A 72,089-nucleotide genomic window follows, 5' to 3' on the forward strand; every position below is an offset into this window, starting at 1 on the left:
AGCAGTAAGTATTTAAATACAGCATAAATACAAATTCAATGCTTATAATCTGGCCTAGTAATCTGTCCAGAGTTATGCTCCTTGTTGTATTAAATATGAAATTTGAATACCTAGTCCCTGTGTTTTTACAAGCTGCTCAGCAACTACCTTTTAAAAATGAGTCATCACATGAATCTCTTTGCCTGATTGCATGATTTATATCTTAGTAAAGATACACTATAATGAAGAGTGAATGGATAACATGCAGTTGCAAAGATTACATATTTTTGCATTTTAAAATCATTAGCTATGATTACTTGCTCTTGCTTTACTCAATTTATTGTGCAAATGTTACTCTTTTATTGTGGATATGATGAGAGGGATGGGGTTTCTCTTTATTCAGGGTTGATTTCTCTCTCGTGGGATCTGAGCACTCGAAATAGAAAAGACACGTGCACATCAAGGAGTATTGCTTAAATTTTCAGTTAATGAGTTTACTACACTATAGAGTTGTATCCTAAGCTTGTCCTCTTGCCAGTCACTAATCATTAGATATTATGCAAATAATACAATAATTGGACTCCTGCACACTCACCATGGAAAGCTTTGTGGTTCTTGGTGCTGCACAGACACTGGGACTTGCTGAAAGGCTGAAGGCTGTTCCTGTGACCATCCCATCCTCCATGCCCACAGCCTGCCCCAGCAGTGTTTCAAAACAGGTTATATTACATATATGACACACAGAAGGAGGAAAAAGTGGGTATAATCTGAATCCTGCTATGGTTAGACTGAGTATAATTTTTTTTTTTTACTTAGATATTCACTATTTCACTGTAGGAATAAGCAAGACAACTTGAAGATGCTCCACTTGCTGTTCTTTCTATATTCACTTCCCTTCCATTAGAAAAACATTTTCACACAGGTAGTGGATCATGTCTCATTCTGTTAATGTTGTCTATACTTTAAATATGTTTTTGATTAATGTTATTTATGCTTACAGTCATAATTTATGTGCACAGCAGTGTGCTTGTGTTCTTTTTGTATAATAGCACAGAGGGTTTTCCACAGTGAGCTTGTAAAGGCATCATTCACTGTTACTGACCATTTTTTCTGTGAATTAATTTTTCATTGCCAACATCAGTTTATGAACATCACAATGTTCAGCTAGAATACAGTGCATTTTATTTATGGCTTACATAGTATTTCAGTACCTTACAAATATTAAATAATGTTGCCACATCTCTGTGAAATAGCAGACATATTCTTTTGACAGATGGGGAAACTGAGGCATGGAGAGCTTATTTGAATGACCTAAAATCACTTAGCAGATCTGAGAAAGTGCAGCCTTTAATACAGGATCACCTTTAATCTCTGCAGCAGCATGGCTGTTATTTTTACATGAGGTCAGTTATAGATCAGCATCAGTGTATGTTCAGATATTAATCTCTACAAAACTATTTCAAGACAAATTCAAATGTGTTTCTACTTCAGGAAAACTGTCTGTTGCTCATATTGTGGTAAAACTTAATCTAGACATTTCAAAATAATTTGCTTTGTCAAGGCATTGCTATAATTTGTGGAGAACAGCAGCACAGTTTCCACTCACCAAAGGATGATTGAATTAGAGGGAAAAAAAAATCCTTGAGGGAAAACTGAAGAAGCATTACAAGGACTGAATTTGGAAAAGTATTTGTATCAATGTACGTATTGCTTTGACTTCCTTATTTTGTTTTTTGTTGTTGTTACTCTTTTGCTACCTTTCATAAAAGGAACCACAGTTTTTAAATTTGGAAAAGGCAACAGATAAATTCCTACAGGGTGGTAAAGTCACCTTAGTGGAGTCTTTTATTCCTCTTTCAAAGAAATGGGAAATGCAGCATCAAGATTAATTTTTCATAACATGGGAGTTCTGTCACACAGACATTTGTGTTTGAACTGGTCTACTAAACTCCTTTCATAGTCAACAGAGATAATCAGGCATTTCTAATGACCAATTTATCACAACTGTTTTAAGGATCTATTTTGGGGCAAGATTTATTGCATTCTAGAAACATCCATTTCTTTCCACTTGCCAGAAAGTCAAACAAGTTTAATTAGAGACTAATTCAAATGGAGTCATGTAAACTGGATGAGATGAATTACTGATTCTCTGTAATCTTACACAAGGTTACAGCTTCCCCATACTTTTAACTGGAACACAGAAAAATATTTCCTATATACCAAAAGCATTGATGGAATTCTAAAATATATCAGCTTAAAAAAAAGGGCAAGAAATGGAAATCTGATCAGTCTGTAAATGCAACAACGTACAATTTTAAAAGTATGGAAAATTTTTATATATACTGGAATATTCATTTTTCTTTCTGAGCTTTCATTTTAAACTTCCATTTTGTAACTTGTATAATTCTTTTTATGGAAGGTGTTCTATTTCAAAGAATTAAACAAGCTTTAACTTAAAAATGGAAGAACTTTAAACTCTAAAATTAGGGAAGATTTTCAGTAATTTCTCATAAAAGCTTAATTCAACTTTTCTACTTTCAATTCTTTCTCTTTGAAAAGCTTTAAATAATGTTTTAACCACTTTTTATATTTTTACGTATATATTTAAATGTGCTTTCCTGTATTGTACTACAGATACTAAGTGTATCTTTGACTTGAGGCTTAAACAATATTAAAATTTAAATAATTCTTGATCTGAAAAGAGATTTAGGAAGTGCTTATATGCATTGAAGTGAACCTGAGCAACAGAATTTCAATGAAAATATGTTTATAATATATACTTTAATAGGAAGCTTCAAAGTCTAACAAACAACTTAGCAAAATTTATTCGCATTCAAGTCACAATAAATTTGTTGTTTTTCAAGGAATTTTTTTTTAGGAAAATTAGTTACAGAAATATAGAAGAGGATCACATTGTTGTTTCCGACATTACAATGAAAAGAACTGCTGAGGGTTTATCTGAGAAAAGACAAAAAAGTTACTTAAAAGTGAAGAGAACAGTACAGTGTTACCTTCCAAGGTCATTGCTGAAACGGATTAATTAGTACAGAAATTGGCAGTAGTGAATTAAGGAAAAAAAGCTATAAAAAAAAAAGGAAAAGTCCTGCATGAATGGAAAAAACTGAAGAAGTTGGAGCACCACCTCAAAAAAGGATGTTAAATTATGAAAATAATGATTAGCAGAGAGAAGGAAGTGTAGCAATCATGTGGGTTCAGCAGGCAAGTTAAGAAAAAAAGATCATATTCAGAAATAAGGTGAGCTGGATAAACCCAAGGAAATAGATTCACCCCAATTAATCTCAGACGAGAAAATTGCTGCCTCTGCATTCCAGGTCTGGCATTCCCAGGGCTGATTCATATTTTTAAATTCTTAAAACTATTTATGAAAACAGATAAGCATTCTTATCCACTTGCTGCAGGTGAAATCTGTGATACAGAGAGATAAGAATTCTGCCAGGCTCTCACAGGTAATACTTTAGTATTACTGCCATGAAAGTACCTTATGTCACACAATTTACAGCACCTCTGATGGCAGTGCTGAGTTATGTCTGTGTTCAGGGGCTGTCTGATTTCTTTCCTCTCCATCTGAAAAGAAAGCCTTGTATTTCACTCATGTAAACTCTAAATTCATCCAGCCTACAGGCAGGTTTCCTTCATATTCTTGGGGAAAAGAAAGGGTTCTTCTGAAGGAGGGTGGATGGGTCAGGATATGATATTTGTGCTTGTCATTTCCAAATAAGTCAATTTTTTTTCTTCCTTCTGGCTAATACAGTATCAAGAATCAGCCATAACTGCCTCCCTTTGTTTTACTGTAAATAGCAGTAAATTCCATACAGGAAAACCTGATCAAATTACTGAGTCCAGTCCAGCTACAGCAAGATGTATTTTACTGGTGGTTTTAGTCTAAAGGATCTAGGTGGTAGGAGATGGTAGAGTCTTATTTTCCAAGATTTTGGTCATCACATCACCTGCAAATTTGCATTACATTTTGCTTATTCCAATCTTGAAGGGTGTTTTGTGAACTCAGCATAGTAGCAAAATATTCTAGATGAAACAGAAGCAAATGAGGACAGAGGTCATTAAATGTTCTCATACACTGGAGAGGTGCATTTAATAATTTTTTTATTACTACAGTATTACTGTGTCAGTGCTCTCTGTTAGCAGTTGACACTTAGCTTAATTCAGTGAGAAAACTGTCTTGTTCATAACTTGTCTTGAACTGCTGTTTAAACTTGGAGAAATTGATTGCAGAAGAAAGAATTCTTTTGTTTTCTTACCTGTCCTATTATTTTTTTCAGTTTTGTGAAATTCCCAGGATTGAAAATGTTTCACTTTAACTTTTCTCATTGTTTTGGAAGAGAAAAATACAAACATAAAGGAACTGAATCTAGATTATAATGTGAAACAAAATATTTCCTCTATTTCCAAAACAATCTTTTGGCTCTTGGGTATTCTTAGCTCCCATATTAATGAGTTTTTCTTCCTTAAACTGTAGTGAACCACATAACCTTCCCATAAATTAATTTTCACCTGTTGAACGTGGCATGTTTGGCTTTTGGGGACTTTTGAATAAAAATATTTTCTGTCTTGGACTTCATAAATTCCTCATAATCATAAGTTACATGACAGTACCAGAGACTGTAGTGGAATGTACTGGGATGTTACCTGACACACTGCAGGATTTGATTCCAGAGCCATCTACAAGAGTCTCATGATGGACAGAGGAAAAAACCTAACACAGAAATTGAAAACTATAGGATTTTCCTTAAAAGCATTAAAATATAATCAACAACATACTTTGGAGCAAAATGGTTGCTAGCCATGTGGAAACAATGAATATGATTCTCAAGGGGTTTAAAGCAGCAGTGGTAACCTACAGCAAACCTTTATTATCTCTGTTTTCCTTTGAGCATTGGAAGATGACACAGCCATCTTCTTTGTCATATTGCTCCCATATTCAGCAGTTCAAAATACACACCCATACCTCCACAATAATAGATATTCTGTAGTTTTCCAAATATTGAAGAATTTCTTTGAAGTTATCAACTGCCAGCATTTCATCAGTTTCATATCAGATTTCTCAGTCTTGAAAAAGTTGATGGAAAAAAGTGAAGAAGGAACTGAATTTCTGAATATGGTTCTGTGAATGTGTATAAATCAAATTGAGGGGGGAAAAGGGAAACATTATTCAATTTATCAATTTTGAAATTAGTTCTAATAAATTATTTAACTACTTCTGAGTTCTTTAAGGTAGCTCATTAATTAGTAATTTGAATGAGTTTATTTAGGACCTAGATATGTTAAAATAAAAGCATTTATCAGCTGACTAATATTGTAATAAGTGTAAAGAGTATCATATAATGTCATAATTTTTCATTATAGAATGTAACTTTGGAAACCATCTTACCTGAAGAACAAAATCTTCCATGGACTATTTTAAAAGGAAGTAGTAAATGTCAACAATAAATGTTCTCTTTTCTTTAGAAAGATTACCGGATTGTAAGTATTGCCATCATGTCAGAAATCACCAGAGACCTTGGAATTTGCTTCCCAAACCCAGTGTTTTAACAATATTAAGGCCCATTTCTCTTGGATGCACTGGGAATTTGTTATACCAATGAACATGTTTCAAACTAAGCTGATTATATATAAAAGATATTTAGTCATACTGACATACAGAAAGTATGAATGTTAAATAATTGTAAAACATAATATGTGATGACAATGATATGAAAATTTATGTGCATTAATGTGCTTTGCCATTAAAAATATTTTTGCTGCCTGGAGAATATTTATACAAGTAAAGCTTATATTTTTTAACAGCTGTCAAATGAGGAGCCTGCACCAGAATCAGAAAATATCCATAATGAAATTAGGTCCAGACAAACAATAATGTAGATTCCCTACAATGACAATGATTCCTTTCAAAGTGACTCCATAAAATATTAGAGTTATCTTCTGTGGCAGTCTTCCTTGAATAACTACATTGTCTCCTTAATTGCTAAATGCTTTGAACCTGCAGGGTGATCAGGAGAAATCACACACACCTGCCCTTTTAAAGTTTCTGCTCCAATTCCTGAAATTACTGTCAGCCTTATGTGGTCCTTGTTTATGGGCTAAAAACATGGCAACATAAGTGCTTTTTAAATTGTAAAAACTGGTGAAATAATTTTGTTCAACAGGTAGCCAAGAAAACTGGAATTTATCTGTGTTGTCAGTCTTTTCAAACTGCAAAAAAAGGTAGTTTGAGGTTGCACTGATATTTCCACATTGGCAATTAATTTATTTCTTAAACTTTTTCATGCCTTTCTCCTGTACTTTGAGGTTTTGTTTTCTGTAAAAAGAAATAATATTTCTTACTTCTGTGGATAGCTTTGCCTACTTGGGAACATATTCTCATCATGCAAATAAGTTTGTAAAATAGCAAAACTTTAAGTCTTGGTATTTAGGTAAATACATAACAACAGAAACATTATATATATTAATCCTTTTTTTGATCTTGTTTTGTACTAAGTGGTGCTTCAGCTATTTTAATGCTTCATTATTATTATTATAGCAGGAAAGTATTCAGTAGCTTTAATATAAATTATAATCAAGGCTGTAATGTGTTATGTATTTACATAGAAGATCCTATAGTCCAAAAAGATCATAGAATTAAATATAGAACTTAGTTTTAAAATAAAATGTGTTACTTTATGTCCTAAATTAAAGCCTATGTGTTTTTCTAACATAACCTTTGCTTTTTTCACCATTCCCAAGGAACTACAACTTATACTAGATGGCAAAAGACTGCCATCAATAAATGAAGTGAGTAAAATCCAACAGGCAGAAGAAGCTGGCCTGGAAACTGCTCAATGGAAAGCTGCTCATGTAGGGTCCTGATTAGAGAATGTTAAACACGTCATGAGGATGCTGACAGCTTGCCCTCAGTGGAGTTCTATTTATCTTCTTGTTGGTTTTTTCCCTCCTGCTATTACTGAAACCTGATTAGCTGCATAAAATCTTAAGTTTGTGCCAGTTCCTCATCTATGTGCCTGAAATGGCTTCTAAAGGATGAGGTAAGGATGATAAAGGATGAGGTAAAGATATGCTACAGTGAAATGTAAAATTCTCATCTAGGGATGATGAAATTGCCAACCTCTGTGCTATGCAAGTGCTTTCCAAAGTGGGTCCAAATTCCTGTGTCTGGACTGGTTCTTACACTGCCTCCACCACCGAGGGAAAATGCAGGGACTGCACAGGCAGCAAGAAATGCCAGAAAGGCCAATTCCACTTAGGAGTTACAGAAAGTCTTCTTCACTCTTCAGAAAACACCGTGTGCCACTTTCTAGAGGAAAACAGACACTGTTTAGAAGTTTTCTCTATTGAACATCTTTCCGAATAGCTTTTATCTTTGCAAGAAAAAAGTGGAGCTTTGGCACAGTAAAACTTGCTAAGCTGTCATCAGGTACAGAAGATCTGAAAGAAGGGAGCCTCTGAAGACAGCTAAATAGACAGAAGCAGTGCTAAATGCAGCAGAGATACAGGGATCTGTATTCTATTATTTAGGTCCCTGTTTAATTTACTCTACCACCTCACATGCATTTATTCAAGAAATGTTACTGCTCTGGCCATTCCCAGTCTCAGGCTGAAGAAACAGATGCTAGTGAAAGTTAGTGCAGATGCCATGAAAAGTAGAATGATTTTAAGAGAAACTTAAATAGGGTAGAAACACTTTATATGATACATAGATGACAGACTGTCAAACATATTACACAAGACTGGGAGTACTGGCAGAATGTACAAAATATAAATAGGCATCAAGCTTAACGAGAAAATATGTTATGAGGGAACTGTAGAGCTATACAGAGGAAGAATAGCCATGAATGCATAGAGTTGTGCATGAAATAATACATCCTGCCAAGAAGCTCAGCACCACTCCTGCTGGGGGTACTTCACTGGTTCTAATTTTAAACTAGCTCAGATATTTCTTCTTCTTGGCAATGGATAGAGTTTATCTTGCAGAGTGTTCAATTTACTTTTTTAGCATGCACATTTATGTCACGTGGACATTTAAAAGCAATACTGAAAAGTGTAAGTTTGATATCAAAGGGAACTGGGCCCTGGTGGAAGAATTCAGAAGTCTTGAGGCAAGGGTGTTGCATGAACAAATTGAAAGGGTTTTTAAAATGTTTTTTATTACATTTTATTAGGACTTAAAGGAAGTGCTTTCTTCTTGGACAAAGAGGGAAGGACATTGAGTAGATGAAGATCCCAAAATGGCATGTGGATTTTCTTTTTTTAAGAGCAATGTGAGGAAAAAACTTTGAAAGTATCCTGAGAACGCATACCTGAATGTGCAGAAAGTAAAGGTATGGCAAGATTGATATGGAAGAAAGATACTAGCTCTTTTTCTCAAGTTTGGTTAAAGCTGATAAAACCTTGAAATGACATAATTTGGGAGAAGGACAGATAGAGACTATTGCTAGAAGAACAAGTAATGATGCTGAGCTTGATTTGTTAGTCATCAGCATGGAGATGATAACTGAGGATGTGTCAGCTGATGAAATTGCTTGGAGAGAGAGCATAATGTAAGATGAGCAAAAGGCTATAGATACTGCCCTGGGGAATAATGAGAGTGAGGAAAGAACAAAAATACTTATCAAAAGATCAGCTACAAGAACAATCTTGAAAAGAACCGGAGCAAAAAACTAATCTTCAAGTCTAGTGGGTGTAGAATGTCGAGAAGGCAAGAATGATCAATGGCATAAAAAACTGAAAGAAGGTAAAAGAAAGGAAGTACGGGGATGAAGGACAGGGAGGTGATGCATGCCAAGGAGCAGCAGGAGGCTTTTCCACATGGGGAACCCTCTGGGAGATGACAATGACAGCAGAGGTGGTCAGAGGTACTGACAGGGGCACAGTCCCACAGAAGCTGGGCAAGGCAAGCCAGCCTGGTGAGATTCTGGTTCTTGGTGTCACCAAACAGTCCAGATCACAAAGCAAGTGCAAAATGAGGAGACAGAATCAAGGTCAGGATCAAGTTCAGCCAGGCAGAGGGGCAGCAACAGGGCAGCCCCAGCCCTGGCAGGGCACAGCTCGGGGGGAGGCAAACCCAAAGCCACAGCCGAGCCCAGGCAGGGATTTGGGGACTCACAGGTCCCAGCCTGGGCAGAAGGAACTGGCTCTGGCTCTTTGCTCAGCTTTGTGCCCAGCTGCACATTCCAGAGCCAGCCTTGACCACGGGCAGCTCAGCCCCGGGCAGAGCCTCCCGAAATTCACTGCACCCAATGGCTTGTGCTGGACTCGGGCACACGCCATGGGGATTTTGTCATTGGTTTAATTAGTCAGGAACTCATCCCCAGGCCTATGTCTGACCATAATAAGTGGGAAAATAATTTGTTATGATCTAGAGGATGGAATGAGAATCACAGCTACATTGTGATAAAAACAAGAAGATAATCTGGGTTTTGAAGGGCTTAAATATAAAGTACAACACATTCAGGAGGGACAAGTTAACCAGAGAAAATAAATGCTATTGTTTTCCATTCCCTGTGCACTTTTTAATTTTGGTATTGTTTAAATGTGAGTTTTCTTTTCACAGATTAGAAATTTCTTTTAAAACATCACTCACAGTATAGGCTAATAATTTACGTTATTGATGTTATTTCCAACACAGAATAAAATTTAAGCTCAAGATCCATCTGTTAGGATTCAATTTGGAAAGAAAAATATGAACGTAGTTTTCTAGCTAAAGGAGCTATCAAACCAGTGAAGGCTTCTTGCAGTTTTGGAATGAAATCTGAAAGAGCTGCAGGAAAGCCTGGGTCTGGCAGGCAGCCAAGCAGGCAGCACAAATGGTAACACACAGCTGCAGTCTGATGCTGTATCATTTATTCATGTGTGTCCACGGAGTAGAATCATGGAGACATTCATATCTCTCAGGACTATGAGTGCAAACTGGCTTTATATAAACATGGAAATTATTTTTAGCAATTTTTAATGTTTAGAATTCTTTCCCTTGAGATGTGAAGAAAAGCAGGTTGAAGGGAATATCTGTTTTGACATAGGTGAAGATGGACATTGAGCTTCTGACTTGGGGGAATGATATTTTAGATTGTCTGAGAGCTACTTAAGCATTTTTAAATTAAAAAAAAAAAAAAAACAAAAGACTGATAACATAGGAACATATTAGTCAAAGACGCATAAAAATAAACTTCTGATCTATGTCTGCAATGCTAGATTGTCACTATAAATGGAAAATGTTATCAAAGATATAAATTTCAGCAGGTAGGAATTAGGTGCTTTTATTTTCTAGAGAGAGGGTGTTATATACTTGCATTATATCTTTGTCATAATACATTTCAGTTTATAGACTTTTTTAACCTTCACTTTAAATATTTTAATACTAATATGAAAATTTTCTGTGTCTAATTTCAGTATACTGTATTTACTATGAAAATGCAAAGACAACTTTTCAACAGTAAGCACTTTAGCTTAAAATCTTACATTACAAAAACTTGTAAAACTTTAAATTGAGTAATATATCTCCCCTTTCCTATAGGGAAGAAAGGATATGAGCTGAAAAAAATTTTAGCTGCAAATCTGAAAGAAAAATTGAAAGACCTGCAGCAAGTGAGGAATTCTGCAGCAGAAGAGCCAAGTGCACCTGGGCCAGAGGGCGAGACCCTCTGTGGGCATTCATCTGCATGTACAGTCAGTGAAAATTATGGCTTTGGTAGACAGTCCTAGGATGGATATTTAAATTTTTTTTTAAATTTTATTTTAACTGGAAATACATATTATTGACACTTGTGTGTGATCTGGAATATGTCAGATGAAATGTGAATATTCTAAACTGATCTATGCAGATAATTATCTATAAAAGGTAATTAGCCTTAAGTCTTTGCCCTGTTAAGATGGGAAAACAAGTCAAGGGATTCCAAATTCCTTTTTTTATAGATGCCTCAATCTCCTTTCTAATTCAGAACTTAATTCATAGAACAGAAAAAAATAAAGTTAATAATCCAAATATGTACTGAAGTATTTTTAAGATTAATCAAATGTACCTGAAAGTTCGCAATGAGTTTTGAAATACGATTTTGTGATGTTGCAGCCAACTTTGATCTTTGAAGACCAGTGTTGTAAGGCACAGGAGGCAGAGCTAATTTATGTAGAATTTCCCTTTGTGTTCTGTTCACTGCAGTCGTTGCTGTTTTGTTCTACTGAAGATGCAGAACCCTTATGAGCTGTATTCATCTTCTCTGCTCAGCTGCAGCTGCCTTCCTTCTGCAAGTACCTGGAAAACTGTGCTATGATTTAGGTGTTGGCCAGGACATGCTTTATATCTAAATATAACTCTTAATTACTCTCTGCAATTCCAATGTGGCTAGTGACATTTTAGTATATGAACTTAATATGAAAATTTGATTATAAAATATTGTAGTTGTAAGAAACCATTTTGGTATAAAACTGTTGATAGACTATAAATTCTGATAATATCTATTTGGGATCTACTGAAATAAATAATAAATCTTTGAAAGGTTTTCCAAGAGCAGGAAAAGCTTGTTTCAGAAACAACTTTTATTCTACTTTTTGTCCGATTTTCTGATTTTATTAAACTCTAATGAGATTGATAGGATGTTTCAGACAACAGGAAAGAAATATTAAACTTGTTACACTACAAAATGTTGTAGTACAAGGGCACAGGTACTGTCCCAGTCTGCATATGCATGAGCAGAGTGCTTATTTGTGAGCTGAAGATTGTCTTGGAAAGGTACTGAACAAATAGGCTGGTCAAGGAGCTACTGGACAGATAATTTATTGCCTTTCTTGAAACTGTGCAGAGTTTCCAGGAAGCTCTAATGGAGCTACTGTTGTGCAAGTGTTTTAAAAGCGTTTTAAAAGAATATAGGGGATGGTGTCAGTTTGATTTTGGATAGAATATTTGCCAGGGCAATATCAATAGAAAACTAAGGGAAGAAACATAGCTAATGTCACTCATTCTTGTTTTATGGAAGATAAAATGCAAACCAACTTAAATTTTTTTGAGCAGTACTGAAGGTACTCTATTTATTAATAGCAGTTTTGATGCTGGCAGAGCGGAGATTTGCAAGTTAGTAGAGTTTTACAGAAAGATATTTTTACTACAAAATTAGATAAATATGGAATTAACTGTTCTGCCAAGTAATTCCAGCTGAATATTTGTCAGCTTTGTGGTATATTCCTTACCAATGTACAATTAAAATAGGTTATTTTCATTTTAATTTTCTATCTCAAAAGGAGTTAAGTGTTATGTAGGACCCTGAACTCAGTGCAAAGGTCAGACCTTACCTGTTTGGCACTTAGGGCAGAATGTTCCAGAGAAAGCTGAGGTGCCCAAGTCAAAGAGAGCAGTCCAGCAAAAGCTGAATGTGTTAAATAATGACCTATTTCTAGAGTGATATGCCTTCCTGGTTTTAACTGTCCAAAAATTTTCCAGGTTTCTGACGGCACAGTGATCCAGTTTCAACAGGGAATGGAGTCCAACAAAACTCTTACTCTGTGGTGTTCTCCAGCCACTGAACTGTATCAGACTTGCCCACACCCAGGGAGGGCTCAGGGCTCTGGATCATTTATGGATGAAGGTGCCAGTGAAAGGAAATAGACATAAAATTTTATTTAAAATATTTTCTGTTTGCTCACTGTAGACAATATTTCAAACAGAAGGAGAGAATGACCGTATTTCAGTTTGGGGATTAAATGAACTGACACTTGGATAATTTCACTGAAACACCAGTTCTTACAGAAATATAAAATGCATTTGGATGCTTCCAAGTCAGAGGTGCTTTGGTAACTCCAGAGTCTGTAAACTACCTCAAAATGGCTGCTCTTTCTGTTCTGGTAGTAGAATTCATACATCATATGAAAAAATTGAATGTGAACGTGGGCTGGGGGTGTCTCCTTAATGAGGTGCTCGTAACAGCCTGAATATTTGTTCCTGATATATCAGACTGAAGTGAAGTGTCTCTTACTGCCAGGAATCTCAGATTACAGATCTGGTAACTGAGTTCCTGTGCTGTGCTTAATAGCTGCTTGTTCTTTTGAAGACTTTCTTCACATCCCCTGGAAGTTTCTGCAATGGTCCTTGATGCATTGTTAGAAGGCTTTGGAAGTCCAGCTGTATGAAATGATCTCTTTGCACGTTGCTCAAAGTTCACATTTGTGAGATATGACATCCCTCTGCCCACACTGATTCTCCCACCGTATGTCACACTTATCCCTGTGTCCATTTATAATTCCTACCAGACAGTGGTAGAAACACTGGGTTAGCTTTTTTATTTTAAGTTCCAGAAAGCCTTTTAAAAGTTGAGACTATGTATGTTATTTCTCATTCATATGGAAATGACACCTGGCACTCATCCTTGAGCTCCTTAAGCCCTCTCAAATTATTAGCATTGGCTTTTGGTAGTTTGCTGCTATTCCTTCTGTTGATTCCTCTCTAGAATATTTTGTTGACACTGCATTTTCAATAATTTCTCTGGTATTTGCCCTCTGCTGGGGAATGTTAGGTTTGCTATCTCATGAAATAGCCATAAGAAATATAGAAGCAAAGAATGAGTTTACATATTGTCATTTCTTTATTCCAACTGACCTTCTTAATCTCAGTGTCAGACTTCTTACTGTGCATTTATTATTCCTTGTGCCTTTCATGAGGAATTAAATCCTCTTTAGCATACTTCTAATGTTTTAGTTTCTTTTATATTTTCAGCTTTTTCAAGGCTATCTTTGATCAGCTGCTTTTACTGCCTTTTTAATCCAGACTTCTCTTTGTGTAATCTTTCTAAAATCTTCCTTGAACAGGTTCTCTGGTGTCCAAGAAAAATTTGGTGGCTCCATTCAAACATACTTATAGTTACCTCCTTGAATTAATTTTATTTTCCCATTTTGCAACTAGGCATTACTATAGTAGATGGTTTGACTAACAACTGTCATATTTTTAGAGTTTCTGATATTATTCTGATTTTATTATTATTATTCTGATACTATGCTATGTCAGCACCCTCATTAAAAACATTCTCAAGTACTTTGAAATTATGTCCTACAGTGGTTTTTATCTGCAAGTTATCCATTTTATTGAGATGGGGTTAATGTATTTATTATCATTAATGAACACTCACTGGAGTTATGTTGAAGCAATCTGTGTTCTGATAGTTGTATTCATAGCTGCTAGCAAATATTTTCTTTCTGCTAGATAAATGCTTTGGCAGCAACTGATTTTTCAAAAAGAAAAAAATCAGAAGTGCTTGAAAAACACCCTCTAAATAGTAGAAGTGTGTAACTAGAATATATCCACCATCTATACTTCATCAGTATTTTACTTAACTAAAAGATTCTCCTTTTTATCCTACTCACATTCTATGTTCCTCTGAGAATGAATTTTTACTTGTTACAGAAAAAAACATATTGTAGCTTTTGCAGAAAAGGAAAAATCCATCAGCATCCCCAGATGATCCCTCTATCAGTTCAGATTCCTCATGTGTAGGTGCACAAGACTGTGCTAAGACTACTGTCCAAGCAGACTTAGAGGTAGTTTTAAGATAGGAAGCTGAACACACGATTGCAAAATTAGTTAATTAATAAACCACAGGATTACAGAAAATTATTTTCTTTAGCTGACTTGTAGTTTTGTTGTTAGCTTCTATCCAGGATAAGAAACTCTGATTATTACAACTGCCATAAAACAATCCTAGTTGAGCTCTTTAGTTGCTAGAGAGGAGTTGAGGAGATGGATGGATTAAGGATGGTGAGACTATGGGTATATTAACTGTAATTATTTTAAAACAGAGAAATGCTGGGATCTTACATGTGGCTTGTGTGGCATCAGTCTTCTGGGATGATGCACTGCTATTGACTGCAAGAGTTCACTGCTCTCTCTGGCAGAATTCAGGTAAGCACCTGACGACACTATTTACAAATCAAGGAGGATTCACAATTGCTTTTAGTTCCCAGCATCTAGATTTATCCTATTTGAACTACATCTTTTCTCTTAGCTGCATCATCCAGTCCTGGTTAAAGCAAATCCTACAATCTGTGACACTTATATTGAATCTGATCCTGGAGGATGGCAGCTGGTCTCTCTCATTTAGCAACTGTTCACTTGGAGATATTAAGCAGCTTCCATCTGCCTGGAAGTGTCTACTGGAAACCCAGTTCAGACAAGGGTTTAGAAAAGCTCTCTTAATGGGCCACTTAAATTCAAAGTCTTCAGCATCTGTGTGGAAAAGCCTACCAATCCACAAAAGCATTTTGAAACCAGACTTGTTAAGGAAACTGCAGAACATGTAACATAATGAGTGGACACAAGCAGGTTAATGCATATGTAATTAAATATTGGCCTAATTTGGTAATACTGTACAGGGGACAGTGTTCCTAAAGGTCAGCTTCCTGTGTGACATTAACTCCGTTCAGGGCATGTTTGGTATTATTACAATTATTACCTTGCAGAGACACAATTCTCAGGTTTTTTGAATAGTATCAACTTCTACAAGATAAAGAGACAAGATCAAGTATTTTAAGGTACTTTTATTTAATAAATAACTTCAGTAATAGCACTGTAAAAAGTGAACATCTGTTAAAATAAAAAGGCACTTAAAACAAGAATATGACTATGATGCAGTTTGAATGGTCAGAGGCAAATATACATGGCACATGTCAAGAATGATGAGTGACTTGTCACATGACAAACTATGCAATCTTAGCTACGGGGTAAAGGCAAATTTACAGCTAAGACTGCTCAAAAAAAAAAAAAAAAAAAAAAAAGCTTGTGTTGATACAAAAATATTACAAAAAGAATCGCAACCAAATACGTTAAAAAGATTAGAAGGTGACAAAGCACCAGGCTTGAAAGCAAAGAAACATGACAGAATAAAGACACAGCATCACGTAAGGCCCTTAGGTGATCTGAGGATGTCTTGGTAAGGTACTTCATGATACTGCCACCCAGGGCTTGAATTTACAAAGAAAAACTAAGTTACCAGTCAGCAACTTCTTCAGTAATGGCACATGTTTTAAAGCTATTTTTTCCTTCTTAACATTCTTCTCAAAACTTTTCATTTTAACCACACCCTGGCAATATGCAACTTGAAAATCAAAGATAAGTATGCACATGCTTTTCAGTCTTTTACACTGCTCCCCTCCAGCTGACTCAACTTACCAAATACTTAATCATACATGTAGCAAGTCAAAGACCAATTAACCACCTGCTCCATGCTACATGAGTTTAATTACATCTGCAAACTCAAGCCCTGATTTCCCTGTAAAGCTAAAAACTTTAATACTAAATGGCTAGGCAGAGCCCTCATGTTGATTGCTTTAACCCCTTCCCTCCCAGTCATGCCATGCAGCATCACGCCCTGCACAAGACCTGGATTCACAGCATGAGAATGGGAAAGGTCAAAAAGGCACCATGTGACCTGGGCTGACTAGGCTACACAGTCTCAAGTTTTTTTTTGTCCAACCTCTGGCACCAATTACTCTTATTTGCAAAAAAAAAAAAAAAAAAAAAAAAAAATTACATATGGTACATTTTCACATAGGAAAATTACTATATGTAATGAATTAGTAAAATCACTGCAGTTTGCCCTAAATCTATCTTATTGTGACTACAAAAGTTGCTATACTGCGTACAGTGTTGTGAAGTTATACAAGCAGTGTTCATTTTCCCTCATATTTTGGATTGACCACAGTTGTCACTGCACTCTTGTAAATAGGATTTTCACCCTGGAAAAAGAAAAAAAAATTGTATTAACATTTAAAGATATGGAAAAAGACAGGTGTTGGCAAGAAGCATAAAAACTAGCATAAGAAATTACCCATTAATGCTTTGTTTGTACACACAGCTTAAGTCAAACTAGTTTTCCTTCTAGCAACTTGAACAAAGGCATGCAGAGCTAATAAATAAAGCAAAGGGTTAGCAGGATCCTGTTCCATTTGCAGCACAGAATTCCTTGGAGGCAGCTGAACCATCACCCAGGGCTCTGCAGCCCAGGGCATCTTATAGAGAAGAACAGAATTATAAACAACATTATTTGACACCAGGACTGACCACAGACCACATTCTGCTATAATAAATATTTAAATAGCTTGTTTTACATTGTAATTGAATTCTAGAAACAACGTGGAAAGACTTGTAGTATTTTGCTAATACACAGTCAATATTTACAGTGAACATTCAGTACTTGTCGTTCTCATTTGATTCCTGCAGGTCTCCCCAACCCCCATAAGGGCAAAATTTACAGATAAAACAAAGAAACTTCTCTACTGGTGCAGATGCTGTAATAAAAAAATAATTTCTACTGATATGAGACAAGCCTACAGAACAATTGCTTACATCTCTCTTGCTGAAGATTTAAAAACCCCTAAATTAAGCTTATTTTAAGCTTCCTTTTTTCCCCCAGGTTTCCTTCTATCTCAGTAAATCTTACTCCATTTATGACATCCTTGCACACTCAGATGAACAGCTTGAACTCAAAATTAACAGATAAATCCTCACAGCAGAAAGGACCACTGCTAGAACAGCCTGGAGCTGCAGCTCTGAGCTCTTAGCACAGACTGAACCCCATCCTAAATGAATGTTTTCTGCCAGCATGAAGCTCTTTTGTGCATACACAACTGAGTCCTGAGAAAATTCAGCTCAGTGCAGATGTCAGCTCGAGTGCTCCTCTGGCCAGGGCTGTATCTGGCCTTCAGCAGCAGTGAGGGAATCTCTGTCCCTTCAGAGCTCCCCCCACCCAATCTGAGATGGGCTATACAACCATATTAATTCAACTCTATTTACAGTATTTCAGGTTAAACCAATTTTTCCTACACTCAAGTAAAGGATGCACAAATATCAGGTGTCTATTTTTCAGGGTCACAAACCTGGAAAAACAGCTAGGATCACCACAGAATGTGACAAAGACAAGCAAGAACCTCACTTGGTGTGGAATTTTTTCATCGTGGTTCCTGGGAAGTTTGCTGCCTTCTGTCTGCCAGGCCCAGCACAGGATGAGTAACTGGTGTGTAACAGTGGCTGCTACTGAGGGAGACCCTGCAGCTGCTCTCATGGCTCCTTTCACAGAAAAAAGGTTTTTCCCTGGCAGCCAGCTTCTCTAACATGTAAAGAGCATGGAGGCACATCCAATCTTGCCTAGATCCAAGAGACCAGTCCAGCCAGAACCTGGATTGCCAGACAATGGAAGTTAAAGCTCTCTGTTCAGTCTTCTCAAGATCTGAGTCCATGTCACCTGGGCAGGGGTGAAGGAGGAGCTGGGAGTTCAGTGCTGGCTGTACTTACAAATACAGTGTAACAGCAAAAGTCCCTTCTTCGCCTTCTTACCAGGTCCCAGGCAAATGCTGTCTCGATTAAAAGTGTATCACTACTGGTATGGGAAAGGATGAGGAGTAACATTTGTTTGGTTTTTTTAAAATTTTAAATAATGGAAAATCATGTGATATGGCTAGATCTCAGACAGACTAATTAATAAATGCAAAATTATGACCTTCCCCCATATTTTTAGCAAGAGGTTTGCAATAGTAACATGCAAACGAAACATGTAAAACATCCAGGGATGAGGGATTTAATCCAATACCAAATATCCCTTTATGCCTCAAAGTTCTTGGCATTGTACATTGCTTATTTCCTCAACAAGTTTTAATGGAGAATTCTTAAAAATATAAAGTTTATTATGCAGAGGAGGTCTGTAAGTGTAAAAGCCTGCATCATATACAGAGAATAAGTCATTGTACAGCTCCTCCATGGCAAGGCAATATGTAATATTTGTGCTGATAGCCTCCAACATTTTACAGAACAGATTCCCCCAGCACATACAGGGGCTACACACTGACATCTTCCAGTTGTAAACGAGAGACAACTTCTACCAGGTAGCCTAGGAGTGGATCTAAAGGTAAGGACTAAAACTTCAAAATTTGCTACGCTCTACTCATACAACTAATTTGAATCTGAAATCAGGCTTAAAATACAATTTGAATAACAAGATTGCAAGTTTTCTACTATACTGCTTTTTGAAGAGAAGTCAGAATTGAAGTTTTTATGCTCTTGATTTAGCATAAGCCCTGTAAGTATATTGAAACTCTGTCCTGCCTTCCCTTGCACTTGCACTTCTCAGAAGCAGGCAGTGGGATTTAGGTCACTGGATAAAGCACCTGACTAGCTGTCTGCCCACGTCAGGCCAGTGTCTCAGTTCCCATTACAAATAATGGAGATATAGTCAATATTCACAACTCTTCAGCTAAACCCAACCTGACATTTGATCAGCTAAATGGCTCCTGAGGCTCTACTGCCTCTAATTGCAACACAGCACCTGATGGATCTGCAGGTTCCTTCCCTGCTCTCTTCTGGTAAAGCCCTGCCTGTTCCAGCACCATTTCAGCCACCCTGCCTTGGGCCTGGCTTGGTCTCCTGCAGACAGCTCTGCATTAAAATAAATATCCACTAATCCAACACAACGCTCCCCTCACTCAGGGCCTCTCACAGCTGGCAGAGGGTATACATTTTCAGACATTAGAAACATTTCAGTTTTTTAATTTGCCACTAAAACACGGGATTCCAAACTTTCTGTCTTAGACAAATAGTATGATTTTAAATGATCCCTTTTCTTATTGCACTGAAGAGAATACACTGGTTTAAGCATGAAGTTAGGGAAAACACATTTGCCACATGCCTCTACAACTGAAAACTCCATACAACCTTAAACCAAAATTAAAATTAACAAACAGTAACTACAAACAAGACTCAGTGAAATATTAAGCAAAATAAAGATGGAGGTACTTTAAAAAAGTACCTTAAACTGAGAATAAAGAGCTATGTTCTTGCAATAATATTCACTTTCAACTAGACTGGCTGTTCAGAGGACAACAGTTCAGTCCAGTGTCGCATAAAGATGAAACGATTACACAGAATAGTTCCATGTTCAATTAACCTTCTTATTCCTTTTGCTCCAGGGGCTCAGTGTTTCAATAGTCACTGAAATTACCTCCACAGTGGGTTTAAGACCGAAGTCACTGTAAGAAACTGAGTGAAAGCTCATGCCCATGCTGTCCAAGAGCTGGCTGTGACCATCGCAGCCCCACTGCTGTCCCAGCGCTGTTTCTCCGGAGCGCGGGGCAGGCTCCAGCCCGGGCAGCTGCCAGAGGGCACTGCCAGCCCCGTCCTTCCATCCCTGGGCCACCTCCAACCCTGTCCCTCCATCCTTGGGCCAACCCCAACCCTGTCCTTCAATCCCTGGGCCAACCCCAACCCTGTCCTTCTATCCCTGGGCCAACCCCAACTCTGTCCTTCCATCCTTGGGCCAACCCCAACTCTGTCCTTCCATCCCTGGGCCAACCCCAACCCTGTCCTTCCATCCCTGGGCCAACCCCAACCCTGTCCCTCCATCCTTGGGCCACAAAACCAGCGCCCACTGACTGCAGAATTTATAGGAAAAGGATTTACATGAAAGGCATCTCCCACACCCAGAGCACGTCCAACGTCCAGCAGCAAAGGAAATTACAGCACAAAATCCAAGTCAGGAGAAGAACAAGTTCTTGTGATTTTGAGTGCTTAGAATTAATTGTGGTTTTTTTTTTTTTTTCATTTTAACCAGTAGCTACTAATAAGGCTAACCAAATTACTACAGACTTAGTATCTAATATAAATGTGTTTATCACTTGAGAAATTCAAGATGACTGAATCTGGACTCTGTTTGAAGAAGCTTAACAATGCACAAGCTATCCCCACACAGGAATGGTAATGGCATTCACTACAGATAGCAGATTTCCATTTTAAATTTGTGATGAGCTTTTCAGTCCAGAAGAAATTTATCCTTAGACTTGTTACAAGCGTGATTGCACCAAAGCTTTTATAGCTGATTGGAGTTGACCCTGGGCAAACAGAACTCTGTTTGACTCAGTTGCCTTGAGCACTGACCACTGTGATGCTGTGGCATCATCTGCACCACCATGGACCAGCACCACGGAAATACCAGAGTATCTGGTCCATGACAAACTCCATGGTGCTGCAGTTCCCTCACCACAGAGCCCCAGCCCGTGTGTGGATGAAGACTGTGGGAGAGGGGAAGGGTCACACAAACTGCACAAAGTTAATTTGTGGATGCACACACCTGGAGGGAATCCACAGTGTGATTTTCATATAATGGAATTTCAGATGACTTTCCTGCCTTGGCATTACAAGGCAACTCTTCATCTAAATGAGAGGCTATGGCAATAATGCAAAACCACCAGAAAATCTTATCTACAGGGAAAAGCAGGACCTTGTTTTACATCTCATGGCTCACCTACTTTGACAATTCTGACCTCCTCATTTTTGATGGTCCATAAGAATAGACCCACCTCCCTCTCTCCCCAGACTTCTAATATTTCTATGAATACCAAAAATAATAAAGTCATGTTTAAAAAAAAACAAACCACACCCTTTTACACTTTTAACCTTCACATCTGAGCAAACCAAAAAGGCAGAAGTCAATCCCTCCATTTACACCAGAGGAAAGCTTTTTGCAGGAAATAAATTTTGAGGGGAAATGGCAGCACCAAACATTACATCCTGAAGAGTCACAGGGTAGAGAATAAGAACACAGAATGGAAGTTACACACTGTATGGTTTGTTAGGTGCTTGTCCAGCATGCAACAGAAAGTACACAATTAAGTGAATGGCAGAAGAACAGGTAACAGGGACCTAACCAAATGGAGTATGTGAAGTGTTAGAAAGGATCAAAAACTCAATTTCCTCCCCAGAATAATTGGCTCTGGGAGGAAAAATGAAAAGGAGGTGAATGTGGTTGATGTAGCAGGCAAAAGGAATGTTGTTTACAATCTGTTTTGGACACACTGCAAAGTGAAATGATTGTGAAGAGGAAAGTAAAGTTTGGCTTGGAATGTTACAAAGAGTATTTGGAACTGTTGTCACAGTAAGAGCAAGTAAGAGCTTAAATACTCTCACTTTCTGCTTTCTCCCCTTATTTTTCCTTTACAAAATCTTTTGAATGCAACACTTAAAAAGGGAGACAGCAGACAGCACAATTTTAGATACAGATACTTCCACTAGCTTCTGAAAAAAACTCCATGGATGTTTAATGGATGTGCTACCTTCGCAACTTCTTAATTCCTCTCCCTCTAGTCTCATCTCTGCACTACTTTCTGTTAGTGCTCTTCTGACATCTATTCTCCATCTCAGCCTTCCTTTCCTTTCTTCCTTTCCCTCCTTCCCCAGCAGCTGGGGATCCCAAGGAAGGAGAACACCTTGAGCACTCATGGAAGGGCAACCTGAGAGTCTGCAGAGGTATCAACTCATCACTTGGGCTTCACTGACTTCCTGTCCTGGATACTGCTGTCATTTCTGTTGTGCTGGGTGTGGAGAGAACTGAACTCAGCATCTCAAAGCCAATAAGGTGCTCAGGTTGAGTTTAGGAGGGTGTACGAAACTGAGTGAAAAATACATCTAGAGGGGACAAGGGTATTTCTTTCTGTCCTGTTAATGTTCCATATCTATGGACAACCTAAAGCTGGCTAGGTTTTAAGGACTGTGATATTGCCAGTTTCAATAGAAATAAGGATGAAAAAAATAGGGTGCATATTTAATTATAAAATGAGTAGAGTATATGCATTTCATACCTTAATTACAGACTAGGTCTATACTAGGTTGATAAGCCAAAACAGTTTACAAAAAAAAGTAATACTACTCTGCATGTTCACAGAGCTATTCTAATAAAAACAGTGATATTTATAGGCTGGGATATTTTAGGAGTACCTAATCTATCTTAGCAAAAATATTGATTTTAAGCAAACTGACTGCTGATTTGAAGAAAGTGAAGACAAAGCATCCCCTGTGTATCTCTCTACAATCCAAAAATATTCTTCAATCCTAGCAGCTGTTCTATTATGTACCCACACATCTAGAAAAAAAAATTAAAAATCACTTGTAGAATAGTTTAAAGCCAGTACTGGCAGTATTAGTAAGTAAGCAGTCTCGCTTTCAAAACCAGTTAAAAATTTTCAAGCTGCATTCTTGAAAACCCCACAATCAAAGCAGCAGTAGATACATTGAGCAAGACTCAAACTGTGATTAACTGACTGTGACACACAGTGAGTTTGAAGTAACATGCAAAGGGGAAAAAAAGGAAAGAAAATGAAAGGAGATACAAACTGAGACTTAGAGACCAGCTTTACGTCCATAGTTTGGATTCTTGAAATTGTTAATAGGGCTCTTGTATATTGGATTTTCTTGCTGAAGTAAAAGAAATGGTCAATGTCGAATAATTCAACAGGAAAAAAAAGCAACATTTTCAACTATCACTGAAAAAAAAAAATGCTATATATATGAAGTGTTAGTAATATTTTCCCCCAGAATGAAATCAATCAATTTTCTTAAATAAAACAAAAGGTTTCCTAGGACAATTTTTAAAAAAGATATTTTCTCATCAAGCACATGGGGGCGTTGACTTCTACAGAACTGTAGTGAAGGGGCTCTTGATTAGCAGACTGCTGACATTGCCCAGAGGCAGTGATTCTGTAGTCTATAGAAGCCTACAGATCACAGGCTTGTTTTTCTTGCACATTTCTCTGTTGACAAAAAGCTGGGAAAATTTCAACAAACCAGCACCAGCCATGATTTTGTAACTTTATGGAAGTCTCCCAACTAACCCTGTGTATGTATTTACAAGATTTCCTAAATGAGTGCAAAATTTTCTTTGCTTTGTACACAAGTGACTTATCTTTGTAATAAGCATTTTAATCATATGTTGTAAAGCATGGTATAATTGCAAAGCTGAACTGTTCTGTCACCAAATTTCCTCTCTGAAATGTTACTTAAACCTGAGTGACTAACTACTCTTTTCTGCCTCAAGAAATACTTCTCCAAGAGGACTGGTTATAATATGAAACACTTTAAAGCACGTGAACAAAAAGCTTCTATTTTTCCTCTGCTACTGCAGCTTTTATACATAGAAAAGCTTCTTGACTCACCGTATCCCACTTGGCATTCATCTTCTCCTTTTCAAATTTAGCAAATTCTCTTCTGTCATGAATGATCATTAGTAGTTTCCAAATCAATAATAATGCAAGTCCAATAAGAACAATTCCAGCAACCACACCGGCTACAATGGGAATGATGTCAGGACCGCTGGGGCACTCTGGGGAACAAAGCAAGGGAAACATTATTTTACAAAATGGTAAAGGTAATGCATATCCAGAAGCTGTTAATGTTTGATTTTGTGCTGAAGCCAGTATTTTGAGTATCAGATATGCCAATACTAATTTTCTTTCAAATAACAGAATTTTTGCAATATGTACATCCCGGAACATTCCAGCTTATTTTCATCCTTCTAATTTGTGTTTGATCTTAGCAACAGAACAACCTGTTCTGAAGATAACCCCTTTAGCTAATTATTTACAGTACTAAGAGTAAAATAAATGGCAACTGTATTTAAACATGCAAGAGCTCCAAGTCAAAGCTGTGGCAGCTGGAGCACAAATGCTGACCAGAACAGGCCCCACACACAGAAACAGAATATCCTGAGTTGGAAGGGACCCACAAGGATCCCTGAGTCCAACTCCTGCCCCTGCACAGGGAAGCCCCAAGAGTCACAATGCTCTGAGAGCATTGTCCAAACACTTCTTGAACTCTGTCAGGCTCAGTGCTGTGCCCACTGCCCTGGAGAGCCTGTTCCTGTTCCCAGCCACCCTCTGAGTGAAGAACCTTTTCTAATATCCAGCCTGAACCTTCCCTGACACAACTTCAGGCCATTCCCTTGGGTCCTGTCACTGGTCACCACAGGGATCAGTGTGTGCCCCTCCTCTTCTCCTCACCAGGAAGCTGCAGATTGTTATGAGATGCAAGGTGATTTAAAGTGGCTGACACAGAAATAATAATCCTCCAAATTAAAATCCAACTCCACTACTAACATAAAATTCCCAAAAATCACAAACTGAAGAAAGGCTTTTGCAGAGCTCAGTGCCCAGACTGAAGGAGTCAGAAGCAAATTAATGCAAGTCCTGTGCAATAGAATAACTGTGGATAGAACACAGCTTCCCCACACTGCAGACTCCCTATCTTCATAGCTGCCTCTGCAAGAGTGAGGATAGTGGGAAGGGACAAGACAAGAATTCCTTGGGAGCCAGTAAGGAACAAGTGTCTGCTCCACAGAACACGGCTCTGCTGGCCAGAGCTTGTTCCTTCAGCACTTGTATGGCACAAATTAAGGTGCCTCCTCATGCACCATGGGCTTGATTTACCTCTGAGCTAAAGCAGCAGAAGTTTGTTCATGAAAAGGTCAGGCCCCAGATGCATAGGGGCATGTGTGGCTTGTCATAGGAGAAAGAAATCAAGCTCCTCCTCTATACTGTGGACTACTTTTGTAGAGCATTTAAAGCATTCTGAATTGAAGCAGTATTTATTTCTAAGAGCCACTAGCCACTGGACTGTGAAAAGTCATGATCATCAAAATGATCAATTCTGTCTCTAAGGTGTGCATTTTCTATCAGGCTTTTAAAATCAGGAGACCACAAACTGCTAATATACAGAACCATAATTTCTGCACTGTTAGATGCAATAGCCAGTGATTCAAACTAACAATACTCTTGGTAAATAAATGGTAAATTACTGATGGAGCTATAGAATTGTTCTCACTTTTTTTTTCTATCAGAAGATTGATGTATTAAGGATTAACTAACAAAATTATTTTGGGATCTATTATTGAAGGTACCACAGTCAAGTACAAGCAAAGGCTTTCAGCATAAAAAAATTCAAGCAGTTTGCAGCATAGTACAAAGTTTTATATAGACTGATAATTTTTAAGAAAAGAAAAATAAAAAAAGGAACAAAACCCCACAGACACCATTGTTTATAACCTGTAGCAGAAGTGTAGTAAAAAAATTATCAAAATTTATCTAAATAGGACTTGCTACAGGAAAAAGTAGAGAGTACATCAAGTGCAAACAGGAAATGTTTCAACAAATATATATATCTGATTTACCTTTTGTTTTTAAGAAATAGAATCTGTTTCTACCTGCCCAAGGGTTTGAAAAATCTAGATCTAGGGAGACCTGTGTTTTTCTAAAGCCACTCAGACATGCACAACTGTACTTGGGTAACAGGCACCTAAATGCATTTAACTCACCCAAATCAACCAGAGGTACTTTGTAGCACCCAACAACTGCACAAATTAACAACAAAGAAGGAACAGGCAACATCATGTTCCTACCTGGGGTCTCCACCACGTGGACATTGGCTTCACCATTGGAGTTGACAGAGTAAGTGAAGTAGAACCAGCAGTCATCGACGTCCTTCTCTTTGCAGTGGGACAGGGGGTCGGGCTGGCCGGGCTGCGGCAGCTTGTCCCGGCTCTCCACGCGCGTCATGTTGAAGTGCATACACTCCTGGGAACACGTCTCCTTCTTCTCCCCCTTATCGAAAGCTCTGCACTGAACACAGTCCCTGGGCAAGAACAAAACAGAAGCAGTGCTTTTCAGTGTGGTCATGGAAGATTTCTAGCATTTAATCTCGAGAAATGTTATAGAGAAAACATCGGGGAAAAGCCCAAGAAAACCAACCCTTTTGCCATACAGGTTAGGAAAATATAAAGCAAGACATGGCTTTGTACCAGTCAGAACATTTAAATACCTTGAGATTAACAAAAGCCCTTTTCATAAATTCCTCTTTCCCTGAATGACCCACAGGTTTCAAGGACAGAAAAAACACCAAACTTTTTCAACACCTCTACGTGGGAAATGAGTACTTTCAAAGAAGGTACTATAAGAACAGGGTACTTACAGTGGAACACACACAGGTTAAAAAGAATAAACTCAGTGACCGGCTTTACAGTGGGGTGTCACTGAATAATTCATTGAAAAAAGCAGATTGAACAGGACTTTTATACTAAAAAGATCACATTTTTTTCTTATCACAAAGTGAATTGCACAGGAATCTGCTTAGCTACTAATCCTAAACATATTTCAAAGTTTTCATGCAGAAAATGGTAGGTTTCTAACAACCTGGATTTCCAAAGGGAAGGATGAAAATTCCACTGGCCCACACAAGTCTAGATTTAGTTTTCGACTGTCAATTTAGTAATTTTGGTAGTATTTCTTTTAACCAAAAATCTTAGCTGAAGTTTTAACCATCAAAAGCTTTGTTTTAAAAATCCCCAGATATCACAAACTCAAAATGCATAGAAGCTGGGACTTGGTTTTCTGGGTACATACTTGTGCTCTGCACAGACACCAAGGCAAGTCTGACACATTTCACACGTGGGGCCTTGGAATTTGGGATCTGTACAGTTGCAGGTGCCACATTCACAGGTTCCTCTTCCATTGCAAATCTGCCCATTAGATGCCATACATGGTGTAGTATCCAAGGAACAATCGCAGGCGCTCCCAGTGAAGTTGGGGAAACACTCGCACACTCTGCACTTGCAGATCCCATTTCCTGTGCAGTAAAGAGGTATTGCAATGAAATCAAGCCTAATATGAAAAAATCTGTGACAGTGAGAAATAAATGTTTACCACATCAGGGTAGATAAGAGAAAGAAACCATAGTGAAGACATAATGAAGACTCTCATGAATTAAGAGGTACAAAATAAATTTTAGATTCTTGGAAGACTACTTGCAGGTATTTGTCCCCTTTTCCCATTCTCCTATACATTTGGATTTCCTTTCCTTGTTTCATGAACAAAACAACAAGACTCAGGAATATCAGATCAAGAATAGTGTAACCTGATGATCATATCCCCTGGGTGGAGAGCATGACAGGACTGCTTCAGTTCACCATCTTGTATGCACTGACCACTATATGAAAATACAGACAGCTATAGATAAATAGACCACTCCTGTCATCATATCTATCACTATACAAACGCACAAAGCAAGACTTAAAAAGATGAGGAGGAGTGCACTGAGTATTCAAAACACAGCAAAATGAAACAGCTTTGGCTCCATGGCTCCACAGGACACCAATGTTCGGCTACTGTATTTCTGACCTCAACCACCCAACCCAACTTCATGCTCCTTACACTCTCTGCACAAGAAACAAGATGCCTTTATACTGATCTAGATGACAAGGAAAGATCTTTGGGGTACAACCCTCTTTCTCCAATGAATGAAATGTTTCAGTCAACACTTTCCTTTCAGACTGTATTCTGGAATATCACCACCATTGCACCCATCTTTGTGGAGCAATAGTGGACTCTGACCAAATCAGACAACTGAGGTATTTTCATAATTCAGTTAGAGCTTAGTGGCTTCTCAGTTTTATTTTTGCATCACAGACAACACTGAGGTAGTAGTTATACTCCTACTGGATACTCTCACATGCAAAGCAGCAAAATAATTTAGACACCGGCAGCTGAATGGTTTTTTAAATTGCTTTTGATTTCAGGAATTAACTATAGTCAAAATCTTGCTTCAAGTGCTTAAGGTGTTTTTCTGGATCTTGCATATTTTTGTCTTCATTTACCTTTCAGACCATGTTAAGCATCTCCCTGGTATCCTGTCAAGCACTCACAATTAGAAGTAAGCTGAGAGCATTCTCTCTTTCTATTGACACAGTGGTTACACTGAGCCACTATAACATTACAATCTCAGGACAGTTGCCTCAGCCTTCTTTATTGTAATACCTGAGGGTAATTCTGCAATAAACAGCAGAAGTCAAGTTCACTTTACACCCTTCTTGGAGCTGTGATTCAAGGAAGGTGAAATGTGCATTAACAGACTAGAAGTTCAAAGGGTTGTTTTAATAATAGACAAGTGTTTGTAATCACTAATCTGTGAGTGTCCCTCATCTCTACTATCAAGTGGCTTTGATCTTTTAGCTAAATATCCCCACTCTGCTGGGTAGAGAAGACAGACTTGTGAACTGCTGATCAGCTTTGCCAGCAGAAAGCTAAAGCATTTCTCACCTCCACAGATTAAACCATTTGATCGATCACAGTTGAAGTTGTCACATTCACAGTATTTGCCAGAATACACCTCATTTGTGTTCTCCCTTTTCTTGCACACACATTGTCCACAAATGCATTCTCCATTGTTACTGCAAATTTCTGTGCTGTTCTCTCTCCTGCAGTAAGCATCCATATCCTCACTATTTACTTCATCTGTGCTACATTCACATAGTCTTCCAATACGTCCTTCATTACATCTGCAAGGTAAAAACATGTAACCTTAATTGAAAGTCACACAAAAAAAAAGGCCACAAGAATAGCACAAAGAACAGGAGTAAAAGTAACTACTCTCTCAACAGGGAGATGCTCCAACTTAAACTTCAAATGAGGTTTCCAGCTGACCCCTACGTAGTAGTTCTTGAAGGCACTGGAGCAAACTGGACTAAATTGCTTTTATGTTGATTATCTTACCTGTTATACCAGGTGCGAGACTATGCGTCACCCCCTCTAACTAAATTCTCACATAAACATTATTAAACCCTCTGCCATGTGACAGAACAATAATTATTTATCAAGTGACAGCAACTGTTCCCTGTAACTGCTGTCATATTTCAATGAAAAAGTTTCCTGTGAATAGCAATTAAGGAGAGTAGATGATCTTCAGAGCTGCCAAACTGAGATCTTCAGGGATCAGCACTTCTCATTCTCAAGGGTAAGATACAGATGAGCAAATGGAGGTTGGTCTTTGTTCCTATCAGTGATTGACAGACTGTTACATGGTGTCCACCAGAGACAACAGATCATTAGGAAACTGCTGCATTTACAAAAATAAAAGGCTGTGCTTACCCACAGGCCTGTTCTCACCCACGTGAAACCAAGTGGACACCAGTGACAGTGACACCAATATAAGATGTTTTTCTACACACAGATGGGAAAATCTGTTCTCTTGATTTAAAAAGGAACACCAAAAACTGATCTATATATCCTTATAGATCAGTATAAAGTATAGTATATATATACCTTATAGTATAAAGTACTGACTCAAGGCCAAATTTGAATTCTGACTCATACAATAATGCTGATCTAATGATCAACATTTAAGCACAGGGATTATTTGCAGATATATGGCAGTATTTCAGAATATCTTAAAAGAAACATGCCTGTAATAGCAATTCTAGTTCTTTCACAAAAAAAAAAAAACAGTAAATTCAAATAGACCCTAATAAAGGAAACAAAGATCTTGCTTGTATTTCTCTTTTGCAAAGATAAAGAAAATGTCTATTTACCTGCACGCACCACATTCAAATGTTCCATTTCCTGCATGGCAGGCTGGACTATTAGGTTCTCCTTCACTTTGGCACTGACACTCACAGATGAACTGGAGATTAATTTCAACCTCTTCAGTGAATCCCAGTGGTTTAATTTTAATTGTTTCATTTTGTTCTTTCTTTGGACATTCATTAGCTGTTATATTAATCTCAAATCTAACCTGCAAAAAAAAATGGAGTGTCATGTTACTACAAGGAGTTTTATCTGTACTATTAAAAAGAAATGCTGTGTTGGACATTTTAAGTGCATTTTGTATTTGAGCAGCAACACATATACTCTGAATTACCTCATCTCCAATTGAAATGTTAGAACACTTCCTTCCATCTTCTTGTGTGTCATTCACTCCATTCTTGCAGAAAGACTTGTAACTGATTGTCACTCCTTTCGGTAGCTTAGTATTTTCCAGGATAACCTCTGAAGAAAGGGACTGAAGCAACAGTTATTACCTAACTTCAAACTGAGTTGCAGAGGTGTACTGCTGAAGAACAGACATTATACAACTATGCCCAGTCTAAGCACCAACCCCATGGAATTATTTAAGTTAAGTTCCAATATGCTGAGAAACACCAGCCCAGGGCTACCCAAAGTCACACCGTGGTGATTCCGCCCCATGTCTGAGCTTGTTACAAGGTCAGAGCAGGTTTCCACAGGATGTTGAGGCACTCATTTACTCCATGTACTCCAAAGGAGAAGTGAGGCTCATTTACACACAATGTAGCAATGAAGAAAATATTGTGGGGCCAAACCCAGCAAAATGGCCTTTTTTGCTAACACTTAGAAAGAAGGTAAAAGTGAAGAAGCTGAAGAAACAGTGTGGGTCTTGGTTGTGAATTTTATTTTTTGAAAGAGAAAACATGAATGGTAAATTTTCCTTGTAATGCCATTTTAAATTACTTTAAGAGTGTATCTTTTTACTCATCTGACCTCCTACTGTCATAGAGGCTTAATGCTTAGTATGTTTTTACAGCAATGGAGTGTCTTTATAGTGTAGAACACTAACTAATCCACCTTAGAGTCTCTGCTTGAATAACCTTAGGAGCAAGAAAAATGAACATACAAAATCTGAACTTACATTGTATGCATCAATGATCAGCTGAATCACATTGCTGGAATTTGAAGACAATGTTCCCACTGCTGATTTTGGTATCAGATTTTTCAGTTCCTTCAATATTGACAAAAAAGGAAAAGTACAGTCTTACTAGCAAACAGAGTATAATTTGCAGTACAAATGGTGATATAATGCATTAGTGGATTAACTAGTCAAGTACTTCAAAAAATAAAGCTGTGTAGCAAGTTATGAACACAATTTTTGAGGTTATACACAGCCTTACTGGTACAAACTATGCATTTGGTAAGAGAATACTAAGCCCTTCTCTTGTACAAGTTGACCACAATCTCTCTTCAACCACACTTAGAATGCATTAAAAATAGGCAGGCATAATTTTCCAACAAAAACTTGAATACAGTTTAAAAAAGAACCCCAAAACCAAAAAAACAGGTTAAAAGAAGGAAAAATATGCATGTCCTTTCCTATTGCACAATCACATCCAGCAGTTCAGTTAATTTTAAACATGGGGTATATAAATAGAAAAAAAGAGACAAAATATGTTCTTTCATAAGTGTGTCCCCTGATTCAGTGTCCACACCCTCCTCAGCTATTTTGATGTAAAAACGTTCACAAAAATTAGAACTGCAAATGTGTTCTCCACTCACTCATATCTATCAAGAGTAGCAAGGAGAATGGGGAATTTTCTCACTGGAAATTACACAGAGAGTCAGTTTTGATTTGAAGAAATAAAAAAAGCTTAATAATAAAGTATGTGGGTAGCAAAATATTACTTTCATGATCACTTAGTTCCACAATTACTTTAATTTCAAATAAGTCAATTTTAATAACTTCAGAGTAATTTCTTTACCTTATAGACTGCCTGAAACTCTTCAGTAACAGCAAAGATTGTCTGAATATTGTTCTCACTAAGTTTCTGTACCAGATGAGCAATAGAGGGATAATCCTAAAAACATAAAGCATAAAGTTAAATTCAAATTTGAGACATATTGCTAGAAAATAATCAGAAAAATTCTAATATCATAAATACAAATAATCTTTAGAAACATACACAGAACTCCTAACTAGCCAGCTCATGTCACAGTTCTAAAGCAAAACATCCTCTGAAAACAAACAGGCATTGGTAAGGTTTCATCTATGCCTCATGAAGATAGGTGTTTGTTCACATGGACATTTTTACATTCCATGCTGTACAAAAGGTTAAATACTTAATGTCCTCAGAAAATTATCTGCAGTCCCTCAAAACCAATATTTGCACTGTTTCACAAAGAAATTATTGAAATGGAATTAATTTTAGGTTTTTTATTGTACTATTTTCACTCAAAGTTAGGAATATATGAACACACAAACTTGGTAAAGCTTATTGTGGTTACCCCATCTGGTAATTTTTTCTTTGCATTTTTTGTCAGATCTCCCTTCCAGTAAACCACAAAGGCAATGTTAACCATAGTTTTACCATAAATTTTGCATTGTAAGATTTCGGTCTTAAAAAACTATTCAAGCAGATATTTTACAGTATTTTTCCCTAGTAAACTATTCTGAAAATGAAGACTACTGAAATAATGAAACAACCACCACAGTTTTCCAGGGGACATACAAGTCCAGCTTAGGAGTTGGACTCTATGACCCTTGTGCATCCCTTCCAACTCAAAATATTCTGTGATTCAGTGTGGCATACAGGATTATTAGTCATCAAAAAGGTTGAAATCCAGCAACACCTAATCATAGCATGAAAACTGCCATTTCTTGAAATTTTCCAATTAAGACTAGATTAATTCTTGCACATGTGCTTTAGTCAAACTAAAGTCACTCGATGTAAACAGATAAATTTTATAAGACATAGTGGTCTGAAACTATACCACACGACCCAATGAGTTCTTTTGAGCTTAAACATCATAAAATATTCATTTCCCTAGAAGATGATATGAAGACTTACGTAATAGTGGCTCATTGTGTACACATTATTTTCCAGATGACATTTCCCATCATTTGGTAGAACAATTCCACCAAGTTTTCCATCTCCTGCAAAGTGGAATCCAGCATCCGTGGAAAACACTAATAGTCTCGTAACATTCCTCCAGCCGATTTGTTCCTTGGGAAAAACACAAACATATTTTTGGTATTTTGTACCAATTTATTTTAAAGCATTGGAGATCAACACTTGAGAGAGAAGTGCATGGAAAGGTAAACAGACTTAGGAGAAGCCACAATGCAGAAGTGCCACTTTGGAAAACATTAATTCATGTAAACCTTGGAAACACTTGTGCTTCATTAAATGTCTGTTCCAAAACATCTGCTGCAGGCTCTTCAACAAAGGCAAAAAAGATCCTTTTTGAGATAGACTCTGTTCAGTTCTCACTGGAGTATCTGAAGAGTGACAGGGTTTAGAATCAGGCTCTTCAGTGCCAGTTCCACTCCCATGCCATGAGCAGGCAGCCCCAGGATGCTGGTGTGTGGCACTGCTGCAGTACTGAACTGCCCAGCATTAGACTCTGAAGAATCATCAAGGCTTTGCCAACTTAGTGCAGATTTGCACCCAGCACAGTGCTTGCCAGAGGACTGGCCCATGAGCATCCTAGCTCACAACTGCAGGGCCTAATTATGTAGATTACCCTTTCCTATTTTTTAAAATTTATCCATGGAGCTGAAACCCTAGCTAATTTAACTAAAGAAGACAATGTAAAAGGGCCATATACTAACAGTTACAACCAGACAAACCCTAAAAGGCTTATGATAAACACTGCACTTTTAAATCAAGACTCCAGATAATTTCAGGAAGTCTTGAATCCATTGATCAATAGCAAAAATAGTACAGAAACAAAGTAATAAACTTGGGTATTGCTTTTTTTGGGAGTCCATTTTCCACAGGTGCATAGAATAATCTGAAAAAATGACAGAACAAATAATCCTTAGGCCTTCAAAGATAAGTAAAAAACCAGTGTTCCATCTACTTTCTGAGAAACTAGTAGAAGTCACAATACACCTAATTTCTGCCACCACAACCACAAGAAGGTTATAGACCTTTAAAATAATCTAAGAATAACTGCTTACTCAGAATCTCACACACTTTAAAGCAGAACCTGAGTCTTCCTCTACAGCAAACTTTAAAACCTTTGTCTTTACATACTGTGATCTCAACCTCTGTTTGGCACCTTCACATTTCCCAGTTTCATTCACTCACTGAGTTCTTCCTCACATACGCTGTCTTGCTTGCAGGAGGTGACATATTAAAATTCCAGCCACCATAAAACACTAAGGCTGCATTCAAACAATTTCATTTAATAGGACATTAAAAAAAAAAAATACACACTTACCCCACAAACTGCAACCTGCATTATTGCATCAAATCCACCTTCAGGAGAATCTAAGTTCCCAGAAATGTGCTGTTTACCTACAAGTTCATTGAACTTGTTTCCTTCACTGGTAAGGCTGAGCACATTTTTATAGCTAAATGGACTTGTACAGTTCTGGTCCCCTGTACAAGGATTTCTGAGTTTGGCAGGTGTTGTACTTATGTAAGGCATCACAGTTTTCTCCACAAAAGAGCCAAAGCCTAAGACAAGAACAACAACATCCCTGTAAGTTGAAGAATGGTAGTCTTATTTCTATTATCACATAACAGAATTCAAATGCATTATAGCTGAACTGACATCAGAAATAGCTCTTATACTTATTTATGTCCCACTTTCTCCACCAATGCCAAATACTTCTATGCTGTTCATGTATGTATGTGTTAGAATATCTGCCATAATACTGCTAAATAGGAAAAAAAAATACTCTTCATACACAATCATGTGAAACACGACATGAAGGAAACTTGGGAGGCTTAATTATTGTTTTTTTAGACTAGGCAAGTCTTTCTTACCAATCCGAAAGTCTGAAGTTATTTTTTCCATCTCTAACATCAGAGCCGTTCCGAGACTTTTCACATTCTCTAAATCATCTTTCATAGAATAGGAGAGGTCCATGAGATAATAAAGGTCAATGGGGTAGTCTTCAGCTCTCTTGAATTTTAATGAAAATGTCTGGGGCTCCCCTGTTTCAGAGATTAAACCACAAAGAAAAACCAGTCCATAAAAATTCCATAACTGTACTGGCAAGAAAAAGGCTTTCTAAGGAAAGGCTTGTAAATCCTTAGGAAGGTTTTGAATTACAGGTGAGTTATTTTTCCTCCTGTTGACTGAAATGCTTAACATCAAATTAGGATTAAAAAAAAAAAGTCAACAAGTGTTTCTTTCAAATGTTCAATTTCGTATTTCTGAAGTACTTTATTTCCCCACAGAAAAATTAGCATGCCAAAACCCAAGCTTCTTATAGTTGGTGAAGTTTCAAATCTTCATGCTTACAGTCATTCTAACAAAGTTCCTGCAAGACCTAATAGCACAAATTTCATCCAAGATGACTTCAATAATTCTGAAAAGTTATAAAACCACATTGTTTTAATAGGTTTATAAAAGAAAATTGGTTCTGGATGGAATATTGCAAGTTACTTTGCATCTACCAAGCTCAGAGCACAGAAATGGCAGTGAGAGAACAGCAAGTTAGCATTTGATGTGATTGTAACCCCAGACCCTGCAGAAAACCTACAAAAGTATGTAGTCTCACTCTAATGCTGAAAGACAGTGAAGAAGGATTACACACACATACCACACCCTCTTTCCCAGAAACTACAACAGTATTCTTTTGCCTATTTTATACAAAATAAAGAGTTAAATCAATAGGATGTCCCACTCCCCTCAGTCATTGAGCTTAAATGGTAGTATTGCTGCCACTTAAGTTTGCTTAATAATTAGAAAACATTTGCTAAACATCAACAAAATTAGTTAAGTGAGAAAAACATTAAATGGACAAGTTGAACAGCATATGGATCACACAGCTATGTAACATGGTTTTCCCCAAAAAAACCCCGAACAACAATCCTCGAAAAGGGAAAGAAGTCATACCACAAAAAAAAAAAAACCAGCACAAAAATCTGTTTAGATTTCCTTCGCTAATATTTCAAAAAGCCTGCACGGAAAGCAAGTATCTCCCTCTGCAAGTACACAGTTCCTCAGAGAGCTAATACCAATGGAAGTGCTTACAAACATCTTTTGGGTAATTAGATTCTGGTTGCTCAGCTCCCTGTGTTCTGATGAAGAAAATCTGTGTCAACAGAGGAACAATAATTTGGTTTGAAGCAAAAAAATCCACATTAGAAATAAACAGGAGCCATACCAAAATTGCAAAATAATTTTCATTACTTTCCTCTCTAGATCATGCTGAGCCTGCTTCACACCACCTTCCAATTATTACTGCAACTACCACCAAGCAGCTGACCCCAAGTACAATGTATTCTTCCAGGAAAATACAAGGCAGCTGTTCAACGTGACTACAGTACCTAAGAACTCTGCTTGAGGACCATCTCCATTGTGGCTCAAGTGATCCACTAGCCCTGTTCCTTCCTGCCCCCCTCATTTGAATGAGATAAAGTTCTCTTTAGGGGCTAGAAATGATACACTACTTTGTTTTTTCATTGCTGTGGTTCTGTGCCCACATCTTTAGCCTCTGGAAGGTATTTTATGTAGCAATCCAAAAATTGCACTGCATAACTACAAAACCACTTTGTTCAGACACACAGACTTCAGGAAACGGCAGTACTTCAAGCAAAAGGAAATGCTTTAGTAACTTGAAGTTTTTGCTGACTCCTCTACATTTATCCTATAGGCACACTGTAAAAAATCAACTACAAAATACTAAAAACAAAACAATTTTACCTTTCTGATTCATCTTGTATCAATTTTCTCCTAAGTTCTATTGGGAAATATAAAACAAGTGATAATATCTAATCTTTCTCAAAAATCATACAGTATTTGGAGTACCTAAACACCTGGAGCTGAACTGAATGGCTCTGCTATCATTCATATTATCTGAAAAATAGTCATTTCTGTAACAAAATGGTTACACATGCAAATCAAAAAATGCAGATGTGGTGGTGGCGGAGAATCATCCCAAAACTGGAACGAAACTATCCTTACCGACTCTTAGATGCAGTGATAATTTCTGTGGCTGGATCTGTGTAATGGCTTCTGGTTTCAGCTTCTCTGCGGCACCTTTCTTACGATTTGTTACTTCTCTGTTTTCGAGCACCTGCTTGCTGCCCCTGGGATTCTCTATGTCTTCCATAGGGCAGCCTTTACTCTTCAGTGCTGCCAAGTCATCACACCGGGCAGATGTTGGCTCTCCTTCTTGCAAAAAGTCCTAGAAAACACAGGCAAAAGAGAATCACATTTAGAGCTATGTGCAAGTTCTTATATTCTACCCACAACTGCTCTTTCTACAATGATAACATCTAACTTTTTGCAAAGTTCAGTAATAAAGCACAGTCTTGAAATATATTAAATGATACTACATATATTCAATGACTACTATTTACTCCAGGAGTTTGCATCTACTAATACTTATCTGTGTATAAGATGCAGGAGGGAAAAAAAATAAAGCTTAAGGCCACTTCCATCAGAAGTGGGACATCTGTTTAAATTGGCTACTCTAAAAGTAACTACAAGTAGAAAAATCTTTCCTTTTCACATAGTTCCCAATAATGTGAACCTACTCATACAGTCTGCTTTTAACATTCTTTTCTTTTTAATTAAGACTATACAAGTGTATCTCGGTACTCCACAACAAAGCAATAGCTACTGACAGAGCAGGGCAAAGACAACTCTTATTTTGGGGCATTAAATCTGAAAATAACACCCATAAGCAAAACCAATCCTTTGCTTTATTCTGAACAACAAATTATCATTACACCCAACCTTAAAAAAGCTATAACTTCAAATATAAATAAATAAGGCTTTTAATTGAGAAACTTGGCAATTCTGATTCTGTCCCCATCCCTAAAATATGCATATAAACAAATGTATACTAAACCTTGTCAATTTTTGGTGACACAGACCTACAGGAAATGTGATAGCTCAAGGTGAAATTATAAAAGCAGTCAGTTTAACTAAATATTGCAAGTTTATAAGCTGGTTTTGGGAAGAGTAAGTAGGCAATATACAGAAATAAATATAAATTATCATCTCCTAGCAAGAAAAAGGAAAATTTCTCAGTTTCAAAAACAAACCAAAGAAGAGCTATAGAAAATATTTCCCTCTGTTTCTAACCTAAAGAAGATATGTCAGCATACAGTGGTTATATTTTATATTTTGCAGTTTCCTGAACTTAATTTTTCTTAACCTAAGAACATATCCTTTTTGTTTCATAATGAAACAAACTACCCACCCACACAAACCTATGTCCTACTCCTCAGGTCTACCAATAGAAAACTAAAATTTGAAAATCTTTCTTTTAGAAGAAAAATCCCCTTCAATCTCTTTCCCTGCTCCACCTACATCTGTCTAAAATTAGCTCTAACTCTAATGTCACTGGAAGACTATAATTAAGCATACTCAGACAGATTCCACATTGGACTAATTTTAAATAACTATGAGACAGCTTATAGTGTCTGTATGCACTTAGGATTTAGAAAATGAGAAGTAAACACATTGTGAAAAATGTTTATACTCAAATCAGAAAAATCACAGTATTTGATTAAGTACAAATAAATATTGAATTGAAGAACTAGAGGAAACTACTATTAATGAAAACAGATATTTCTATACAGGTAAAGTATTTATTAAAGTTTGAAACCAAGGGAAAAAACCAAACCATAAAAAGATTTTTGCAACACTTACTGTTTTTTTACACCAGCCACAGTTTGGTCCTGCTTGTATACATTCCCCACATGACTTTGCATTTGCTTTTATGCAGTCGCTTCCACCTAGCGAGGAATCCAAATCCGTCATTTCAGTTATAGAAAGGTGTTTTACAACAACAGCATTTCACTTTTGTAAGCTAAGTTCCAACCAAAGGTTATTAACATGAGATATGACTGACCTACTGCATTAGCATTTGTCTAGTGAGGATGTATTTATCCACATAAATAACTGCTGAACAGATACCATTTTAAAAGAGCAACTAACTACTGCAGTGCAATCAAGTGCCTTACCTTGCTGGGCAAATCCATTCCATATTAAGCAACAGAGGATGCCAGCACACGTGAGCCATTTGAAATTAGTCTGGAAGACAAAAGAGAAACCAAACTGGATGAAGAAGTGCAAAAAAAAAATTCACAAAGCTGTGGACATATAACAGTTTCAGAGGAGACAAGGAACATGGAACAAATACAAATCTAATTCTCTTAGTTGTACCAGCTGCACAGTTTTGCCTTAATACAAACCATATTTGTGGGCTACACTGTATTTAGAAGACATCAGAGTAGCTTCTTAAATTCTTTTGAAATGTTCTTTTGCTAGGTAAACTAGCAAGCTATGAGAAATTCGGAAATGTCGTTCACTTGGGAGGAAGAACCCAGACCAGTTTTTTAACACCTTATAAAAAATATTTATGCTCTGAATGTTATCAGAGAGACACTTCTAAATAAAGCTACCACAATAATACAGGACGGAAACAGAGCTTCTATACTCACATCTCCATTTCAAGATAAACACCAAGGCCTTTGACAAAACATTTTCTCTGTAATCTTCAAGGGGCATTTTGCAGATTAACTTTGCATTTTATACAACAAACTAGAAATTTCATCTCAAAATACGCACCATAAAGCATCCCTGACATAAACTCTACCCCTGTTTTTACTTCTTTAGACAACAGAAAAGAATTGGATGCCATCCATCCAAAGAAAAAAAAAATTGTTTAGTGCTATAAGTATTAATGAAAGGCTAAATTTTTCTAAATTGTTTCCTACCATAATAGCAGGTAGTCAGCCAGGGTCAGTTGCCTTTTAAATTTTGATACTATTTTAAATTTTATTTCTCTTTTATTTAAGAGTTCTGAAAACTTCGATAATAATGGGCAGTTTTCTTGAACACTCTAAAATGTTGGTAATTAAAGTCTCTCCAGTCATCCTGGAAACAAAAGTATTCTTAATAACTTTTTGTTCTAAAAAAATCTCTTGCAGTATAGCCAAGGAAAAGTGAATTTGGCAGAATCTCCTAAACTGAAGATGTCATTTTTCTAGATGATGTACTGTTTTTTGTATAAATTAGCAACAAAGTAAGCAATGCTCAAATTAGTACAGCAGTTGAGTTTGGTTTTTGCACACTGAAGCACAGTTGTTACTTTGCACATCCAGCCAGACCTATCAGAGAAGGGACAGCTGCTCCAAAATCTGATGGGGTAAGTTTCAAACAGAAGCCAACCCTTTGCTAACAAATTGTATCCAACAACAGTATTAAACGGCTCATATTTTTCTGATAAATCACTTTGGCTCACTTTTCAGTGGATGCTATGGGGTGGTGAAAGGACAAGCAGTGGAGTTTAGAGAATATGCTGTTGAACTACTTTGGTTGATGTTATGCATAAGCAAAAAGGAAATCACTGGTTAAAAAGAGAGGAAAAAACAGAACTGTGAATTATCTCTTACTTAACCTTTGAACACTACTTACTGCATATATGCAACTTGAATTTTTCTCTGCACACTGCTGTAAGTGACCAGTCCTTCATTCACAAAAACTCTCTTCCAGAACACTTTTGTTAAGCTCCTTTATAAATGATCACCTAAATTCAACCTGTGCAACCACAAACCTTGATCAGAGGGGAATGGTGACCCAAGGAACGTGAGCAGGTGGAAGACAGATGAAGAGACTGAACAAAGGTTTGGAAAGACAACGTTAGGAGCCCACCTACAAGACCAGGAGTCTAGACAGCAAGTCCTTACTAGGTTGCTCAACTTTCAGGTTCTTCCTGGTTTTATGGTAGGTATGTTGTGTTCACCAAACCTTGCTTCCCTCAAATGAAAGGATATTTTGTTACTCAAGCAGTTTTGCTTTTAGCACAGCCCAAAATGGGGTGGGCTTTTCAGTAAGAAAAAGTCCAAGCTGCTGGCACCAGGTAAGTACCATGTTTTCTGTCAGCCTAGACAAGAAAATTATTAACAGTTCACCTTTTTAGGGCAGACTAAGAGTGGATGCACAGCAAGTCCACCCAGACTATATAAATAAATCAGCAAAGAGGTGACACAGTGCTAAAGCTATGACTAAGACGGTTTGGAAGAGAAACGTTCCAGTGGAAATGCATCTGCATGATGAATGCAGCTCTGGGCACAGAGTCCCGGTAAAGTTAACAAGGAAAACGTCCTTGTCCATATATGGCTGCGCCAATGCCTCTCCCAGAGCGATGCACACAGCCCCTCGCTTCCTCTACCTCCTCAGCTAACAGCTTTTCCAGCTGGGGAAATGCAAACAGATCTGCTGCTGCGGATCCAGCTCTGCTGCTGTCCCATGCAAGCAGAGACATGCACCCCTCGTCCTGCTGCAGCGTCGAATGCGCTCCCCTGCCAGTCCCCAGTCAGCAGTGGGAGCTGCCCTCCTGCAGATTCTTCCACTGAGGGAATAAACCCAAGCAAACAACTCCAGAGCACACCGGATAGCCAAAGGCTTTGGAAAACCTCGGTGGAGCGACAACTAAATGTCGTGTCAGTATTCAATCACAAATGACTGCGACTGAATAAAACCCCAATTGTTACAAGAAATAAATGAATATTTTTATGCAACATTTAACTATTTTCTACTTGTTCTCCCCTTTCTAAAGCCTTGAAAAAGATTCCGGAATTCTTGAAAAAGTGTTTTTTTTTCTCCCTGAAAAAGCAACTTAAAGCCAAGAGACTGAAATCTCTTTAATACTGTATTACCACTTGGATCCTTTCTAAAAGGCTGCAAATGGTGTACTGTTGAAAAATTGATTTTAAAATAATTTCTGCACATTTGTGAACCATCCTCTATTTCTGTTAAATATTTTAGGAAAACTAACATGAACATAACCATAAATGTTTAGATTCAATACTTTCCAAGTTGGTTTTTTTACTTACTGTCTTGACAAACAGTAATGTTTGAAGAAATTTTTTTATTTATAAAATCAGCTTTGATGGAAATTTCCATAGCTCTTAATTTGAAATGAGAGAGTCATTAAGTGACAACAGAAAGAAGAAACTATTATTTGTCCACAGAATATTGAATTTGTAAATTACATATTTAGAACCTTAACATTCTGCTAATCATCAAGATATTCAGAAATTAACCACTCCACTGAAGCCTTTTAAAGTTTATTTATTAGAAAGGCAATAGCATCCCTGCAGAAACTTAACTGGGCAAACGGGATCAAGGAAGAAAGGTAAGAGTTATACACACATTTATTCCTTTGAAATTAAATACTGATGGCTATGCTGATCTTCTCTCATCACTTTCCGGCCACAGTTTATACAGATATTAAGGCAATATTAACACGTTGGGTTCCTGTAGTGTTAGTCCCCTCAGCTGAGCTGCTCCTCATCTCACCCAGTAATGCAGAATCCACCAAGCTGATGGCAAGCACAGGAAAACACTCCATGGCATCTGCCCCTACTGCATCTGAACTGTGCCTCACTGCAAAGCTTTCCACCGAAACACGCAACCGGACCATGGGGGAAACATTTCAGTGTGCAGTAAGAGCTGAGCTGTTGTGCAGACAGCACCTTTTAAAAGCAGTATCCAGACAGCCAACTTACTCATATCCCCACACACCACTCTAATTGCACTTACAAACCTAGAAATGAATACACACCTCACACTTTTGGGCTTGCATTCGTGCTTCCCTCAGCCTGACACCTCGTAGCATGAGCTGTATTTTCATGGTTCAGAAATGCTGCATGGAATCGATTCCTCCTGGAGCTGATGTTATGTTTACAGCCACTTTCATGTAGTGCAAGGATGGAAAGTCACTGAAGAGAGCTGCCCCATCCTCCTTGCTGATTATTCCCCCTTGCTGGTTAACCTCCTGGCTGATTATTCTTACTGCTTTCCTTTTTGATCAATGCCAGCATTACTGCAGCCACCAGGAGGGCTGGAACAAGAAAAGATCTTTCTGAAACTAATCCAACAAATAAGTGTCTTGTTTCTTCCACCTGGTTACAAAATCACTTCTCCTGGTGCGGCAGAAGTGGTGAGAAGAGGATGGAGAAAAAGAACTTGGAGGGGGTGGGGAGACAAAGGCTCCTGCTGCTCAGGCACAGCCTGTGGCTGTGTGCTGGACTACACTGGTCACACAGCCAAGCCCCCACCCCCAGGCATGAAGGCTCTGGTTAAAAAAGGAGCAGGAAGAGAGACATTTCTAAAATAAGCAGAGTGTAATAGTCTCTGGAGATGCCTGTTTCAGAACTTAATGGCTACTCTCCTACAACAGTTCCTTCTTCCCTCCCTCCAGAAGGTTTCCTAGCATCAGCTGAGGGCCATGCTTTTCAGTATGAATTTTACTGACTGGCAGAATGAATCCCATTCATATTTCTGAAAAAAATGGGGGGGGGGGAAATAAGGGACTGAAGAACCAAACAACCTCAGTGACACAGGACAGCAATTACACAGAGACTACAAACCTCAAGCAATGACCTGCTAATACTCTTGACAGCAGAACTCCCTCAACAGAACTCTCTCAACAGATGCCATTAATTACAATCTCCAAGATGCCTGCACATGAAATAACTCTAAACATATCTGCTTGTACAACTATTCACTGCAAAGAAGCAATTCACTATAAAAGAAAGCAGTAAAATGGTATCTTGCTGTTCTGTTTTGAGAGAGGCATATTGCTAAGGCACCAGTACAAAATAAAAAAGAAGTTTCACACTAAGGACTTCCTTTTGATTAAACTTTCAAGCCTGCAGTATAGATTTTCACACAAATCTTAATTTGGTAATTCTTCATTTATGACCTTCACAGCTATCTTATTTACTTAATCAGTGTTACTGTGATACTGAAGTATAGTCAGAATACACCACACAGTAAATTCCAGGACCACTATTAAGAAACTACATGATGCATTCTTCATTAAACAAGCAGAGATTTGGAATAAACACTGGTGCTTGAATTGCCAGCAATTTTAATCAAAGAGCCCAATCCTAAACTCAGCCTGTAAAACTATTTGTTTCCTGGATGCAGACCAGCCTTCTGATTGTCTGGTTGTCCTTCACAGAGGCCCAGCTCCTGACCTTGCGTCATGAGGGATGAACTAGCAGAGCATCCCCCATGTCGGGAAAGCGAATTTGATGGGAAAAGTCAAGATGGACAACAGAAGTGCAGTCCCCAGAGCAGGGCTTTGCAACACAGCAATCCAAATGGGAATGCTGGAAGTAAGCCTTCCTTCAACAGCCTATCATGCCTAACAGCATTGGCTCATGACCACAATGTTCCTTCTGCCCCTGGTAACTTCACAGACGTGAATGCAGCAGGTTTTGAACTCTTGCAGTAATATGGAAAGAATGGGATGTTATCACAGACTCAAGAGCAAAATAAAAAATTCTTTAGCAGTGAAATAACTTTTACACAAAAAGTTCAGCATATAAAGACTGCTTACTCAAAATGTTTCCTGAGAAAACTTTAAGGCATAACTACTTCAGCTACCGTGATGCTACAGCATAAAAGAATCAACAGTATTCCACATTGGATGTAACTTCTGTCAGTTATTTCTAAGTTAATGGAATAAGTCTCCAAATACTCATGAGAATCACTTCTATAAACACTGTTTTAGCAGGGCATTATATATTTAAATAATACATAATAAACTAGTAAAGACTTAACTTTCAATTACAAGAGAGTTAAAATCTACAGAAAATTGATTTTCTGCTTAGGTTAGGGAGACCAGCTCCTCCATTCCAGTATGGTTCTATAAGGTCACCTGCTGCAACTAGTGTATGGCACTGTTAGTTCAGAAGATTCCCCTGCAGGGTTGGGAGTCCAAAAAGAGATGAGAATATACATTTCTGCATGCTCAACCATGAGAAAAGAGATCACAATTCTACAGGTTTGACATCAAAATTCTTGTGCTGTTCCCGTGCCCCGTAAGGCAGACAAACATGAAGAGTAACACAACTGCTAAGACTCTGAGTTACATTACATTACTACCACAGTTTATTCATACCCTAAAAAAATTCCCACGGAATCAAGTATCTTAAAATTCACCAAAAAGGACTGAATGCAGTGGGAAAAACCAGTAGGTGTTAGGTTCTAAAATAACCTTGTGTCTTTTGCTGAAATCCCAGCATGGGCACCTACAACACACGGCCCCTTCAGCAGAATAAATGAAAATGTTCATGTACAAGTATGAGTAAGCTGAGGCCACAGCTCATGAGAACAGAGCTGGAAGGCTGTTCATGGTAGCATCTTGTGTCCCCAGGGTATGGGGTGTTTGTTAGTTTATTTAGGACACAGCTGCTTCAAGACTGAACCACTAACTTCACAAGCACTCACATGTTTTGGCCATATTATTGCTTTTACATAGAATTTGCTGGTGTTTGTTTCTGGGTTTCACAGGAGCTCTCACCTGTTTACCAGTTCTAAATAATGGAATGAAAAGCAACTGGGTATTTTTATGCAAAGTATCTGGTTTTGATTTGAATTATGGAATGGAAACAAATCTGCCCAAGTTAGGTGCCCGGCTGCAGGAAATTGTGGTGGGGAAGATTTTTTTGATGGAAGACATATATTTCATCAATAAACAGAAAAAATACAGGTAGCGGTTTCAGAACAATTGCAGATGATAAGGTTTTCTGGTATCTGACATCTCTCCACAAGGAGAAAGATAAAATGCAGTAGATCCAGTTGAGACATGACAGAAGATGGTAATCAAGCCCAGATATTTTGCAGTTTTGTGGCATACACAGAAAGTAAGGTAAATGGGCTCCAGTCCCTCCTCAGCCCCAAAGGGTTTGCATTCCCATTTCCTGGGAATACTCTATCATCCTACAGGATATACTAGTAAGAGCTTTAATTAAACCAAAGCTGCTCCACAGAACAAAAGGCACAGAGGCAGAAAACAAACTGATAGTTTTGTCTCCAGTATACCTATTGAAGGGCTCATACAGCAGCAGCTAGATAAAAAGGTGTTGGTGTTCCAGTTACTGTTCCCTGTAATATTTACAGATTTACAGCATATTGTCCATGAGAAAAAACAGAGTCTTGGGTTCATAATCTGGATTATGAACTTTATTTCTTTCTGACCAAATGCTCTACCCTGAAGGAAACTGAAGGGAAACAGATGTATATTCACACTCGGACACATAAGACAGCCTCAACTGCAAACCTCCTGTGTTGTGGATGACAACTCTGACCAGTGCATGCTGAGCTGAAATCCCTCTCTACTTGCAGACCTGACCAATCCAAACAATATGGACTACTCTGGGGACATACGCTATAAGTGAGTACAAGGAACCGAAGGCAGCCAGGGAACTTCTGGAAAGCCATAAAAACCTACAGAATGTAGACTTTTATGGAACATAGCAAATGTATAAAGGCGGGGTAAATTACATACCATGCTGAATTTCATTGTATTTATATATCTGTTTCCCTGAATTTCTAAGTTTTCACTAGCAAAATGTATTGACAATTTCTCTAAATGACAAAGTCCTGCAATCGGCTGCCCACTCATCACAAGAAAAACAAGTGCCATAGCAAATTGTAAAGAAGACTACTGCTACTACAGCCCACTCAATTTATTCACAGAATATTCTGAGATGGAAGGGACACACAAGGATCGCTGAGGTCCAACTCCTGGCCCTGCACAGGACAGTCCCAAGAATCACACCATGATTTGTCTTTTCATGAAATATCTCTATTTCAGAACCCACACATGTCAGAATTTCATGGTGACAGAAGGTAAAAGAACAGAAAAAAGATGCACAGAGGCAACCTGAAGATGCAGCTACTGACAAAGAGCCTTCATCTTTGTAGTCAGCAAACCCCAAGTGCAACCTTGATCTCTTCTCTTTGTTCTCAGGCTTTTTGGAGAGCACTGTGGTGCAGGCAGGATTAACACTGGTTAGTCAGCACCACTTCTGAAGAAAGGACCTTTTCTCAAACAGTGTGTGTACACACTGCCATGCACAGATAGCTTGTAATTCATTACTAGATCTTCACAGTACTACCATACCACAAATCATTACACTACTTTGCTGTATTAACCATCCTTGTCCCTGGCTTGGATTTTATGAACATGAAGAGATTATTTGTATAACACTTTCTTGACCTGTTGAATCATAATTTGAAGACAAGATTCAACAGTTCAGATGTTATTCTGGAAAGCATCTCAATGCTTGAAAGGCAGGTAGTACTTAGACACAGCTCACAGGAACAAGCAACCTGTGCATGATGACTACATATATGAAACAGTTCAAGAGCCAAGTCAGATACTCTTTCTCATGAAAATGTTCCTTTTTTAAAAAATGTTTTTACCAGGCAGTTATCCACAAACTGCAATTTACAGCATAAACTGTGAGAGCTCTTTTTGGAAAACTAGACTAACAAGCAGGTGTATTGTGCTTAAAGTTCAACACTTAATTAGGAGAGAAATACAACTCTGCCTGTTCTCCATCAGAGCACTCAGACTTGCAGCTACATCTCATTAAAACATCAGCAATGTGCTTGATATGTTGATTACCTATGGCTTAAACCTAGTTTAAACTATAACATTTACATCTCTGACCATCCAGTTTGCAAATAGATCTTGCTCTACACTTCACAAACTGTTGTGCCTATGAAATTCCATGCAATTGCATCCTGCCCACAGAACCCGAGGATTCATACAAGGATACAATGAAGCTCTTTGAATTTTAGGAAAGGACAAAACAATGTCCTGCGCTGCTTATGTCGGTGTGCAAGCACCCTGCAAAGGCAGCATTGCCAAATCTAAACCACAAAAACACACCATGCCCATTGCTATCAATATTGTGGTTGAAAGTGTTTGCTACACCTATAGCACCTCTGTACATGCACACCTAGAAAGTTTCCTCTTTAAGGATAAATCTACAATGTGGACATGTGCCAATAACAGCTATAGGTCTTTTTTTTTCCCCCCTTAAAACTGTCACTGTCAAAAATATCCCTTTTCTATACTCTTTCAAACATAAGCTTCCAATTGTTCAACACAACTTTACTGACTCAAAGCACATTGTCCCCAGAAATTGGTACGAATTATCATCGTACTCAATCTTGCTGTTATCAGTAGGCATTTTTCAGTAACAAATATTTCAGGATTTTCATTATTACAAGCATATCTTCAGACAGTTGTGATTAAAATTGAATTTTAAAAATCTGTTGTTTCAGTACTTTTCAAATGCTTTTAGAACCACAAGTTGTTTTTGCCATAACAACTTCGTTTTTTTTCTAGTCTAAATATAACACCTTTTTTTTTTTGGTGGGAGAAAGTGTGAGCTGGATACTTAACTTGTTTACATAGTTTTTTTCGAGCCTACAAGACTTCTTGGCTACGTTTAGCATTTCCATCACAGACAGGTTACAATCAAGAATGCCACATAATGATTTAAGCCATTCTAGTAGAAAACATGAGGGTCTGTTCCATGTGGTAGTATTAAATTCCTGCATACTCTGCACCACTTACTACTCCCATAAAGACACTATTTAATTTTGTGCAACTTAAACCTCACATTTATCCACACATGGAAACGAAAAGTTTAGTTAGGCATATAAATATAGCTCTTACACAGCTGACTGTAACTGATGCTTCCGAGGCTGTACTGCCTCCATGACTGTCACAACATCTGGCTAAACTTCATTTAATCCAAGCTTCTCTGTTAAAGGAAAAGCAGAACAGAACAGAGCATGTTCTTAAGTAAAAAGCTAGATAATTTCAATAAATGCAATGTCTCACTCATCTATTTCTTTAAGAAAAAACAATTGCACTTGTGCAGTGGCGATTGCTGCAGGTACTGCAGGAAGGCAGCAGCTGGCACACCACAAAGAGAAAACTCAGCAGAAACTCTTCTGTCGTTACATGGTAGAGTTCACCCACCAGGAGCTATCATTAACACTCAGGGTACAGTTTCAGCAGCCAAAAAAACCCAGATGAAAGCAAACTGTAGCTGAAAGAATCAGCAGTGCTGCAGCATCGCCACAAGAGCAACCTCTGACCCTGCACTACCACTCGGGGACCTCCCCCACCTCCATCCCAAGCCAGCTCCACTTGGACCTTGGGCTATCCCTTTCCCCTCTGTGTCAAAAACTACTTTCTGTAAGCCTCAGTGAAAACCAGACCTGCACATGGACAGAGGAGTGCTGAGGAAACAGCTTCAAAGAAAGGGCAGGTGGCTGTCAGACAGACTACCCTTCAAAATTACACTGGGCTCTCTGCTGCTAAACCAGCCCAAATTCAGGTTGTCACAGGCCAACCATCCTAAACTGATCTTGGATGAATTATTTAAAAATCCTCTGCAACACAGCCAGCAAGTTTGGGGAACTATTCTAATTTTATTTTTACAGGTTGTCAGAATAAATTAGTTGGCCAAAAAAATTAACAGAAGCAAAGAACAAAATACTGAAGGATTTTAGTTTGTTGTTATTTGTTCATATTTTAGTTCAGAATTTGAATAGCAATAACATAAAATAATATTTACAGATAATATTCAAATATTTAGCATCAAGTTTTTAAAAAGATTCACTATTTAAACACAATTTAGAATGAGACTTGTACTGAAACAACTCTCGTCCTCAACATTCTTTTAATGCCAGTGTCCATAAAAATGATCATGTAGAAAAAATAAAAAACTGGTCATCCCACAGAACTACATACAGCCTTATAAATTTGTATCTATGTAATTCTGAATATAATTTAATTCTATATATATTTAATTTTTCATACATATGTTATATATTTTTGTATATGTAACTAATGATGATTATTAATTCAACGGCAGTGATGACAGGATAGGCAGAAGCACAAACTGACACAAACAGTGGACTTTATCCAGATTTTGATGCAAATCTGAGCACTTGCAAAAAGCTCATCAATCTCAGGAAAAAAAATAACTTCAACCTTAAAAGACTTTTTAATAAAAAAATCAAAACCAAAACCACCCAAGCCCATCACAGAGTACTTCATAAAAAGCAGTCCTGGCCTGAACAATCTGCCTATTCATACACTTCTGCAGTCCAGAGCAGAATTTTAAGCCTGGAGTCCACAAGCTGTTTCTAAGAGCACTGCAAAAGACAATAAAAGATGAAGTTTCTCATAGTAGCCAAGTACATCTACCAGTCTGCTACTGCAGAACCCAGGAGCCAGCTCATCTTCTCCAGACCCTCAAATTCCCCACTTTGCACCCTGCATCTCTCTGGTGCCAACTATGGACGATACTTCTGCCTCTTAGCTGAGCCAGTGGAACAAGCTGAGCAGTAACACCTTGCTGAGTGATTTCTCACCTGATCTAGCAAGTTAAGATGGATTACTCAAGTCAGAAGAGCACTGAAGTAGGCACAAGCAGATGCTGTGAGGCTCCACAGCAGTTTATGCCAACTTATCTCTGGACTGCCACAGTGCCACACGCTCTCACTATGAGTTGCACGTTTTCCCCTTCCTCCCCAGCTCTGAAGCGTGCCCTTCACAAGGCATGTGGTCTCCCAGCTGCAACAACTGAACTAACCAAAAATTAATTTTTGACCAAGCTATTTTTCAGCCAGAACAGTTATTTCAATAACTCAATGTACAGCCCTATAACTTCCACAGCTGATGCAAGTAGGATGGCAAAACTGCGCAGCTACAGGCAGGAGGGACAGGTGAGACCTAGCACTTGTATAAATTGCTGCAGAACCACATTCCTATGAAAATTAAACACAATTTTAGTTGAATTCATGGCTCAAAAGCCACTAGAACATTTTTCAAAATATGAAATTCAGGTAAATTTGAAAACCAATTGTCTGCTGCAAAGTTTGAGTTATCACAAAAGAGTGAGGTTTTTTTTTTTTTTTAACTCTGCAAAGACACAGCATTAAAATTGCTTCCAGCTACAAGCAAATGTTAATCATACTTAATACAGATATTCTTCATTCAGAAAATGAAACTGCATTGTGAATTACGCACCAAAAAGAGGCAGTACCTGGGCAAACTCTTTTATTACTATCCAAACTGGACAACTGGCAATGGTAAAAATGCTGGCAAAAATCTTACAGTATAGTTACCCCTTAAAGCTGAAGTTGAGTTTTTTACTGAAAGGAGATATCTGTAACATGGCTGTGTAACATTTTAGTCTAGTTTTGAAAAGTTATGTAAACAACACATGTAGTGGAGGGAGAGAACACATACATAGAAAAAAATGTTTGTTGCTGTTTATTGATTATGTGTTTTTAACAACCTATAGCTGGCATGTTCAGCATGTTCTTCCAAAAAAGGAAATTTGCTGTTTCCTTTTTTATGCTGAAGTCCACACCCAGGAAAAATTACACTGAAGTTCTTGTATATTAATTTCTCACACTGATTTTTATTTCCATAGAAGTTACAAAAACAACAACAAAAAAAAATCACTCCCCACTTTTTAACCGCACAGTAAAAACAAAGAACAAGTGTTACTTTCTAAAATGTTACACTTTCAGGTGTTTTGGAAATGCACCTAAGTTATAGTCATATGTAACTGAAAGACAGATTTTTAATCTATTCTGCCACAAAATCAGCAAATTGATAATTCAAAAACTGCCAAGCCTTTTATTTTATGCAGATGGGCTATGTCATGCCTTGCAGCTTTGGGACAATCTCCACCTGGCGTCACAAAGTCAGCACAATAACACACACTAAATACAACCCTGCAAAAGCACAGAAGGAAACTCTGAGAAAGTAATTATTGACTTTATCCTAAACCCACTAAAACTAATTTCCTAATACACAAGAAAATAAAACATCAGTGTAATAAGAAAAAAGCCCAGCCAGAATTCACTGGCAGCACACCAACCACGCTTACCCTAGCCAACCTTGCGGATGATGATAGCACAGATTTCCTCATTTCTCCTTTTCATTAACAGAAGAGGGAGCATTTCACTTGCTGACTGGACAAGCACAAAACCTTCAGCCGCTCCATTCTCAAAGATGTGTTAGCAATATCAGAAGCCATCCTGATACAAAATTTATTCCAAATTTATTAATAACCAACTACTAAAATGTGTCATCTTTTGACACCTGGGAGAATGCTTTGATTTAACATCAAAAAGATTATGTTCTTTCATATTTATTTCCAGTTCAGAAACAGGCCTTCCTTTTAGTTGTACTCATCTTTATACAAAACCTCTTCACCTAAGATCTGAACACCAGACAGCTGAGGATCTAGGCAGAGCTGGTGTTGCCAATTTAATACTTAAGCAGATGAATTTGTGGAGCATGCTGGCCAAGCTACTAGAATGCCAGGTCCTTCATATGACCTCCTATGGTCCCCAGGATGCTCCTGGATGCTCTGGTTACCCCACTGCTCACTGCTCCTCTGCTTTGTGGAAGATCATTCCCAGCAGGTCTTGCCAGCCTACAAGGACCCAGAGCACATGAGGAAAGATCAGAAGCATCTTCCTGCACAAGGAGAAGATGTGACTTTTGGTACCACTGCCCAAGGTAAGCACATGTTAACACACATTAAACTACAATTCCACCAAAGAAAACTAAGAAACACCAGAATGACAACTTATCCCCCTTTCCAAATGGGCACATCCTTATTTCAATATTTATTTCAAGGGCAAGTGTATGTCAAACTACACATCCCAGTCTCAGGTTTGTTTTCCAGAGCCCAAGTATGCACTGATATACAAGATACCACTTTTGACTCATCATCATTTCCTAAGTGAAATACTGACTCCTTCTAAATTAATCTGATACAATTAATTTTCTTCTCTTTTAAATAACCACAGATCAGTCATGTTTGAATGAGGGTAAGTTCAGTGTTACAGTTCAGCCCAATATATAATTACTGTTTTTCAGTCTGCCACAAAGGATAAAAGAAACATTTCTCTTTTTCTGTTCAGCTTCCATATAAAAAATGTTATTTTACTTGCACATATACAAAATTAAAAAAAAAAAGTTAATAGCTATAACAGAAAATTAAATACAGGTACTTCCTTGTAGTATAAATACTACAGGGAAATTTGTAGTTTAAAACAACAAGAATTCATACAAACAACAGCCCTTCTTCCTGCTTTTGCACTAGAATGTACCAAGAGCAGAAGTTAAAACTAAGTAAGTCAAAGCTAGGACTAAGTTAAGTAAGTGATCTCATACAAAATACAAAGCAGAAACAGGAGAACTACAAATATGATGCAAATCATTTGAGGGAGGAAATACTGGTGTTAGGTATGTGTTGCATTTTATTACCATTATAAAGAGGAATCTGCACTTAAGCATGATCTTACAGATTAGAATTTTTGAGAAAGTGATTCTTATAGTCTAATGATTTGCTGACAAAATGTGAGAACTGCATTAATTTAAAAAAGATTTGCAAAACATTTTTCTGTGATAGAAAGGAATTAAAAGGATGGTGAGAAAAGACCAGAAATGTCTCAGCTCTTACAAGCAATAACAAAGTTGAGATTCCAGCCTCAGTTTTGTTACTCAAAACCTTCCCCTCTAATAAAACCACAAGAATACTAATGGTATTTTGTTGCTGCTGTTGAAAAAGGAAAAAATGAAACACATGAAACTACTTTTAAGACAGAAAGCATGCTTCATAAGCCATTTTGCAGCCGACAGTAAAGAGAAATGAGAAAGATACACCAAAAAAAATAATCACCAAAATATTAAAGAGCTTCTGCTCAGTGACACCCTAAAGATGATTACAAGTAGGAATTCTATCACCTTTTTCAAAAAAACACACTAATATTATAGTCTCATCAGGCTAATTCCCCTACCATGTGCTTGATTATGTGCAAATTTTGTTATAGATTTGAGACTTTACCATCTTTCTGAACATATCCAATCCATTAATGAGAAAATACAATAGCCTAGGAAGTCCACTAACCACTCTGATTAGTTTATGAATAGAAAAGTAATAGAAGGTGGTTATTACAAAAATACATGATGTTAAATAACAACATTCTACTAAAGAGAGCACCTTCAGTACTGAAAAAGGCAATCATATTATTTAGTGATGTATAAAGAGGTGCCTAGTGTCTCATTTTTTGTTCAGAAAAGTTAGAATTTTCATTTTCTGCATAACATTCCCAACAGAAGCTGTCCAGCAAGCTTACATGTGTCTTAAATTGGGCTATAAAGTCACACAGCTAAAGCACATGACAATTTCTTACAATGAAGCCGTATATACTTTTTACTGGTTCTTACACTAATAATCCACATGGTGGGAGATAAAAAAGTTCAGAGAAAAGGTCTTATAAATTTATTCTGACTTACAGTTTTAGGAGTTTAGGTTACTGGACCACACCTATTCAGAACAAATTAGAAAAAAAAAAAAGAAGAAATAGAATATGTCGTCCCATTTGTGGGTAAACACAAAAATGGCTTTGTAGGCTAGCCCAGAAATGCCATAACCACAACGACTGACAGATACTGGTCAATACTGTGGTCCCCTCTGGTTACCACATGACAAGAAATACCATCCTTTTTAGAAAGTTGTCAACACAATACACCACAGGGCAGAGCAATGAGGAACTACACAGTAAAAAGGAGAACATATCTGCCACCATAAATAACAATATTCAGCAGCATTACGACTATCTAACAGATTTTAATTTTCTGACACAAAAGGACCATTAAATCACATATAGATATTGCCAGTATCTGTCCAGGAGACAGAGGTGCAGAATTTTTTTCATCTATTCATTTGTTCTCAAATCTGTGATACTCCCTCCCCTTTGGAAAACAAACAAACATCCTCTTCAGAAAAAAACTGCTAACTCTCCCCTACAACAAAAACTTATTGTCATGTACAGCTCTGAGATGTGTTTGTCTAAAAAATATCCCTGCACACCTACACCGGAGCAGAAGCCTGAAACACCTTGAGTATGGAACCAGAAACATCAGAAGTGGCAGTGAGAACTGCTATTAGAAGGTGACTTCAAGGCAAGGCAAGTGGGGCAAGTGAAACAATTTGTAGAATCAGCAATATAAAGATACATGGGAGAAGAGAGGCAGGAAAACACAGACTGAACTCTTGAGTTTTCTGCTGCTGGTAGACCGGAAATTTTCTACCAGGCACAGAATATAGCAGCTGAATTAAAAATCTAGTCATAGGGGAATAGTACACATACTGACAAGTACTTTTTAATGACACTTCCAAAATAAATCTAACTACATATTGCCTTAATTATATTTTTAAGATTGATTAAATTTATTTAATTGCTTCATGAGCACTACCAATAGAAGCAGCTTAAAAGGCAAAGAAAAATAAGAAGAAAAAAGGCACTCCCAACAAGGATTCCCTCTCAAGAGGACTGACGGCAGCTCCTAAGAATTAAACAGATGCCAAAAGGCTTGGCCATCCTAAAAAAAAAGTTGGAAAAAATAAATCACTTGACATTTTAGAAAAGCAAAGGAGGCAGAATAGGCTTTGCTATTGTTAAATATGGATTCTGTCTTTTCTGGATCTATCTAGTCAATGTCTTTTCCAAGTGCCACATGAAGTGGCATGAGCAATCTTAAAGCCAGTGATTAATACTGATTTAACTTCATTTGAGCAATGCCTCACTGATTACAACAGTCTGTCTTACATGGAAGGGGTACAAAACACACTCGGAAAGGAATGAGGAGGAAGAGAAAGATCAGGTATACCAGTGGCCAGCAAGCTCCATCCAGCCTTCCTCCACATATCCACTCTCCACACCACGTGAGGAGAACTACCAGAGAAAGTAGCACAGTCACACATCCACCTCCTGTGCAGCAGTGACAGGGACACAAGCAAAGGCTGCACCTGCATCATGAGCAGGTCCACACTAAAGACACTCAGGCCTCGGACCATGTGCAAGAGAGGAGCAACAGGGACTCTGCAAGGCTGTCCACTAGAAGGAAAGGGAGCCTCATGCAGAACTAGAGCCTTTACTTACCAAAAGGGTCCCATCAAGACAAAGTACTTAACAGCCTGCTGAGCAATCACAGCTGCAGTACCCTGTCTCAGTACCAAGAGCCACAGCCAAGCACGAAGCCTGCAGCAGACTGATGAGAAGCTGGCTAAGTGTGCATCACATCACTCAGCTAAATCGAGACTGGGTGGAAAGGCAGGCATGACAACTATTTACAAACAACTGACGGGCACTCATACCAGCAGCAGCAAGGGAATTATATTCAGGGCAAGGGAGACCACAGCATGTGCCCACCCCATGTGTGCACGGCTCTCCCCAAGTTCGCCTTTCTGCTACCCCAGTTATCTACTTCCTGAGCTGCTGCTACAGCAAACAAGCTTTTTTCATATCTGAACTACAGCAGAACTACCCAATGAGAGGTAGAGAGAGGATGGTTTAGAGAGAGGAATGAAATCATGAATCAGGAAGAAAGAACAGCAGGAAAAGTTCTCAGACAGTTTTTTTTCAGCTTTGGGAATCACTTCCCAAAGGAAGCGGTGTAAGGCTAACCGCTTGAGTCATTTAAAATACTCAAGACAAAACACTAAAATTCTGCACTCCCATCAAAAATTCATGCACATTCTTAGAGCAACAAGCATCCCTCCAAATCAGTCCTTTACAAGGGTGGGCATTACTGGGGACATGGTACAGATCAGACAACTGAACAGAGAGAACAGAATGAGCTCCCTGGCTGCACCCACAGAGAACAGCGGAGTTGTAACTGCTGACATTTCATTTTTAAATAAATATGGTTCATTTATCATGTGGCTGGCAAACAGATACAGCACTTCGCAGCTCCAACTTTGGTTAAGGTAAGATTATGCATGCCTGTCAGCTTTTAACCTTTCAGCTGAAACATCTCTGAAAAGGACAAAAGTTGAAGGTGTTCACATCTTAAACTTGTCTTGTCTTGCCAATCTATTGCCAATGGCTCACTGTTTTTGCAATCCTTATAAATAGAGCCTTAGGTGAGCTTGCAAAATGCTACTTAATCATTACCCAGAGGCAAGTAATATTTTTTTGTGACAGAGAATGAATCATTGGTTTCATCGCTGGGACGGATGTGGACAATGAATGTCTTTGCTACTCTTAGTCTTGTTTAATTTAGTCTAATTTACATCTTTTTAGTAGTATAATACTACTTTAAAAAGGCCCATACAAACAACCAAGAACAACAAAATCCCCTCACTGCTACCAAGCTGCCTCATTTCTCAAAACTTTTCTCACACTGCCACCATCACCTACCAAATGATCTGTGTGCCAGGAGTACAAGTTATTTAAATCTGTTTCCACATACATAACGTCCTGCTTAATATCAACACCTCAGCACACAAGGAGCATTGACTGTGAGTGGTTCTACTAATCTAAATGGAGACAATCGTTACTCCTAAAGGTTTGTGTATCTTGGCAAGAATAGAACTGTAGCAGTGATGGCAAATCTACCAGAAAAATCAACATTTTCACCCAACAGCTATGTGCACATGTGCTGGCATGAATGGACTGTTGTATTCTATCAAGGACAAATGAAGACGCAAACATGAACGCTCATCAACTTCTTTTCATAAACAGTCACAAAAAGCTACCTAATGAGTTTAACAGGCAGACAGATACTTATTCCATAACATAAACACATCTGACATGGGCCTGTGAGTCAGAATGAATTTCTCATTGCTCCACGTTTCCTTCCAACAACCAGTAACTGAAGGCAATAATAGGAGACAAAGCATTGCACTACTGCTGTAAGATTTTTCAGAAATCCCCATGTGGGACATGGCATAGAGGCCTCACATTCCCACTCCATCCCGACACGAGTTTATAGCAGGCTACAGAGGCTCAGAGCCAGCTGGACGGCTCGAGCAGCCAAAGGCTGCACTGCGACCATCCCGTCATTCAAACCGCGCACACGCCGCTCTCAGCGCTCGCTTTCTGCAGGTATGTGCGGGACAATCCCCCGGGTACTCGAGTTCCCGCACTGCCTCACTCCTTTCGTTCCCATTCCCGTAACTCCGGCGCCCGCTTCCCGCGGGAGGCACCTTCCCCCTGCGGACGCCCGCCCTCGCCCGACTCCCGGGAAGCCGCCCGAAACTTTCCCAGCCGAGCGCTGCCCCCGTCCCGGGCACCGCCGGCGGGAGGCGGCGGCCGGCACGGGGCACGGCACAGGCACGGGGCTCCGGCGCCGCCCGGGGTAGAGCGCTGCCGCCCCGCCGCCGGGGCAGGGCCGGCCCCGGGCGGACAAAGGCCCGGCCGGCCCCGGCGGCACGGGAGGCCCGCGGCCGCCGTCCCGCCGCCACAGGAAGCCGCAGGCTGGGCCCGGCACCTTCCCGCCCACAGCGCCGGGCGGGCACGGCGGGAGGCGGCGCCCCCTCCTCCGCCCGGGCCGGCGCCGAGGCACCGCACACGGGGCGGCGGCGGCTCCCGGCGCGGGAAGCGGCGCCCGCAGCCGCCCGGAGCCCGCCCGAAGCGCCGAGCCCCGGGGCGGCCGCAGGCACCGCTCATCTCGCTCCCGGCCGGCTGCGACCCCCGCCCGTCCTCCCGTTACCTCGGCCATGGCTCCGGGCAGCGGGCGCGCTCCGGCCCGCCCGGCTCGCTGCGGCGGCGTCCGGGGCTGGGCTGGGCAGGGCTGGGCGCGGCGGGACGCCCGGGCTCGCTCCTCGCTGGCTGCCCGCCGCCGCCTGCTCGGAGCTGCTGCGGGAGCCCGGCCCGCGGGGGAGGGGAGGGGAGGTCCGCGCTCCGCGCTGCCCGCCCCGGAAACACATTCCTCCCCGCTGCCGTCAAGCGGGCCGGGGAGGCGTCTGCGGCGCGGCGGCAGGGACGGGAGAGCCGTGCCTGAGGCGGGGCTCGGTGCCCGCTTCCCTCCCGCTTCCATCCGTGCCGCCCGCCAGCGCCTTATTTGGCGGGGTTTGCCGGCGGCTCGGCCGGCCCCGGGCTGGGCCGGTGGGCGGGGACGGGCCGGGGCTGCCCCGCGGCCCGCTCGCTCCCGGCGGTGCGGAAAGGCTGTTCGACCCCAGCCCTTTTCCAGAGCTCTTCCCCTGCTCCGCTCCCTGCCTGGTTCCACGCGCGGTCACAGCCGAGGGGATCCCTGCCCCTCTTGCTGGCAGCTGCTGCCAAGAGCAGTGGAAGTCACTGAGTGATGAGTGCGTTTGTCCGGTGCTACACTCGCTCCGAGCTAAAAAGTCGCTTTCCCCGAATACCTCGGCCGGAGCCTGCTGGTGTTAGGAGCATGCTCTTGGTATTTTAAAGTGCCCCTTAAAATAAGTACTTGGGAAATTACCGATTAAAAAAAAGAAAATGAAAAAGCGTGCCTTTCGACACCTTATTGAAGGTAAAGTGTTGGGAAACAAGCTATCAACTCACAGCTCAGAGCTCTAAGCACTGTCTTTATGTGTGGCTACTGGAGCTTGAGTCAGTTCTTGGTTTTGTATGGTTAACTTAACCAGCAGTGCTGCGACTTGTTTATAATTTTAATCACTTTTCCCCTGCTTGCTTTCTAGCTGCATTTTGGAATAAGAAAGGAATGATGTTTCTAGTTTACTCAAGTGTGGCCTGTGATTCAACCCCGTGTTCCACTTGGGCAGTGCAGTGGTTTAGGGCGCAGTCTCCTAACAGCTGTTTTAGCAGAAGCTTTTAGTGCTGGTACAGCTGTAATTGCAAAACAGTTCTAGTGGTGTTGGAAAATGAGACTGAAATGACAGACTACTGCTCCAAGCAGCCCCATCAAAAGCAAGCACTGGATAAATGAAATGGTAGTTAAACAACTTTGACACTCAGAGATAAGGACAGCAGGAACTATATGTTTCAACAGGTAAATTAATATGTAATATTAATAGTGCCAGGAAAAATGAAAGCCATCAGAAAGCCAAAGTTTTAAAAATTGTAAAAATTAATGCAAAGTAAAAGCAAATGCCGGAGGGATAGTGGTCTGCAAAAAAATGTGGGAAACTTGAGTACTGGGCGATAAAAATTAGTTTTATGCAAGGTATTCTTCTCTGCTTCTTTATTGCAGAGAGAAAAAGCACATCTGGTGCTAATTATGACAAGGTTGTGGATTTTGATCCTTGTATGGGCCATTCACTTAAAAGATGGACTCGATGATCCTTGTGGGTTTCTTCTAACTCAGAATATTCTGTGATTTTGCCAAAATATGCAAATAGTGAGCAGCTGTCCACTATACTGTACTTCAAAGAAGTGGTGGAAAGATGTGCTACTGAGATCAATTTGGCTCTGAAGACTAAATAAAACTGCTCAACAGACTGGTTCAAATGCTACCCAATGCTCTGCTCAGATCTTATTGTGTCAAGTAGCCAGTGGCTGGCTGTGCTGTGCAATAGGAAATCAACAGGAAAAAGTCTCACAAAATGGCTGAAAAAAAATCCACTGAATTATTTGGCTGCTTTCTGGTCTCCTTTGGAGAGCACAGATGGGTATGAAAATCATGAGTTATTTTCCAACACTTGTGAAGTACTAAAGATGCCAGAAAAAAGAAAAAAAAAAAGAGCTGGAGGTATCTGAGCCAGTAGACACAATTATAGGTGATGTCAAAATGTTTAATGTAGTGTTTCTGTACTGCAGTGTACATGACATCTGGGAGAGTGAGCAGTTTTGCACAGGAGGGCTCAAGAAAAGATGGGTTTTCATGGACTGAGTGGGAAGCTGGGAAGTGTTTGGTTAATTCTTATCTTGCAGATACAGATTTTATAACTTTTACACAAACACAAATCCCAAACCAGGTTTTGATGTGTCCAGTGCTGCTTTTGTAAAGAAGCCAGCTGTGTAAATTGGGGGTGCCCAGCTGCAGCTCCAGGGCTGGAGCTGAATATCCCTGTGCCAGGCAGCTCTATTGCAATCCCTCCCAGTGCCTGGCTGGGAACCTCTGGAGTGAGGGGGCCACTTGGGTACCTCAGGAGCCACTGCCTCCAGAGAAGCAGGAACTGGTTGGTAGGAGAAATTGCAGCATCTCCTAACCAGTTATCAGGGTATTTCCTTGGCTGCAGTTTCCCGTTTGCCACATGTTGCTGCCAAGCTGCTGAACTCTGACTTACTAAAGCCCACACAGCCAGGGAGCTGTCAGCCTGTTCTCCAGCATCTTCTTCACTCCTGCACCTTGCAAAGGGTTTAGAGGGAGATATTTTTCAACTGGGGCCTCAGTGATAAGAAACACAGGATGTGTTTTAATGTGCATGGTTTGCGCATTAATACCCAAATGCAAATGCCTCTCATCAGGGCACCCATTAGGCAACTTTGTAATCTCACCAGCCACTAAAACTTCTATCTTTACTTCTTTATAGTGTGCTAGGTATCTCGCTCACCTCTGCCCCAGGGAGCGATAATTTATCTGTACTGCTCCACTTCCCCAACAAACTTTGTTACTGACAGCAGAGTACTTTCCCTTTCCACCCCTCTTCTTTTCCTTCCCTGCCTCTTCAAAATGCTTCTACCCTACTAGATAGATAAAGGGTGGGAGAGAAAAGAGGAAGTCAAAGTCATTTTCCCAAGGATAGCAATGAAGCCAGCAAAAGAAAGCAGGTCTCCTGGGAACACATCAGACTGCAGCCACCTGGGCTGAGCTGGCTGCGGGAGCACCCAGTTTTCCTGGCCTGACCTTGGAGCAGAGCAGCAGCAGCTTCAGCCGCTGTTTTATTCCAGAAGCAGCTGTGCAGTCACCAAGGGGCACAGTGAGCACTGAGACCTCACTGGCAACTGGTCAGCACTGGGCTCTGGCTTCCAGTGTGGAGGATGAGGAGGTGTTAGGGCTTGGACACAAGATTCATAGAGAAAGTATTATTAGAAGGGTCACTTAGTACAGGAAGTGATGGTGCTAAACGGTTGTGTCATTGCTTTAGATAACAGCCACTATTTGGCTCCTCATGAGGAATGAGCAGCACTTCTCTGCAGGCAGCCTGTCAGACCTGTACAGTGTGCCCATGGTATGGAATGCTGTGTTTACACTGGAGCCATGTTCTCCTGCTCCACACAAGGAGTGAAGTGAGTCACAAATGTTCAGCCAGGAGATTGCCAGAGATTGTATCCTGTGGGCAAAGGTTTGCTTTGAAGGATTGTCTGCCTGCTGTTCATGGGAGCAATGTGCAGCACTTAGGTGCAATAGAGCTGATATATTAACACCTGGTTTATGATCAGTGCTTAGATCTCTGCTTTGTTCAATCGACAGTCCTGTGTTTAACATGAGCCTGAAAAGGTCAGAGTCCACCAAGCCCTTCCTTCAGCTCACCAGCATTTAAAAAGCAACTTGTGGCTGTCAGGAAAGAAGAAAGGGGAGGTCACCATGGCCCTTCTGGTGGGACTCTGCCCTTGCTGGCACAGAGCAGGCTGCTGGAGCAGAGGGACTGGGGGACAGCTTTTGTTACAGCTGCACTGTGCCTTCTGATGCTTCCTCTGACTCATTTTCTGCACTTCCTTCAGCTGAAGAGCTGCTCTTCCCTCTTGTGTGTATGTTTGGGTAGGCTGAGCTGTTGCTGTTAAAATCCCTGCTGCCATTAGCATACACATTCCTTCTCATTTGCCACATGGACTTAAATCTTCCAAGGCACTTTTGTGGGACTCCTATGTCATTGTGAAGAGGGTCTGTTTTATGCAGAAATTCTATAAGATATTTTGATCCTCAATAAGCAAGGCAGGAATCCTTTTTCCTCCTTGGGCATGAACTACAAGTTGCTCCTATGTTCCAAAGTAAAGAAGTGAGCAGGAGTTAAGTGAAGAGACTAAAGTCTTTGAGATTTATGTTCAAGCACTCATACTCATGATAACACAGGGCAGAGAACTTCTGCACCAGCTCCTTTTGTTGCTTGAAATGAATAGTGTTTTCTAGAGAACTAGATCTTAAAACTTCAGGCTTGAAGATATTTTAGTGTTTAATTACCCAAGGAAAAATGCCTTTGGGAGATTAAAAATATCCCCAAAGGATGGTAATTCTGAATGCACAGTAAGTTTCTGAGATTCAGCAGTTATTAATTCTTGCCATGTGCTGCTTTTATTCTGTGAGACTCTGAGATCACGTGCCTGCATATTCTGTTCCCTCCTTCTCAGAGGATTCCCACTGTTTAGACAAGCAGCTCATGCTCATTCAGGGGAAAAATGAATTCCACTGCCCCCAAAGAAATGAGCAAGGACGATTGCAAGAGCTTTCCTTGAAGAATTCTTCAGCTTCAATTTTGCCCAGAGGGACATTCTGCAACATTTTAAGCTCAATGCAGTAGTTGTTAGTGCATAAAAATTACTGAAATTTAGACTTTTACAGAGGAGTAGAAGGATAGAAATGAGAAAGGAGGATTTTGGTCTCAGCTGCAGAAATATTTGGAGATGGTAGCAGTCTGCTAGTACTGAGAGTCTGTCATGAGAGAAGGAATAAGGACAGATTTAATGTTCATTGATATATAGGGGAAAGAGGAGCTATGTGGAGAGCAGAACATTTTAAGCAAGACTAGTAGGCAAGAAAAAACCACAAAAATAGTCTGAAGTAAATAAATAGTAATGGTACCACTGGGAAAAGAGATTTGGACAAATGGAATGACTATTGTATGAGGTGGTTGGCTGTTCTAGTAGAAAACAATGGCAAAAAAGACAGAATATTCTTTTCTAATACCATTTCTGTCAAGTAGAAGAGTCCTATACTGAGATTGTTTTGAAACTCCCAATTTATCCTCCCCATTACTACACACCTGAAGTTATTTTCATGACTGTGTTTCTTCAAATAATTTCATTGACTTTTTTAAAAAGGTTTTTTTTTGTTTGTTTGTGGGTTTTTTTTGGGTTTTTTTTGTTTTTTTTTTTGTTTATGGCTTATATCTAAAATGCTTTGGCAGTAATGATGTTTGGATGAAGATGCCATAGATTTACAGCCAGAATGTCACTTGTGCACTCTCAATGATCCCCATATGATGTCATCTTTCTAGAACAACTGTCATCAATATTCTTTTTCTTAAGAGATCAAGTCTAGACCTTAATAGCAATTTTGCTTGAATATTGATTTATCCCACTACCTTGTCATCTAAGCAGAGTCTAATACAAAGCAATTCTGACTTCCTGTTGTCTATTCACCCAGCTTTTCTTGCCTTATTTATGATTCTGACAGCAGTTGCAGTTATTTTGCAGCAATAATCTGTGTATCTCACAGGCCTCATCAAACAAAGAATAGAGTTTCTCAGTCTACAGGTTCAGGCTCTTAAATGAAATTCATCATCAGGTAGGGAATATTGTAGTTTGCTAGTATCCTTGGCAGTAAATTCTGGCCAAAGAATTTAAAAACACAAAGTTCTGATTTTAGACGGGGGTAATGAACCAACAAGGAATGAAAATGAGAAGATAATTGTTGATGAACTTACATACAACAGAGAGATTCACAAACAATTTTGAGAAAAGCTCAAAAAGAACAAGGTTGAACATTGCAAGGAGGTAAATTGATCACTCTAGTACAGGTTAAAAATGTATTTTAAAGTTACAATTATTCTGATGCACAAGTAGGCCATCCTGGATGTCCCATTGCTCAGAGGATAGAAAGGCATTTGGCTTTCAGCCTTTTGCCTCACAGCTTACCCAGGATCTGTGGTATTTTCTGTAACCACATACTTGACTATGTGGCATTGCTTTCTGCTGTAGCTGAGGTTTAGCTAAAATTAAACTGTCTTCAGACTAGTAAACATAAATTTTAATTCTCTTTGCTTGTCTGGTGTCTGTATCACAAAAAATCTTGTACCATATATGATCCACCCTCCATCTTTCCCTGGCCTTCCCTTTTATTCTCCCCGTTTTCATCTGTGATCCTTCAGATTTCCTCACCTGCTTTGAACAGTCCTCTTTTTCTGGTCTGCAGTGTGGGCTCTGGGCTGTTCCTTTTGCCAGTGGCACATACACCCTCCTGCTTACACATTCCTGCTGCACTGATCTGTCCCTGATTCCCATTCAGAAAAGATTAATTCCAAGAGCTGTTGAGGCACACAATGTCCTCTGAAAATGAACCTGCAGGTTCCAAGAAAAATCCACCAAGCTACTTTCAGATTGGAGTCTGCGTGCTATGAACAAAGTTTTGGAAATGTCAAATTCTAGTTTATATCAGATATATGTGTCCAGTCTCATTAAGTAGCCTGATTTACAAAGCTGTCGTAAGAAAGGCCAGGGATGTCTCTAATGGCTTTAAGACCTTTGCCCTGAGGATGGGGAGTTGCAGAAATTATTTTAACTTCTTTTTTTGTATCTTAGTTTTAAACTATTGACAATGGCATATCTGTTTTTACTTTCCAAAGGAAAACACAGAACTTCAGGAAAATTTTTTTCTTAGATGCTTCAGCCTGATTGATGCATTAATATAGTAAAGCTGTATAATAGGCAAAATGAGGTTATAAACAGAAATTTGGCCTTGACTGAAGGCAGTAATACTTACATACTATTTTTTTAGGTTTATGGGGACGTTGCTGAAGTCATATTAATAAATTTCTTAGAACTGAGATTTGTAAAAAGCTGTAAAATAAAAAGAAGATGCTGTTCAATTTAAATAATTAACTTAGGTGACATAGCTGTGAGATGACATGTAAATCCTAAATTAAAATTGGTCTGTGCTATCTAATGTCATTGTCTAAGCAGATCTGACAGATTAAGTTTAAAAGCCATGATTAATAGTATATATTAAATTAGCTTTGAAACATATCCATTTTGTTTATCTTTTGACAGCATAAGTCTTTAAAAAATAAAAGTGGCATTTTTGTCCAAAATCCCCTCCTTTTATTTTTTTTCTTTATGAAAGCATCATAAAAGACTAACACTGTATTTTAAATTAATTTAATTTCTTTTATTATTTTTCCCATATCAAAGCAGACATGTTATACTGATGTAAATATCTATTTGTGGACTATAAAACTATTCTGCAAGGTGTCCTCAAGAACACATCTGCTGTACTCAGGCCCGTGGATTCTCAGCTTGCTAAAGTAAAAGCAGCTCTTCACCTCTGCTGGTTTCCACAGCTCCACTGGCCCCATTGCTACTGAGAGCTTGACAAAGAAACCCAATCCATGACCCATCCTGCAAGCAGCCAGCACCAAACCTTCCCCAAGGTCTGTCCCAGCCAGAGGCAGCTCCTTAGATTCCAGGCAGTGGACACAATGGTTCATGCTGCCTGAAGATTAGTGCCTGAGAAGTCTTGCATCTCTCTCCCTTGACTGTAACAACCAGTTTGTACTTGGCACTTAACTTTCCATGGGCAAAGTGGGGTGTGGAGAGCCCTCCCTCCCTTTTCTGTTCCCCAGTTATGGATAATGGATCTGAGCACTGGGAGAAATGTGTGTGTGCCCCGTGCAGGCAGCCGCAGGAAGTTGTGAGCTCTCTGCTAAGTAGATTAGAAGCTGCAACCACGTCCTGAGGTTTTATAAACTTCTTACTCAGTTCTTCTCTGTGAAACATTTCCACTTAGTCACTGGCTATTCAGCACAAATGATTGATCAGAAACATTCCTCTAATGTAAATCAGCCTTATCATGTTTAAACACAAATATAACTTCTACCAGCCAGGATGTTATGCATTCTGGGAGTGGGAGGGATGCAAACAGCTGGAAGCATTCCCTGTTTACTGAATCCATATTGCCATAGAGATGCTTTGCACAGTTGGAAAATTGCTGTGCAGAAGGAGTAGTTCACAGAGAGTTTAAAATTGTTTGGCCTTTAAGAGCACATGATTTGCTTTTCATTTCATGCTTTGATTTCAGTCCTCTGTTTGGGCTAAAAATAAAGAGACAGAAATGTTAAGTATACTGGCATTTTATTTATTCCACTAATTTCACTACCATCTTATAGTAGAGAACACCTTCCCACCAAATACTTGTTTCACATTTCAGAGCTTTCTTTCATGCTGCTGGGACATGTATTTTCTGCCTTTGAAAGTACCATAAAAGTACAGTGAACTGACTCAAGCTGACTCATGGTTGGGGCAGATGATTCTTACAGCTCAGCTGATTCTGGATAGCATTGCAGGTTATTTATACAACATGCTTAAGGCTTTCAAGTGACTTGATTGTTCTTCCTTATTTAAAATTTAATTATACCAGGCAGACCTTGGATATTTATGTAACAGTTTTATCTGCTGCGCCTCATCCTTTTACTGGAGGTAAACTGAATACAAGTGGCATAATTTTTGTTTGGAGGCATTTTTATTTTTGGTTGGGAAAGGATGGGACTGAAGTGAAAATGAAGGTTGGCATTCTTGTTGTCTGGACATTTTTGCTTTAGTCATACTCTCAGCCATGACTTCTAAGTTCAAACAGGAACTTGAGTCACTTGTGGGAAAAGGTGCAGACTTGTGACACTTCACCGCAGGAGAAGGTTTGTCCTTTGCTCTTATTCAGTTGTTGAAGTAAAACCAGATGACACAGCACTGATAAATCCATATACTGAACTACTTGTATCACCTTACTCTCTTTATCTTACTGGATTTACTGTCTTAAGAGCATTTTGGTATTTACGGAAATAAACTTTCTTCCTGGGATACAGGAAATTTAATTTAAATTTTAAAATATTTTTATTAAGTAATTTAAAATCATTTTTTCTTTTCACATAAGTCATTGAATCACCTAGTAAAAGAAATAATGAGTTATGGGGTAATTAATGTCTAGAAGAAAATCCCAGTCGTGTCTAAAAGAAAATCCCTTGCTGTATGACAGAGGAAATCTCATCCACCAACTACACAATATGCAGTTAATTCCATATAGGAGTTCATTGACAGTTTACTCGCATGGCACTCTTGTGGAATATATTTAGGGTTTCATATCCTTAGGTTTATATCCAGTGATAGAGGGTCCCCTCAATGATACAGTGCTTTCCTGGCTGAGCAAAGAATGTGAATTTTGGTCTCTGGCTCCTTAAATTTTAGATGTCAACTGCTGTCAGTTTCTTTTTTTTTCCAGTACTGGTAAATAAAAGAAAAAAATTTATATGATTACATTTCTTGAAGTGAGGGAAAAGAGGTGGATTAATTATTGTGTAAGTGGAATCTGAATCTTGATCTATTTATGTCGGTACATATATTTGCATACACATAGATGCATATACATATGTATGTGATTTATAAAGGTTTTTATCTCCTGCACTAAAAATCTTTTTTTTTAAACTGCATCAGAGTGGTAATTCTCTATACTGTCTGGTATTTATACTGATTGAGTAAATTTAAATAAATCATCTATATGAAGTAGATATTTACTGATTTCTTAAAACTTTATAGGCTAAATTGTATGGGCTAAATTCAGGACAAAAATAATTCTGCTTTTGATTTCTTTAGCAGTGTTAATACTATATTCTCTGAGAAGAGAACAAGTTTCTTATTAGCATTTAAGTTCCCATGGTTCATACCCCCACTGGTGTACCTATTTGTTCTAGAAATAGGTAAGATTTGTCACTCTTGATTTTGGATAGGTAATTGCTCTAACTTATGCTGCTGTATGACCCTGAGATGCCACTGCTGCTCATGACTTTTCTGGGGAAAACATGAGCCTTAGTGAACACGTGGGCTCATGAGAAACTAGTGAAGCCCCTTCTGCTAAGTGCTTGTATCTTTATGGTTTACTTGCTTTTTAAATGACCTATGGCAGTATTTGAATTTGGTATCAAAAATTATTTTCCAGCTAAACTGTCCTTCCCTTCTCCTGTGGGGTGTCTGGGCAGCAGCATGCAGACTGCAGTACTTATGGCTGCTGCACTCTGTTCCTGACAGCATGAAGGATGGTGCTGTGCTGCTGGCATGGCTCAGCAGCCCTGGGCTTATGCCATTTGCTTCATATTAGGCCCCTGGCTTGAGATATCTCAGCGAGGAAATGTCCCATGGTAGCTGCCAAAGCTTTTTGTTTCACAACCCTTTTTCTACTGGTGCCCCAAGTCCCACCCCAGGTCAGCCACCCCACAAACCCTCATCCCAGGCTGCTGCTGTCAGCCTTGCTGCTGCTCTAAACATTGTGCCTGTCCTTGAGTGTTTTTCCAGATGCTCAGCTGCTGCAGTACTTTTGGCTACTGGTGCTGCTGGCCAATTCCAGTTGAAAATACATTCTTCTGTTAAAAATATTCATCAGGCAACCAAAAATATTCACATCTCATCTCTTTCTGCATTTGCTAGAAATCCACTAATGGGGTCCAAACACTCTGGGACACACATAGATAGACCTGCTTCTAGTGATGAGATGAAAAAACTTTCATGTTTCCATGTTAACTGGGCTAAAAAATGAGCCAGTAGTGTAAAAATGTAATTTGGCTGTGCAAAATTGAGATACTGCATGTATACCACTTTCTAATATAGTACCACCCATTTGAAATTATTATTCAAACATGCAAATTGGGTAACCCAAAAGAAAAGCCTGGCCACCTGTTCTCTGGTCTGCTTCTTCTATTGTTCCACCATCCTTTGAAAATTATTTTATTGAAAACACTTTCACGAGCTGGCTGGCTGTTTTCCTGGAAAATAGCTTCTGAATAAATAATAGGATGTGGTGGAAACTCCATGGAAACTGTGGTGTTGTCAGCTCTGATTCCAGCTGTTGTCCTCATCCACATCTCCATTGTAACCAGTGGATCTATTAAAGTGTAAATCTTGTGGTTTCCTCCCTGACAGACGTCCAGGCTTTTTCCTTCACATTTCTACTGTGTGGACAATTTTCATTAGGTCTTTTACAAGTCCATGAACTTTCTTCAGAAGGGATGACCATTAGTAATTACCAGTTTGGTTGTAATAGTTTGGTAAACCTGTTAATCTATAGTCCATTGGCCTCATAGACTCACCTAAATTGCAATACTAAAAAGGGAAATTAGTCAAAATCAAGGATAGTTTTGATTTTTGCAATATATCCTGTGCAGCTGTTTTTGCAAATGATGGGTTCATTTTATTCTGAACTCCTAAATCTAGAGTCCCTTGTGAGATTTGATATCTTAGTCAGAGTATGTATTTGACATAATTCCTGTATAAAGAAAAGAAAAAGAGAAATGTGAATGCTTTAGAACAATTCTATTTCACATGACAAACCCAATTTTCTTTTACTACCTTAAATAGATTATTCTGTGTTTTATTGTGTTTTGAGTTTCTGTTTTCATAACCTAGAACTAGGTTCTTATTTTTTGTGTTCCTCAGTTCTATAGAACAGTGAGAGAAAATAACACCCTGAAGGTCCTGGCAGAGGCCTCTGAAGATATAAACTGTACAATAGGTGTGGTGTGCTTTTCCTCTGGGTAATGATTCTGCAAGGCAGGGCAGTGTTGCTTCATGTGGGATTGTCTCATTTTAAGACTGTTAAAAGAGTGGTTACATTATGATTTCTTTTCCCACAAAATATTGCTAAAATATTTTTAAAACAGGATTTCATTAAAACAGGTCAGACTTTGTCCTTTGTCACACACAAATAATTAGGGAAAAAAGGCAGCAGCTTTTTGAAGAGAATTAAAAGCACTTGAGTTTAATATACAAAAACACTAATCTTCTACTAGAGAATAGGGAAAAGGCACAGCTGGCATGGTCTGTCCTTCTGTCTCTTGTTTTCTTGACCAAGAAGAAAGGAATCATGTTTCTCCCATAGTTTTCTAATAAAACTATGAAAGAAAATTGAAATAGTACCAACAGACCTGAAACTCTAGTATTCTTATTCACTGCTGCACTAAATTGAGTCCAGTAATGGAGAAATGTACTTCAGGGCTGAGCATCAACTGAGTTTACTGCAACACATTAAAATGAAGACTTTCCATTTGCAATGCATCTATATTAAAAAAAAAGAAGCATCCCCCCCCCGCCCCCCCCGCCCCCCTCCAGCTTAGTCTGAAAACATTTTTGTGAGCCAGAAGTTGCTGGACCTGTCTGTCTCCCAGCTCAGAGCTGTACCTGATCTCAGGGCTGTAACATCTGCTGGGCTTCCTCAGAAACTCCTGCTCTGCTGAAGATCTGCCAAGTAAGAGATATTCCAGACAGACCATTTCACATTCAAAAATGCAGATTTTTTTTTGACAAAACTTGGTTGCAGAAATGATGTTATAAATAGCTCTGTCTTATCTTTAGCTATGGCACCAAGCATGGAGATAGGAGATACTATCTTTTACTATCTTTTAGTGTGACCTTGGGCTAGTTTTAGCTTAAATAATAATTTTAATGGGGCTTGTAAGCAGAGTTTCACTTTTCTGACCCTTCATAAAATTTGTGGTGGAGGTATCAGCTTGCTGGAACTTGCCAGCATCCTTTCCCTGGCAGGAGCAGGAGCAGGAACTGTGACCCTAGGCCAGATGGCTCTGGAGCAGGACTTTGAGGGAGGTGACAGTGCCTGCCTGCTGTGGTTCTTCCCAAGGTTATTGGTCATTGCTGGACACACAAAACAGATCAGGTTGCTGTACTATGATCATTCTTAGTTTTTTAGTGTACAAGGTCTTACTGAAGCCTCTTCTGCTATTGAGCAATAAAATATTCCCTCTTCCTGTAGACTTGCTTCTGGATACATTTTCTGCTGCTTACCACGTCCTCAGCTGATTTTGGAGCCTTTGTGTCTGTGAGGGCATTTAGCAGATTTCTCTCCTCTGCACATTTTTATAGGCACTTAATTTTCTGAGGAAATTTCTATCTCTCTGCTAAGTTTTTTTTTTTTTTCCAATCTATGTAAGAAAATTAAACAATCTAAATATGCAGAATTTGGTTAGCAAATGGAGGAGGAGGATTAACCTCTACAAGTTGGGCCTGCTTAGCTCTGTTCTAGATTCCACTTCACAGCATTCAAGGGAGGGATCACATTTTCATGGGGGCACTGGCATTGTGCCAGTGTCAAACCATGACAAAGTATTCAAAGGACACTGACATAAGGAAGGAGAGGAATTTGTCAGAAGTATCCAAGACTTTTTACTAGACTCAAGAATAACTAAAACCAGAGCAAAAATGTATTTTTGGACAAATACAAGGAAAAAACCTCCAAGGTTTAATGCTTTGTGGACTAAACT

General features: G+C 38.9%; 1 protein-coding gene across 1 annotated transcript; it reads right to left on the minus strand.

Moving 5' to 3' along the window:
* Positions 1–15,507: 15,507 nt before the first annotated feature.
* Positions 15,508–58,846, minus strand: ITGB1 (integrin subunit beta 1). The gene is made up of 16 exons (XM_021542964.3): positions 58,688–58,846; positions 39,288–39,357; positions 38,974–39,059; positions 37,276–37,498; positions 35,127–35,297; positions 34,576–34,814; positions 33,198–33,353; positions 32,112–32,207; positions 31,268–31,357; positions 30,482–30,622; positions 30,153–30,355; positions 28,885–29,123; positions 27,193–27,415; positions 26,193–26,425; positions 23,956–24,122; positions 15,508–16,719 (listed from the first exon to the last, which is right to left on the minus strand). The coding sequence occupies exons 1-16, from the start codon at positions 58,694–58,696 to the stop codon at positions 16,654–16,656; spliced, it is 2,412 nt and encodes an 803-aa protein (XP_021398639.1). The 5' UTR covers positions 58,697–58,846; the 3' UTR covers positions 15,508–16,653.
* Positions 58,847–72,089: the final 13,243 nt, after the last annotated feature.

The sequence above is a fragment of the Lonchura striata genome, chromosome 1, assembly GCF_046129695.1.
Source record: "Lonchura striata isolate bLonStr1 chromosome 1, bLonStr1.mat, whole genome shotgun sequence".
NCBI classification, from domain to species: domain Eukaryota; kingdom Metazoa; phylum Chordata; class Aves; order Passeriformes; family Estrildidae; genus Lonchura; species Lonchura striata.

Bases quoted from the DNA above. Each gene is read 5' to 3' on its own strand.
- ITGB1 (XM_021542964.3), bottom strand. The intron at 39,060-39,287 runs GTAAGGCACTTG...ATTCCTCGCTAG, and splicing joins GAATGGATTTGCCCAGCAAG to GTGGAAGCGACTGCATAAAA. The intron at 35,298-37,275 runs GTAAGGATAGTT...TCTCTGAAACAG, and splicing joins ATCACTGCATCTAAGAGTCG to GGGAGCCCCAGACATTTTCA.